At 35.3% G+C, this 65,599-nt stretch overlaps 7 protein-coding genes and 1 long non-coding RNA gene across 11 annotated transcripts in view; 3 read left to right on the plus strand and 5 right to left on the minus strand.

Annotated features, from left to right (window-relative positions):
* The window catches only part of LOC105959724 (transcription factor MYB35), a 2,367-nt gene extending 1,551 nt beyond the window's left edge, over window positions 1-816 (minus strand). Inside the window, exons 1-2 of one of the 3 annotated variants that reach the window (XM_012983860.2) lie at window positions 612-816; window positions 328-469 (exon numbers count right to left, since the gene is read on the minus strand). In XM_012983860.2, coding sequence (XP_012839314.2) covers window positions 328-469; window positions 612-723 — 254 coding nt within the window. In that variant the 5' untranslated portion in view covers window positions 724-816. Of the gene's footprint in view, window positions 1-327; window positions 470-581 lie in introns of all 3 variants that reach the window. The other 2 variants (XM_012983859.2, XM_088823259.1) reach the window with 2 other exon arrangements.
* Window positions 817-4,203: 3,387 nt separating this feature from the next.
* On the plus strand, window positions 4,204-8,253 carry LOC105959818 (hydroxyproline O-galactosyltransferase GALT6). The gene is made up of 7 exons (XM_012983977.2): window positions 4,204-5,647; window positions 6,527-6,759; window positions 6,843-7,133; window positions 7,220-7,348; window positions 7,431-7,604; window positions 7,689-7,796; window positions 7,898-8,253. Exons 1-7 carry the CDS (start codon window positions 4,741-4,743, stop codon window positions 8,105-8,107), a joined length of 2,052 nt encoding a protein of 683 aa, XP_012839431.2. The 5' UTR covers window positions 4,204-4,740; the 3' UTR covers window positions 8,108-8,253.
* A 267-nt stretch (window positions 8,254-8,520) lies between these two features.
* Window positions 8,521-14,909, minus strand: LOC105959700 (DDT domain-containing protein DDR4). The gene is made up of 12 exons (XM_088823510.1): window positions 14,121-14,909; window positions 13,887-13,997; window positions 12,362-12,448; window positions 12,189-12,226; window positions 12,030-12,111; window positions 11,594-11,700; window positions 11,344-11,500; window positions 10,470-10,562; window positions 10,226-10,349; window positions 10,078-10,120; window positions 9,738-9,935; window positions 8,521-9,621 (listed from the first exon to the last, which is right to left on the minus strand). Exons 1-12 carry the CDS (start codon window positions 14,712-14,714, stop codon window positions 8,817-8,819), a joined length of 2,439 nt encoding a protein of 812 aa, XP_088679636.1. The 5' UTR covers window positions 14,715-14,909; the 3' UTR covers window positions 8,521-8,816.
* Window positions 14,910-16,436: 1,527 nt separating this feature from the next.
* Window positions 16,437-21,434, minus strand: LOC105959815 (HIPL1 protein). Its single transcript, XM_012983976.2, has 7 exons — window positions 20,730-21,434; window positions 20,391-20,548; window positions 19,355-20,140; window positions 18,781-18,997; window positions 18,086-18,264; window positions 17,645-17,886; window positions 16,437-16,986 (listed from the first exon to the last, which is right to left on the minus strand). Exons 1-7 carry the CDS (start codon window positions 20,824-20,826, stop codon window positions 16,569-16,571), a joined length of 2,097 nt encoding a protein of 698 aa, XP_012839430.2. The 5' UTR covers window positions 20,827-21,434; the 3' UTR covers window positions 16,437-16,568.
* Window positions 21,435-28,404: 6,970 nt separating this feature from the next.
* Window positions 28,405-34,864, minus strand: LOC105959814 (protein EARLY FLOWERING 5). 2 transcript variants are annotated; one of them, XM_012983974.2, is made up of 9 exons: window positions 34,548-34,864; window positions 33,993-34,086; window positions 32,554-32,639; window positions 31,201-31,250; window positions 31,019-31,088; window positions 30,852-30,933; window positions 30,343-30,746; window positions 29,343-29,861; window positions 28,405-28,890 (listed from the first exon to the last, which is right to left on the minus strand). In XM_012983974.2, the coding sequence occupies exons 1-9, from the start codon at window positions 34,629-34,631 to the stop codon at window positions 28,669-28,671; spliced, it is 1,611 nt and encodes a 536-aa protein (XP_012839428.2). In that variant the 5' UTR covers window positions 34,632-34,864; the 3' UTR covers window positions 28,405-28,668. The 2 variants fall into 2 exon arrangements, with proteins under 2 accessions (XP_012839428.2, XP_088679637.1); XM_088823511.1 differs by having other exon boundaries at window positions 33,356-34,086; window positions 34,548-34,778.
* A 2,917-nt stretch (window positions 34,865-37,781) lies between these two features.
* LOC105969694 (uncharacterized) lies at window positions 37,782-40,907 on the minus strand. Its single transcript, XM_088823392.1, has 4 exons — window positions 40,875-40,907; window positions 39,924-40,607; window positions 38,421-38,558; window positions 37,782-38,210 (listed from the first exon to the last, which is right to left on the minus strand). Exons 1-4 carry the CDS (start codon window positions 40,905-40,907, stop codon window positions 37,782-37,784), a joined length of 1,284 nt encoding a protein of 427 aa, XP_088679518.1.
* Window positions 40,908-45,926: 5,019 nt separating this feature from the next.
* On the plus strand, window positions 45,927-47,043 carry LOC148767861 (uncharacterized protein At4g02000-like). The gene has a single exon (XM_088823264.1). It carries the CDS (start codon window positions 46,244-46,246, stop codon window positions 47,024-47,026), a length of 783 nt encoding a protein of 260 aa, XP_088679390.1. The 5' UTR covers window positions 45,927-46,243; the 3' UTR covers window positions 47,027-47,043.
* Window positions 47,044-55,920: 8,877 nt separating this feature from the next.
* Window positions 55,921-58,002, plus strand: LOC105959722 (uncharacterized). The gene is made up of 2 exons (XR_001172966.2): window positions 55,921-56,260; window positions 57,747-58,002. It is a non-coding gene; the product is annotated as an uncharacterized LOC105959722 (long non-coding RNA).
* The last annotated feature ends 7,597 nt before the right edge of the window (window positions 58,003-65,599 follow it).

Raw genomic sequence — 65,599 nt, forward strand, 5'->3', positions numbered from 1 at the left:
TTCTTAAATTACATTAAATATCATTACATATTTATCTGATATTACTTCTTTTACTCAAAAAAAAATAAATTATAATCTAAATATATAATCACGTATATTATATCATTTAATATATTAAAAAATTCGAGGACGCTACTCCTGAGCACCCATATTAATTTAGGGTACAATTTATACTTTTGCCCCCAAGCCTCCTAAATATATAAAATAATAAAATTATAATAATAATATAAAAAAAAATCCGAGTTTTTCGTTGAAAAAAAAAATCGATTTTTAAAAAGAAATATTTGATGAAATTAATTAGCTGTTAATTCGAATAGATCAACTAACCTGCTACCAATTGCTGAATGTAGCTGGATTACTAATTCCTCTTCTTGAGTTGTGAAGCTCTTGTGCTTTGGATCACATTTTGAATTATTACCATTATGCCATTTTTCTCTGCTATTTTTCCCACTTCTCTTTTGTCCTGATCCTATAACAATTTTAATAAATAATTAATTAATACTAAACCATAATTAATGGCATATATATTTTTATATATACACCTCAAAAATATGTATCTATATATGTATATATTGATATACCTGATCTCTTGGAAAAAGTTGTCCAGTTACCTGTTCCATCCTGTTTCGGAACGTACGCGGCATTTCGTTCGCGATCTCCGTCGTCATTCCAAATACCCTTTTGCATTTGCAGCTTATCTGAGCAAGGAGGAGTTTTAACCATCGTATTATATCGTTCGATCGAGAATAAAAAAACAATAATCGAAAACGAAAAATATAATGTATAAAAGTTATGAGAAGAAATGCCATAAGCTTAAGAGGTATTTGATGAACACCATTTGGTGCATGCAAAAGCAAGAAAAGCATGAGCATGTAAGAGAAATTGAGCTGTATTTGCATGACCATGAAAAGGCATCTTTTTTTTATATTTATTAATTAAATTGAATAAAAAATCAAGGATGATAAATTAATCAAACAAATTTTGTATTTTTGTTACCTGAAATTATTAATTATTAATTATTTATTTATTTTTGTATTTACTATTTAGTGGTTTAAAGATCATTGTTTTTTAATCAGGTTTAAATTGGGTGAGTTATTTGGTTAAATGTAGATTAAGGGTGAAAATTAAATAAACAATTGTGACAGATTGAATGATCTTTGTCATGAGAAATGAAATGGCAATATTAATTGCAAGTTTGATAAAAACTTAACTATTTTTTAAACAACATTTAACTAATCAGATGGACCAAGAATCCATCAATTGTGCATGAGCCATGAGTAAAGTAAGTGGTTATTTGTTTAATTTAATGACATATATATGTATAATTAATAATATTGAAATTGTTTGGATGGAGTTATTTGAAAAATAATTTTAAATTCATAGCTCTCGTCTTTAGTTGTTTTTTGAGCAATTGTGCCGTTACATTTGAATTCTTTACCGATTTGGAGTTATTACTCGTTTCAAATACTTCTCATTTAGACTCATTCAAATTCTTCGATTGAAACGCAGTCTGATGGTGTTTGCTTGACAAGAGAACCAACAACTATATATGTGCGCTTGTTAAACAACACTTTTGTGTAATAACTTGTAAACCATACGAGAAGTGTAGGCTGCACTGAACAAGTCATGTGCGATGAGTTGGACCGGAAAACGTTAATGGTTCCAAAAGAACTTGTCGAATTATTATATATTTTAGTTTTTTTAGTTTTATAAAAGGCCATAATGGTTTTGAGAAATATCTTATGATATCATAAGATTTTTTAAACGCATATTTTTTTTTTTAACTTTGTAACAAAATTTGAAATTAAAATGAAATTTTTGAAAATATCATTCAAGAAAAAAGTGAGGGCAATGACACTTGTGAAAAGACATTGTTGACCCCATATAAATACATAGCTTGGATTGGACAAAGACAAATCAAAGTTTGTGGCTGGCAATTGCCAATATGACAAGGTACCCCTAATCATAACGTAAATCCACTAGCAATAACTTTTTCTTTTTATATTTTTGCACTTAAACCCCTATGGTTTGAGCTTTGTTCATATAATCCCCTTATACTTTCAAGTATAAACGCGTCAACCCCCAGTAATTTGAACATTATGCACATGACCCCTTATACTTTTAATATAAACACATAATATTCCTATGATATTACACATGGTAACTAATCATGCTCGTTACGAAGAAGAAATTTTTGAAAATACAATCAAGGATCGGCAATTGAGTTGGGCCAACAGAAGCCCGATTATATTTGGAACGAAGTTAATTTTTAGTGAACCTCATCGAGTTTGAGTCATTTTATTAAATTTGATTCATTTATGAGCAAGTTTGAGCATACTATAAATCGACCCGAATAAGATTCGCCCGATTAAATTTGCAATTAAATAAATAATATATTAAAATAAGTCCGAGATAAACTAGAATCCCAAAAAAACACATGAACCAAGCTCGAGTCTATAGTAATTAATGATATGTGATTGTATGTGAGAGGTTGAGCCTATAGAATCCCGAGCCAACCCAAACTCGATTCACATGACACGATTGCCAGTACTACAACGCACCATATATATTTATAAACTACTTATTCAAAAAGCAAAGAATGAAGTAATTTTAAATTATATAAGAAATATTTAAATGTGAAGTACTAATTCATTAATTCTTAATTTTTAATAAGATAATCACAACTTAGGATAGAACTAATCATTCGTGAAAACCAGTCTCCTACGTTTCATTATTACAATGGCTGTTTCATGGCACAATATATAACGTGTTGTAACAACAGAAACTTAGTTTATATTGTTGACCAATATCTCACACATTGCACCAATATTATATATTTATCTCCTAAATTTTATATCAACTTTAATTTATTTTTAATCATAACATATATGAATTTAATCCCACCATTTTCTACTTCGTAAATTGTATATGATATATTAAAATAAATAAACATAAAAAATGAACTCTTCTTAATTAAAGTCCGATGGCTCGACTTGATTATATTTAAGTCGAACCTAATTTTTAGTGAGTCGAGTCGAGTTTGAGCTATTATGTGAAACTCGATTTATTTATGAGATGAGTTTGAGTCTACTATGGCTCAACCCGAATAAGACTCACCCGATTAAAGTAATAATATAATTAAATATACTATAATATATTTATTCTTTAAAATCATATGGCTCAACATACAAGTTACAAGTGTATTATATCATTTTAATTTGCAAAAAAAAAAAAAAAAAAAAAAAAAAAAGAATTAAGTGATTGCGGTGATAATAGTCTAATAATCAAATAAGAATATAGTAAAAAATACTCACACAAACCTATTAAATTTCATTTGTTTCAAGGAACATACTAATGTGTTATCTTATTTTGTGACAATTTTTATCTTATGTTGATATCCATGAATATTCTAGATTTTGCTCTTTAGCTGCGAAGGTTTTTTTTTATTTCTTGAACACATTCGCCTGCACATTTGTAAATTATGTAATTTGTATATTGTTCGATCCAAAAACCCGAATTTTTTTTTAAGCAAAACTTGAACCTATAGTAATGAGATTCGACAGTAAGTGAGCTTGAGCCTATAATAATGAGGTCCGGTGGTATATGAACTTGAGCCAACCAAAATTCGGCTCACATAGCGTTGTCAACCCTACCAATAACTACCCACTAAACACGCATACACATAGCCACATGGGTGTGTGTTAATATGTGTAGATCAATGGTGCATGATCATCGGTGTTTTTCATGGGGTGATCCACACACACCCATGTGTATGTGTGTTTAGTTGATACTTATTTATATAAAATTATGATGCAAAATTTATCCGATCATTTTTATACAAAATTACTCGGGCAAAGGGATGAGGGCCCTGGGACGATAAATTTCGCCTTTTGGTACGAAATTACACTTCCCCATATTTCCGGGTCAAAATATAACCTAAACTATGATTAATCAACCTCCCTCGTTTCAGGCAAAACTGAAAATCACTTTATATTCACTCCTTATTGTTAATTTAGTATTCAACTAAAAAACACTCCTTATTATTTTATAAAAAATAATAAAAAAAAATGACGTAATTGCTTTGTTATGCTTGTCCATTGTGCAGTGAAAGTTGTACACTCCCTGGGCTACTTGAGCTGCGAATCTTCCCTGCATGTTGCATCATCATCATCATAAAATATTATTTTTTTCACTAAAAATAATAATAAACATAAATGAAGTAATAATTTAATGAATATTCATTTAATTTGCCGATTACAGTTTATTGCACTAAAATAAAATAAATAATATATATTTAATTATATATAAATCTTTGAATTAATTTATTAAAAAAAGGCAGCTCTTTTTGCTTACTTTCTTGAATTCAAATGAATCGGAATTAAACTAAAGTGACCGACCCTGAAAGAAAGCCTCCACCACCACCTCTCCCTCTCTCTCTCTTCTCTCTCTCTCTCTCTCTCTCTCCGCGTATACGTACACACTGTATATCTAACACTCCTCCCTTTCTCTCTCTTCTCTCTCTCTCTCTCTAGACGCGGTTGCAGGTGAAGCTATCTATTGCTGCTGGTGACCTAATAAATTTCTTTACTCCTTCAGTTGGGTTTCTTTTAGCCATTTTCCCTACAGACAAATTCTCCAATCAGCAGCAACAAACAATTTCAGTGGAAATCCCTAGCTGTTAATTCATCTGCAAGCGCAGCACATTTTCTCTCTCTACTCAAAATTCGCGCAATTGAAGAGATGAAACGGGCGAATTTAGACCTGTTCGTTTCAGTGAGCAGGCAGAAATCAATTAGGGCACTGATCGTATTAGGTTTTCTGTACTTACTCCTCGTGTGTTTCGAACTCCCTCTAGTGTTCAGAAACGGGTTGAATTCGGTCTCCGAAGAAGGTCCGAATAGCAGCACCGGGTACGGGTTCTTAAATCCGAAGCCTCCATTGCTCGAGAGCGAGGAGAATTTGGAGGAGAAAGCCGCCCCCATCCGCCCCCTCCACCTCCCTTACCAGTCGACGCGCCGTAAAAGCACCAAGCAATCGAATACCTCGCCGCTTTCGAGCTTGAATTTCACCGCCGGTGCGGTGAATTTGAGCCTCAAAGGCGGCACGTTGAAGTCCGCCAGAGACGCCCTCGAAGTCGGCAGACGCCTCTGGCACGAGCTCGAATCGATCGCCCCGAAAAACAGCAGCAGCAATAATAATAATAATCCACGATTTGACGACGGTAGTAGTGGTAGTACTAGTAGTAACAATAATCGCGTAAATAATTCGGAATTATGCCCGCATTCGGTATCGGTGACCGGTGAAGAGTTCTCGAAGAACGGGAGGGTGGTGGTGCTCCCGTGTGGGCTGACATTGGGGTCCCACATCACGGTTGTGGGGAAACCGAGGGGGGCCCACGTTGAAACCGATCCGAAGATATCTCTGCTGAAGAAAGGGCAGTATGTGATGGTTTCTCAGTTTATGATGGAGCTTCAAGGGCTGAAAATTGTCGAAGGGGAAGATCCGCCTAGAATATTGCATTTTAATCCAAGGTTGAAGGGTGATTGGAGTGGCAAACCTGTTATTGAGCAGAACACTTGTTATAGGATGCAATGGGGTACTTCGCAACGGTGCGAAGGTTGGAAATCGCGCGCAGATGAGGAAACAGGTGAGGTTGGAAGGAGATGTTTTGTTGTTGTTGTGAATTTTCCGTTTCTTGATTATTTTTTGGGGGAAAAGAGAAGTTTTTTTTTCGTGAAATGATTGTTCTTTTTGCTTGAGGAAAAATGTATGAAATGCTTGATGATTCCTCGACAAGTTAACGGACTTGCATATAGTGTAAGTTTTTGTGTAGGTTGCATGCACAGTAATGCAATTAGATCAATGGTAAGATAGAGGGCATTTATACGCATTGATTTTCTAAGTTGTGTTTGCAGTTCAAACGCTGTGCTATAGATGAACTAGTAATTGTGTTGTGTACTGCAAACCAAATCATGGGTTTTTCTCTTCGAGTTTGATGAATCGGCAATCCCGTGGCAGAAGATGTTGCTGTTGCGAATTATGTATTTTCTTGATTATTATTGGGGAAAAAAGAAGTAGGTTTTTTCGTAAAATGATTGTTGTTTTCGGTTTAGGGAAAATATATGAAATGGTTGATGAATGACGAGAAAGGTACTTGTGAATAATGCAATTAGATCAACGGTAAGAGAAGAGGGCATTTTTGGATCACATTCAAATTCCCGTGGGGGTTGCTTGAAATGATTGATGATTCCCCTACAGTTATATTGCCAAATAAGTTAAGTTACTTACGTAGAATGTAAGTTAGGTACATGTATGAGGAAAACGGAGTGATGGAACATATGCATACACAGTAATGCAGTTAGGTATAGGTAAGATAAGAAGGCATTTTTCGATCAGATTTGAATTCGTGCATCACATAAACCATCTGTTCCACTTGGTTTTAGTACTGCATTTATACTGCATTGATTCTGAAATTGTGTTGTGTGGCTCTGCAAATTTAATTTATTTTTTTCCGAATTTTCTGCAGTTGATGAAATGGCGAAATGCGAAAAATGGATACGAGACGATGACAACGGGTCCGAAGAATCTAAAGCAACTTGGTGGCTAAACCGTTTAATCGGTCGAACTAAAAAAATAGCTATCGATTGGCCATTCCCTTTTGCCGAAGGCAAATTGTTCGTGCTGACTCTTAGTGCTGGCCTCGAAGGTTACCATGTCAATGTCGACGGGAGACATGTCACCTCTTTTCCATATCGCACCGTGAGTAACTTCTTCTTTTATTTTTTGCCTTTTTTTGGTAATAATTTAAATAAGTGATTATTAATTATGTTCCAAGTTTTTAGGGATTCACCCTAGACGATGCAACGGGATTAACTCTGAATGGGGATATAGACGTACATTCCGTTTTTGCTGCTTCGTTACCCACATCGCACCCAAGTTTTGCTCCTCAAAGACAACTTGATTTATCCGGAAAATGGAAATCTCCTATTATCCCGAATGGACCAATCGAATTGTTCATAGGTATTCTCTCGGCTGGAAATCACTTTGCAGAAAGAATGGCTGTGAGGAGGTCTTGGATGCAACATAGCCTAATCAAATCTTCGAACGTCGTTGTCCGTTTCTTTCTTGCATTGGTGGGTAACAAATAAAACGATTGATTTCTTGAATTTTCTTTTTTTGTTTAGACAAACTAATTATGGAAAACGAACTTTCAACGCAGCATGCAAGAAAGGAAGTCAACATAGAAGTGAAGAGGGAAGCTGAATTTTTCGGTGACATTGTTATAGTACCTTACATGGACAATTATGACCTTGTTGTCCTTAAAACCGTTGCCATTTGCGAATATGGAGTGAGTGCTAATGAATTACTCGATAAATTGAAATTCTTTTTTTTTTTTTTTTTAATTAAGTGGTGTTTGGTGTGATTTACAGGTGAGGACTGTCTCTGCAAAGTATATTATGAAAGGCGACGACGACACCTATGTGAGAGTAGACGCAATTATTGACGAAGCAAAGAAAGTACCGGAAAATCGGAGCTTGTATATTGGAAATATAAACTACTATCATAAGCCCCTTCGCAGCGGTAAATGGGCAGTTACGTATGAGGTACTATTCCAAACATTTTATTTCGACTTTTTTTTTTTTGGTATTATTTTATTTTCATTTTTTAACGATTTAGTGGTTTAAAAGGAATGGCCCGAGGAAGATTATCCACCCTACGCAAATGGGCCGGGCTACATTATATCATCCGACATTGCAAACTCTATTCTTCTAGACTTCGAGAAACAAAAATTAAGGGTAAGGACAAACTCATTTGATCATTTCAAGAAAAGCCCGTTTCGTCGTTTGTCGTATCATAACGATATCTTTTTTTATTTTTTATTTTTAATAAATTGCAGTTGTTTAAAATGGAAGACGTGAGCATGGGAATGTGGGTGGAGAAAGTGAATAGCACGAGACGAGTGGAGTACGTACACAGCTCGAAATTCTGCCAATTCGGGTGCGTCGAAGATTACGTGACAGCTCACTATCAGTCGCCGAGGCAAATGATTTGTCTGTGGAATAAACTTCGACAATTAGGAAAGCCTTTGTGTTGCAATATGAGATGACACACTTTGTAGTAATAACATATAACCCCTGTCTGAAAATTGGGGTACTAAAAATAAACAAATTTTTGCAGTAGTAGTGTTGTATCATATGTTGTAAATCTTGTGGTGACTGCTTGCAGCTTTGTTCATATTAATTTTCTTTTCTAGTTTTTATTATTTGCTGGTTTAATTTTATGAATACCGTTCATTTAAAATATTATTCTCTCTCTAAAACTCCCAATTATTATTAATTACTTAAAAATTATTAATAATATGGTCATGGATGATATTTTCTGCTCATATTTTAGGCGTGAAACATGCTATTTCCCGCCCGTTTTTATCATGGCTAGGCAAAACCTTTGATAACTAAAATCGTATTCGTAAAAATGGAACCGCATTTATCAAGTCCCCTTTTTTTTAATCATTTAAGCAAGTGAGGCAAATAGCATCTAACAAGATGATCTTTTGTTACAAAATATTAGTTAGAAAGTTATATTGTACAATGACTAGAAAGTTGTAATTTCTTGATTTTTTTTTCTCTCCTTCCCCACTAATGTAGGCATTACTAAAAAAATTGGACTACATCTACACAAACTCCACCAAAAAAAAAAAAAAACAAGTTGCTCCCACCAAAGAAACAACTCTCATTACAACATAATAGAAATAAAATAAATAAAAAAAACAATAATCTACCGTCGAAATCAGCGTTTTCCTCTCTCCCGTCGAGTCTTTAAAAGTGATCATTATCTTCGTCTTTAATCGATGTGGGACCCTCATCAATCCCAGAACCCGGATCAACCTTGTTCAAATCAATAAACCGTATTTTTTTCGCAACACCGGTTTCTTTTTCTCCGCTCTTCGAAGATTCTTCCGGAAGGTCCACTTTCTTCGTGTCCACAATTTCGAGATGGTTATTATCGAATGGAGGCCGATAATCATTTATCTCCTCTTTATTATTATTATTAATAATAATCTTTTCCTCCGAATTTCCACTACTACCCCTAGAAAACTCCCCATTATTAATATTATTGTTATTATCACTCCCGTCGTAGTACTCCTCTAATTCGTCACCAACTTTCATCGGTTCGCTGTCTGATTCAGACATCTCCAACTGTCTGTAATCGATGTGATTTATAGTTTTTGCCCTTTTGCTCCGCCGAAGACCCGATTGAAGCTCGTCAACCGATCTCGATTTTTTAGTTTCCCGCCTTGTTCTTCCCTCCATTTTTTTGAATCTCCGAAATTTATTATTACTATCATCACTTTCGTCACTTGTGTTCATACTATCATCTTCTTCCTCCTCTTCTTCCTCTTCTTCTTCCTCTTCTTGATTTTCTTCTTCGCCATGGTATTCTTCGTCACCTTCCGAACTACTCGAACCCCTCTTTATTTGTTTCCTTCTTTTTAGATATTCCTCATCGTACACAACTTCACCGACTATATCATCGTCGCTATCGAAATCCGCCTCGTTTTCTGATACAGCTTCGACAAACTCTTTCATGGAGTACCGTTGAGGCTTTTGTCTTCTTCGGTTGCTATTTAGGTCACACGAGAAACTTTTAGACTTATTTAACAAAAAAAAAACAATCTTGTTTTTTTTTTTTTTGGGAAAATGCAAAAGTATATTTTGAAGTAGTGTATATATATATACCTGCGATCCAATGTCTCGTTTTGTTGGTTGTCGTAAAAATCTTCGTTCTCGAATGATTCGGGAGAAAGGGCGCTGAATTGGTCTTGACGTGAAAATTGTTGTGAGGGGCCGCCACCCCCCCATCTACCGTTTGAGGAATTTTCAAGTTTTGGAAGAGGGTCTCTTCCTTCGTAAGGTTCTGCAGATGGCGGTTTGTTCCTAATACCGAGAGCAAATTAACAAAAAAAATCAACATACAAGTAAAATGTAAATTTATCAAAAGTGTGGTAAAATTTATGTGTGTGTGCGGCGGGGGGTGGGGTGGGGGGGGGGGGGGGTGGGGGGCGGTCAAGATTCGTACTTGGTGACTTTGATAGCCTCGTTAATTGATCGATCGTAATCATCTGCACCAAAGAAAAAGGCACAAAATCGTTGATACACAAATGATTAATACGGGGTGAAAAAAAAAAAATAACATTACGCAATTAGAGAAGTAAAAGTAAACATACCGAAAGTATAAGTGACGGGTTTTCGATCACGAAGAGAGCGTCCAGCAGCAAGACCATCGGTATTCATCATGTTGTCAAGCATAAGTGCTTGTCTGTGCTGTTTCTTTAACAGTTTCTCTTTCCTCTGTCCGAAAACAAGCACATGTTATGAATAACCGAATAGAGAATAAAGATCTGATATTTAAGGCATCAGATGCACGGAAATAATATTTTTAATCAAGAAATAAGAGACCCCCCCCCCCACCTTGTGGACCTTCTCGATTTCCGGGAGCATGTCGTTTTTCAGTTTCTTCCCGACAGAAACCTCCGTTCTGTTTTTGCTGGTAAACAGCTTCTCCTGCAAGAAAGTAGTACTATAACCATAAGATGTTTTATTTTATGGTATACATGCTTTTTCCACATTAAACATCTAGAGTTTTTGGCTCGATTTCCAAGTATACCTACAATCCTTTGTTTCTTCGGTTAAAAAATAAATCCGATGTAATAAACAACCTCCTCCCGATACCTCTGGTTAGTAAGTTAGAATCATTTTGACATGAAGATCTAGTATCCAAGTCCAAGAATACGATTTAAAAGAAAAACTATTAATTGATTTTTACGGAAATCTGTAGTCTAAGTTGATTTTTTAAAGAAGAAACAATTCAGTTAATTCACTTCGAAAATTTCTCCGACTTTTAACAGAAACTATTTAGTCATTCCTAATTTACATAATTTTTTTTAGGGTAAATTACAAAAAAAAAAAAAAAAGGCCTAAACTTTGGCTAAATTAAGAAAAACACCCCATCTATCTGTAATTACCAAAATACCCCCGACGTTTGTTTCCATCTTACACCGACCCCCTTATGGTGTGATTTTTCACGCAATTTTTTTGATTCACGGAAATATTTCCCGAAAAATGCCGATTCAACCGCTACAGATATGTCATTTGTTTATGCTACTTTTTAAAGGCAAACATTACGGATAGTTGGAGTGTTTTTTGTAATTTAGCCAAAGTTCAGGGGTTTATTTCTAATTTAACCCTTTTTTTTATACATCAATGACTTTTAGATCCAGTCAAACTCTGTGTTGCAACTGATATATAATAAAACCGATATGGATTAGTGACAAGAAAAACTTACAGAAACATCGAGAAATTCGTCTAAATTAGTTGCAACTGCTTCCCATTGATAAGATGAATGAGGTATTTGGGGAACGTTCTTTCCTTTTCCTTTTTTAACCTCAACTTTCCTAATCTCTCGGTATAATCGATGACCGATGACCGGATCATCTTCATACCTACATTAATTTATTAATTAATTAATTAATTAATTAATATTTAATAATAATAATAATAATCATTTTCTTGCATGTGAAGGAAATAAATATTACCAATACGAGATGCCGCTAGAATCGCCACCTATGCGTTCTTTTCGAAATGCAGAAAGGTGAACACCGTGTTTTATTGAGCCGTCTATATGGTTCCTTATATCTTCTTGCTGCAGAATGAGACGATAATCTTGGCATTATTTGCAGATTCACATAAACTGAATACGCGCACGAAAAACTAAATAAACGAGTCGAATTTTTTTACTTCGAGGAAAATACGTCTCTTACAAAAATGTACGAAATTAACCACTGAAATCGGGCTCAGCCACTAAATAATGCAAATTACGAAACATGCATGATTGCAATTTGCCTTTAAATATTATTTCAATATTTGTAATGAGGTTACTTCAAGAAAGAAGGATGTGATAATCGGAACAAAATTTAGTGATCATCAATTACAAGAACTGCAGGGGAGTATACTTGAGAGAAAAAATGGTACCTCGACTCGAATATCACATAATGCTTTGAGAATCACCACTCTAACTGCAGGATCGAGTGCACTGTATGCTTCGATTTCAGCCCTAAAACAAAAACACACAAGCATAAGTTCACGCGCAGATATATTCTTGAACCTTATCAAGATACAATTTTTACTCACCCATGTGCGGCAACTATCGGTAAATCTCCTTCAGCAACCTGCATTAAGCCCAAAAACAAAATAAAAATAAGCCCGTGTGCTGCAAAATTTTACTCCAATGTTCAAACTTTAAAGAAAAAATTAAAAATAAATAAATAAATGAAATAAAAATAAAAATTGAATCTTTAGATTACCCAATGCCACCAATCTCGCAATTTTCTGCACAAAACAGTCACCCAAGTACCATGCCCGAGTGCCATTCTAGTGACGGGAGGAATTGCCTATAGAAAAAAAAGCAAGAAAATTACACGAGAAGACCTGCTAAATTTTAATAGTTACATCTAATAAAATAACACTAGAGCAACTTTTCCCAGTTTTTTTTTCTAACGAAAAAGAAAACATATTTATGAACAATTCCCCGACCGAGGGGTACGGCTATCTAGTTTTCCATGCATCAACAGCCAATTCATCTTTACTTATTCATGTCTAGATTTAATTTCGAACGGAGCCTCTCGAGTTGTAGCAAAAATTATTACCTGTATTACATATCAATACATCAACTCGAAAACATGAAATAGCTTACATTAGCTATTGATGTTCAATTAACATAGTAATCGAATTCAAGAAATAAGCAAAAGACTACATAATTTTGATTACTTTTACACTACGAAGTTGACAACCATAACATGTTATTACAAGCCGCTGGTAGTACTAAATACTAGGACGTAATATACCACAACTGCATTAGGTCATTCAGCATTTTGGTTTTTTTTGTAAAAAAATAGTTTCATTACTAAAATTTACGAACGTGAGAAGAATATCTGCAAATACGACGAATATACAATATTATTAGGTTTGTTAAGACAATTACTATTATCCTTTAAACCAATATGTTTCACTGAAGCCCAATCAAGTCTCGAAGAATTGTGCAAGCATATAACAGATCTTCCGGATAAATCTGTTAAGTTCACAGATACAAACTTTATTTCCGAGGCTTCATTCTCGACTTGTCCAAAAGAGAGAGAAGGTACATTGCTCTATTGTTCCTAACACATAATAAAATTATCCGAAGGATCAACGATAACTTAACAGCTGGCAGAGGCTAAAGGGATTTTCATTACATGAGCCGAATAGAAGAAAATAATTCTGCTAGTTGACATCCTCTCTTAATCTTAATCATTGAAGGAGAACTACTTTCCAAACATTTATTACAAGAGAACCGATTATGTAATATAATGAACGGACCACTCAGTCAACAAAGTATCGATTGATGCAGAACAGATAACAAACAGTACAAACCCTGAGAATTAGCCACAGCATTAACAGATAAACCACCATCTTTCGAGTGCCTCAAACAATAATTAAATAAATATTCCTTAATGGCTTTGGAGTTTGAAGTTCATGACGTTGATCCATACATGCATATTCATTGTGATGCTCGTGCAGAATAAAAATGCAATATAACCAAAACAAATACGAGAGCTTAATCGAAATAGAACGAACCCTCGAAATATGACTTGCATTTAAGAGATCACACTTATGTAGATATCAAAACAAGCCCATGTAGCACAACAAGCCCCACTACAAAAAGGCGTCTCACGTTTTGAAGGAAAAAACTCGAAAAAAAAAAAGCATTTCAAGAAGCACACGCAAACTCAACACGATTCACAAACATGCATACAGAAGCACACAAAACGAGGAGAGAAGAGCACTACTAACCTTTAATAAAGGCATATGTACGTCCCCCAAAGTGTTGTTCGGACTAATCAAAGCAGTCTCGAACTCCTCGGCGGAAAAATCCACTTTAATATTCAATAAATGCCTGAAAACCTACACCACACACCACCGACCGAAAAAAGAAAAAAAAAAAAGAGAAACACAGATTAGCTTCGAAACATCGAAAATCACACTTTAATTGGAGTCCATTTTTTTTCTTCCAATGCTCACACATACATTCAAGAAATTGAGAATGGAAGCCAACTGCCACATTGACCGTATGTTCCACCGTGGCAACTGAGAGGGCTCCAATTCTCCGACCAGAGGCGTAACTATCTTACTACATTGTAACCGCGAAGACGAAGAGGGCCCACCCTCCACCCCCTCCTCCTCCGCCCCCTCATCCGCCCCCTCCTCTTCTTCCTCCTCCTCCTCCTCAAAAATCTCCTCCCTCAATACTTTTTCCTTCTTTCTAGGCTTCTTCCTCTTCCTCTCCGCCTCCGCCATTGCCGCCTCAGCCTCTGCAGCCGCCTGCATCTTCGCGGCGGCGCGTTGAGTGCACGCCCTTGACGGCCTCTCCCTCCTAGCAGCAACTGCAACTGCACTGCTGTTAGTAACACCGTCACTAATTCTACCAACACTGCCGTTCTTGACACTGCCGCCGTTATCGGCGGCGCTCTCCACATGGGTTTTGTTGTTATTGCCGAGGTTCTTGGAGGAGGAGTGGTGGTGGTGGTGGTGGATCGGGGAGGAGGTGTTGTCGGACATGGCGGAGGAATCGGGTGCGGTAGGGACTACGGTAGGGTTACATGGAAGATCAAGGGCTTGCATTTGGGGCACACCAAGAATTCGTTTTGAAGAATTATAATTATAATTAATTTTAATTAAGACATAAAAAATGGGAATGCAGAAATGGGGTTTTGGCTTTTGCGGCGAATTCTTTTTTTTGAAGTCGGAGAGAGAAAGTTAATGGAAGAGGGAAAGAAGAGAGAGAGAGAGAGAGAGAGAGAGACAGCGGTGGGAATTGGAGGAGAAATTGGGTTTTTGTGAATATGCTGTGGGGTTGAATTATAATTATTAATTAAAATTGGGGTGAAAAGCAAAACTAAAATTTTGAGATTTTCTGACCTAAAAACGTTAGTGCGACTTTGTCGGAAGTAGTGAGTGCACAATTTTGTGTTAGATTTCATCTAGTTTGTATGTGTTTACATTTTTATGAAATATGTGAGTTTTTTTTTTTCATATTTGATTCATACAATTATACATATATTATTATTATTATTATTATTATTATTATTATTATTATATATATATATATATATATATATATATATATATGTGTGTGTGTGTGTGTGTGTAAATTACGGCCACCCCTATGAGGTAAGGTTAAATTACGAAAAAACCACTCATGTTTGGGTAATTATAACCATCCATCAACTATGAATCTTCTTACACGTCCACCGCTATGGTGTCAAATTTAGTGGAATCTTCTAAATTGTATGTTGAATATTCTCCAATTTGTACTCGAGCTCCACATTTTGAAACAAGATGATCATAAGATATGTGTCTTTGGACTTGTAAATATCATCATATTGTGATGCATCAGAAAATGCATTTTTGCACAAAATGAGTACAAACTAGAGAATATTCCACAGAAGCTAGAGGATTTTATTGAATTTGACATCATAAGGATGAGGAGGTTTAAGAAGATTCACAGTTGAGGGGTTGAATGTAATTAACCAAACAAGAGGGGTCTTTTCGTAATTTGATCTTACATGAGGGGGGTCGCCGTAATTTACCCTATTTATAAACTATTAAGAAGGGGAAATTAAATGTTTGGGAAAGAAAAAATAACCGAAATTTATAATATTTGTTAAACACGAACATGACCACAGTAGAATCTCGATAAATTAATAAAGGAAAGCGAGACCCACAGAATGGGATCGTGCACAAGCTACCAAACTGAGAAAGGCCAGCGAGTAACTCTTGCGGGCAAGAGAAGCGGCGAGCAACCTCAAACGGCGAGAGGCCAGTCAAGTGCAAAGGGAGCGAGACATCCCACCGCCTAAGTCACGTGACAACATTTAATGCGCGATAGAGTTCTATCAATTGTCAGGTTCAGAGAATGCCTCTTGCCTTTGCACGTGCAATTATGTACTATTCACTCGAAGTAGTCACATAGTATATGTAATTGAAAGGTAATTTGAAATCCGAAGATATTTTGATTGGACATGTTAAACTGAATTGAAGAGGGAGTTTGGACATCTTTCTATTTAATTTTATTGCAAGGAAGCCCTTGCAATAATAAGAAAATTATAATATCGAATTATACAGTAGAACCTCGATAAATTAATACTCGATTAATTGATAACCTCGATTAAATAATACTTTCTCTCGGTCCCGACTCGGTGAAAACGTGTTAAATTATTGATTCGATAATTTAATAATTCGCTAAATTAATAGAATTTCCCTAGTCCTGTATTAATTTATAGAGGTTTAACTGTTGTCTAAAATCTTAATAAAACAAGCTATGTTTTTTCTCGTTCAGAGTCATTTAAAATCCTTCCTCCAAATCCTTCAATTAAGATGCAACTCAACATTTCTCGTCGTAAATTCCAATCAACAACAAAAGCCAAATGCGAGGAACAATGTAACATTTAAGTAAATTTTCTCCAAAACAAAGATTCAAGAGAAGAAGAAGAAGCAACAACCATATAAAAACGAAATCATCACGACCACAAAAGTCCCGTACGGACCTCTCAACGGAGTTGCCATCGAAGGAGGAGGAGGAGCCGAAGGGCCGGGCGGTGATGTGACGGCTGTAGACTCGTTTTCGTTCGCGCATGTGTAGTTGCAACGACTGGGAAGAACGATCCTGTAAACTCCACTATTAGTGAGGAGAAAAACGTCTTTTTCATTATCTTCGCCGAACGAGAAAACGTAGCTCAAAGCGGGAAGTGGACTCCCGGGAGTGAAAGTGCAGCTCAAAGGGGAGTCGTCTGCGCAGTCGAAAGATATTTTGCTGCTTGTGAAGTTGCCGCTACTGATCGGATTTTCGGTGCCTGCCCATATAGCACCTGCATAAAGGTCTGCAAACAAATACCTGCAAAAATTTGGAGCACACAATTTCACTAAAAAATAAAATAAATAAATAAAGTTTTTTGATAAATTGAGTTTTGGACTGCAAAATCTTTTAGCACTAAGAGAATCGCCAACCGAAATTGCTAAAAATTCGATTGCTATTTTTTTTTTTTATTGTAGATAATGAACAATGGTTTACCAAACCACTTTTTACTAGGGTGGAAATCGGATGGATCAGATCGAAATTAACACAGCCGAAAAATTTCCAATTTTTTTTCTTGAAATGAAAAACTAAATCCAATTCCATTCCAAAAAATATGGAAATTGGAACGAAAAACTTGTTTCAAATTCGAAAATTTTCGGATCAGAATAGGCGGAATTCGGAATTTTTATTTTTTAATCATTTATAATTATAATATAAAATACATTATAATATTGATATTACAAGTATAATTTCCAAAAAAAAAAAACCGAAAAAACCGGAATTTCGAAATGAAAAAACATGTTACAAAATTGGAAATGTTTGTATCGGAATCGGCAGAAATCCGAAAAACCCGTTCCAATCACCACCCCTACTTTTTACGATCCTACTTCAATCATATCATTTATCAATAAAGTGGGAATAATTAATTAATTAATATACCAATTGATTGAACAATTAATGACTTATAATTAATTACCTTCCATGCAAACAAGGATCGGTCATCGATCTATAAAAGTAGCCACCAGTAATTGATGCTGAGCCTCCATTCGAGTTCACATCGGAGTGATTATATCCCATAACCGGAAAAATCGGGTTTATCGAGCGTAACGAAGTATTTCCTCCGGGCGACTGAGGAGGAAAGTAGGGGCGGGCCCCCTCGTAAGCCCGCCACCCGTAATTTCCACCCTTGCTTATCAAATTCACCTCTTCGAATCCATCCTATTGAGTTAGTTACAACCACTTCAGTTTAAGTGATATAATTCGAGTTTATTGCATTTAGTACCCCTATGTTATATCAAATTGTTAAATAAGTCCCTATAATGCATTTTTTTGCATTTAGTACCCCTATGTTATATAAATTCATTTTAATTTTGAGCAAAAAAAAAAAAAAAAAAAAAAAAAAAAGGAGATATAGTACCTGTCCTACGTCAGCACATAAAAAATACGAAGGTCTCGAAGAATCGAAACTACAACGCCAAGGATTTCGTAATCCTATAGCCCATATTTCTTTCTGCAATTCTTTATCTTCTTTGTAAGGATTGTCTTTCGGAATCGAATAGTTTCCCCATAGACCAAGCTGGTCAACTTCGGTTGGACCTGAAATATACATGTTATAAGTTTGTAATGTCGGATAACGAAATTTGGGTTTATTGCATTTAGCACCCCTGATTTTACACCAATTATCAAAAAACTCCCTGTATTATAAATATTAGCAAAATGCCCACTCTAATTCAATTTTATTAGAAAACTACCCCCTAACAATTCCCAAAAAAAATGCATCACTGGTTTTTATTTATTTATTTTTGTTAAAATTTAAGATAACAAAAGGTTTTATTGCATTTAGCAACCATATGTTTACTCTAATTGCCAAAAAAACTCCCGGTGTAAGTGTTCCAAATATTAGCAAAATCACCCCTATGATTCAATTTTATTAGCAAACTACCCACTAAGCATCGCGGGGTTTATTTTCTAATATTTATTACACTAGGAGTTTTTTAGCAATAAATTCGATAACAAAATTTGGTATCTAAGAAGTATATATATAAACATAAATATATGAAAATATTTTATGGAAATGCATTGTATTGTACGAGCCAAATAAAGATTACTCACTCGGAATATTATCGATGTCAAATCTCATGATCTTCCCAAGTAAAGATTTCTTGTTTTGAGCAAAATTGTACGGATCGCCTATACCTCCACCATCTCCCATCATAAAGTACAAATGTCCGTCTCTCGGTCCGAATAGAATTTGTCCCGCGTGGTGTGACGTAAACGGAAGTCCCATCGTGAATATTCTTCGAACTTCCGAAGGATTAGCACCTTTTTCCTTATTAAAAAAAAAAGAAAATGAAAAAAAGATTCAAGTACTATTCGTGAATTAAAAATGGGAGGTGATAAATGTCGTTTCAATTTTAATAGTACCGTTTCGACTTCATATGTAATTTTGACCCTATTATGCATAACTTTCTCACCTGATATCCAATCTAGCTGATTCGAGTTGAATTAGAAAGCCAACTCGAAGAACTATAAATTTTGTGTTTCGACTTTTAACGAATTCGGACTGAAAAAGGGTCAAAATCACATTTGAAGTCGTAACGGTATCAGTAAAATATTGAAACGACGTTTAGCATTTCAGACGGAAGAAAACTAAAATTCGAAAAATGAAGTTTTTTATGGCACATACCGAGGAAGACCCGTTAACGGTGAACTCCGCTACAACACTTTGGAACTGACAAGGCTGCGCCCCGTTATCCGGAGGCAGCTTCGACGGATCGCAGTCCACATCGGAGTTACACGCGCACCGGCCCGCACAATCGGGCCACTTGGCCTTATCGCAACTAAACGAAGCAAAAAAACGCCCGTTTTCTGCGAATTTCGGGTGGAAAGCAATTCCCATCATTCCGAATTCGGTATCGAAATGCACTTCATCGGTTATGTCAAGAAACGGGCTCGCTTCATCAAGCTCCAACATCTCGCCCGAGCCCTGTTTGGGAATATTCCCCAACCAAATCTTGCCCTGCTGGTTCGCGAAGAAGGCACGGTTCGACCCGTCTGGGTGGGCAGCCATGTTGAGGTAGGACCCGTTTGCTATTTTCTCGAGGCAGATACCGCTCGGAGGGGGTGGTGGGGGTGCGGTGTTATCCAGTGTGACGGGTGCACCGTTGAAGCACTGTGGACCATCGTTCGATGACGGTGGTGACGGTCCGCCGAGGGAATTGCAGAAGTCTATCTGCGACTGCCAGATGTCGGTTAGTTTGGTGGAGTTGCTTGAGTTTGTCGGTGGGCCCGCTCGGCCTTGTAACGGAACGGCAAAGGGTGAGTTCAGAATGGGAATATTCCGGCAAGCTGTCCACACTTGTGAGCAGAAGTTTGTCGAATTCGATGACGCGGTGGAGTTGCAAAGAACGGGAATTTCTCGAGGACTGGCCGAGTCGACTCCGAAAAGATCGGCTGAAAATTGATCACACCTCTGTAAATAAATGACATCAACAAAAGTACTTGAAATTATGCAAATAAACATCAAACAGAACTAAAACAAACAAGCCAAAAATAACTGCAGAAGATGTAACAATTCAATTATGACAGAATCATCTTAAATCACAACTTACGAAAGCAGTGATTTTTAAGCTAATACACTTAAACAAAATCAAGATTCAGCTATCAACGCGTAAATCAAACGCGGAAAACTACAATCCCGATTACGGTTTTATTTTGCTTACCGCACAAAGGATGGATTTAAGTACAGAAGCACAGGCAGGATTCGAAATATTCATCGACGAAAATTGCTTCTTCAAACTTAAATCATCGGTGTAATTGCAGCAAGTGGTTCCATTGTAGGGGCAGAACTGCAGAGGAGAAGTTGGGGTAAAGGGTGCTCCTGAAATTTCAAAAATACAAAAAAATTAGTTCAACTCAGAAATCATTTTCCAAACAAAATAATTAAAACACACACACACAATACACACACACACACACAACACACACACACACAATACACAACACACACACACACATACACACACACAAATCACAGAAAGTTCAAGAAACCCCAGACTTACTTGAATCAGTACAGAGAGGCAGAGCAGAGCAAGAATCAAGAAACTGCAGCAAGATCAAGAAACAAACAACTCTAACAGAAAAACCGCCTCCCATCATTCCAAAATCAGCAAATTCCCGACAAGAAAAGAAAACCCTTTTTCAAGAACTACTACATTAAAAGCGTTCTTGGTCTGAAATAATAATTTCTCTGACTTTCCAATTTTAGGGTTTCCAGAAAACAAGAAAACCCCACAAATTTATCCCAACTGAACAATAATTATAATATAATATAATTGATAAAAAGTTTGTGTCTTTTTCTCTTCTTCACAAGGGCAATTGACATTTGTTCATCAAGATGCGGCGATGTCATCAATTTGCAGCAGGAAGTCGACATAGTTGACTTTAAATTATAGTTTAGTGGATCGAAAATAATGTGAAAAAAGAATATTGGGTAGTTGAGAAGATAACTGATTCGTCATTCATTTCTTTCTTTCTCTCTCTCACATCTGTGCTCTCATCCAATTCCAAACTTTTAGATATAAAAATAATAAATAATTCAAGAAAACAGATGAGTAATTAGTTGGATATATGGTCTCCCCCCAAGAAATGTTTTAAATAAAGACAGGCAAATCAAATCTTGAGATTTTAATCTTTTGTTGTTTTATGTGAACAATCTGTATCGATAGCAACAATGTTTGACTAGTGCAGTCCGAATTATGACTTTCGACAAATATTTGACTAGTGTAGTTCCCTATGTGGCACGGATATGAAATCGACGATGCGGAAAAAAGGAAAATCGGACAGGAGAAACGACATGCTCCAAAAATGGGAATACGAGAACTTGGAGAAACATATAAATATTAGAGGTATATGCCAGAATGTATTTATTTTCCTTTTTAATTTTTTTTTCCTTTCTTTTATAATATTATACCATTTATGACCTCATTGTTTTGCCTCCAAAATCCCCCCTAATTTCCCTCCTAATTCTCTCTCTCACATTCTCATCTCTTTATTTTTTTTTTTCCGGAATGGAAGTAATATATTTATATTATCTTCTATTTATTTATTTCCATAATAGAAAGAATCTATTTATATTATCTTCTATTTCATCTCTTTATTTCTTATTTCTCTTTTTTCCCCTTTATTACCCTTTCCTTTCTTTTTTTTTTCTTTTTATTAATTTATTTACCTTCAAATAAAAATACTTTTCTTTCTCTTATAACTCACCAACTTGATTCTATCGTTATGATATATTTTAGCTAATTTACCAATAATTTTATATTTTTTTGGGTTATTATTATTATTATTATTATTATTATTATTATTATTATTATTATTATTATTATTATTATTATTATTATTATTATTATTATTATTATTATTATTATTATTATTATTATTATTATTATTATTATATAATCAAAGGGTCGTTCAATTTACTTTGTAGATTCAAAGTATCATTTAATCTATAATTGTATATAATCAATTGAGATATATTGTCAAATTAGATCGATCTACATAATATATAAAATTTATGATACAATAATTTAAAAGCACTAAAAACCCTAATTTATTAATTATTGACAATCAAATATAAGTAAATTCCATAACATGATAGCATAATTTAGAAATTATAGGTGTCAATAAAAATGAATTGATAATCAACTGGGACATATGTCAAATTATATCGATTTAATTACATAATTTCATAATTTATATGTCGAATTAACTAAATCTATATAATAATAATAATAATAATAATAATAATAATAATAATAATAAGAATAATAATAATAATAATAATAATAATAATAATAATAATAATAATAATAATATATACATCCGTTAAATGTCAACCTTAAAACACTAATTTATTAATTATTCATAATAAAATAGAAACGTGAAGAGATTATAAATAAATTTTACAATATAATAATATGTTTTGTATTTATCTTTATTCCTTTTGTGTTTACCATTTCTAGATATCAAACTCGTTAGTCCATTATAATACTTTGTGACTTAATTTTACATGCTATTTTGTTTATTTACCATATAATAATAATTAAAATAAAATAAAATAAGTATAATATACTTATTATTTTTATTTTCTGATTTAACACATGTAATCTATAATACTCCTTTTATAATTTAATAATAATAAATAAATTATTTTTCTTATGATTCATGTTTTCATTAGTAAGTTATCCTGTGCTCATGTTTTTTTAATTATATAAATGCTCTTTTTGAAAATTTTATTTAAGTTAACAAGTAGTAGTATATTCTAGGAGGAAGTGAAAAAGAAAAATAAAATAAAAAGGAAAGGCAATAAAAGACAAACAAACTAAATATGGAGAGGGAATAAAATATATTTTCCACGTGTCAATTAACTACTGGAATCCTACTTGTGTATTAGCACGGCTGATGGCTCCAATACATACCTGATATATAATATGGGGATCACTATTTCAAATCCCAACTTTTGCTTACTTGAATACCAAAAAAATAAAAAATAAATAATTAATTATAAATTACTTTAATACCCTTAATGAAATTAAAACTAAAAAACTATTACAAATACTATTTTTCTTTCTTAAATACCAAATAATCAAAAACTCAAAAAACCATTTCCCTCCTTCTCCACCTCCTTCTTCTCCCTCCCAAAAAACCCTTCTAAAAAATCTTCCTCACAACAAACCCTTCTAAAAAATCTCACAACAAACCCTTCTAAAAAATATCAAAACTAAAGAAATTAAAACCTCACAAAACGTATAAAATTGAGTTATAAGACAATAATATGGTAGTATATATGAAAGGAGAACACATTAAGGTAAGTATCGATGTCTTTTTTGAGCTTCGAAGTCGATTTTGAAGTTTTTTTTTTTTGAAACCCGTCGGCAATTTTCGACACATACAGGTCGATTTTTTGGTCAATTTTCGACACCAACGTGTCGAAAAAGAAAAAAAAAAAAAAAAAACCAAATTTCGACACCTACCTGTCGAAAATTGTCCAAATTTCGACAGGTATGTGTCGAAATAATACTGTTGGTAAAAAAAAAAAAAAAAAATTTTTTTTTTTTTTTTTTTTTTTTTTTTTTTTGTGTTTTTCGACACCTACCTGTCGAAAATTGTCCAAATTTCGACAGGTAGGTGTCGAAATTTGGTTTTTTTTTTTTTTTTTTTTTTTTTTTTTTTTTTCTTTTTCGACACGTTGGTGTCGAAAATTGACCAAAAATCGACCTGTATGTGTCGAAAATTGCCGACGGGTTTCAAAAAAAAAAACTTCAAAATCGACTTCGAAGCTCAAAAAAGACATCGATACTTACCTTAATGGCTTCTCTTTCCACATATACTACCATATTATTGTCTTATAACTCCATTTTATAAGTTTTGTGAGGTTTTGATTTTTTGAATTTGGAGATGTTTTGGAGGATTTAAGAAGATGAAAAAGATAGGGTTTAATTGGGTTGTCGCGGCAGTTACGAGCACGTACGGTGGCGTTCGGCGGCGGCGGCGTCGGCGGCGGCGGCGGCGGTCAGGGTTGGAGAGGAGAAGAAATGGTGGAGGTTTTTTTTTTTAACAACAAAGGGTTTTTTTCTTTTTTTTTTATTTGGTTTTTGAATAGGTAATTTCTAATAAAATTTGATATAATTGATATTTTGTATGAAAGGGTGTTTTTGTAATTTTCTTTTTATTTTGGTTTTAAAGTAAGAAAAAACTTATAAATATGTACTCAATTGTGGTTTTCAACTAGGTAGTATTCAACTAAGCAAAAATTAGTATTCAAAATAGTTGCCCCCATATAATATTGGAAATTGTAATTTTATAGAGAGAGAGAAAATATTTAAATTCAAATATTAATAGTGGAAGGGCAGGCTAGTAAATGAACATCATGATTTTTTCCAATATTACAAAACTACCATTTTTTGGCTGGCCAGATTCTGGTCATCTATCTTTATCCTTTATATATTCCCATACAAATATATCCAAAATGAATATTATTATCGACTATTAATTTGCAATTGTTTATTAAATCATGTAATTAATTAGAGATTCAACAAAAATATTCATAAATTTGCAACCCGTGATTTTTTTTTTTTTTTTTTTGACACTCTCGGCCATTGTGAGTCACTGAGTTTAATGGTTGGCCGAAGGTGGAAGGACAAATGTACCCTTCAATAAAATTATAACATAAATATTATAATTAATAAATAAAATAGAATAAGAGGGGAGTTTGAAAGAAAGAGCAGGGCATTTCTAAGAGCAACTCTAATGCTAAACATCAAAATTGAATTATCAAATACTAATTTGATAATTAAGATAATATTTTGATATTCATTTATAGTTTATCTACTCTAACCATGAATATCAAAATTAATAATTAATTGGAAGTTTTTTAGTGGTTTTATTTGCAACTGCCACGTGTCATTTTCTGATTGGACGTTTAGGTGGTTAATTTTTTGACAACTCAATTTACAGGATGTATTTTTACATGCAAAGATGTAGAATATCAAAATACTTACCCATTTTGATATCCCCATTATAGTAAAAAAAATAATTTTGGGATATCAAAAAGGTAGTTTATAAGTTTGATAATCCATTTGATACTCCCATTGGAGTTGCTCTAACATGCCACAAGTGAAAATAGAGCAAACATCGCACCAAAAGCGCATGAGAGATTTATTTCGGGGCTCGATGCTTTGACTTTGTTTGCACGGGAAAATATGAGTGCTTTTTTTTTTTTTTTGACAGGGGGTATTAACCGGTTCGAGATTTCACGGAGGTTGTATTTGCAGTTAACTCGTAATTATAAGGCAAATTACGGCCACCCCCTGAGGTATGGTCAAATTACAAAAAAAATCCTCTTGTTTGGGTACTTACAGTCACCCCTCCGTTTAAATATTTTTACATAAAATTTATGTAATTCGGTTATTTACTGAACCAAATCATATATTTAGTTTGGTAAACGGTGTGAAATGTTGAGTACCGGAATTTTGGTTCGGTTTTACCGCACTAACATCCTTAAATTTACCTCTGGAAGGGTCTTTTCGTAACATAATACAAAGTTGAGGGGTGACTGTAATTACCCAAACATGAGGATGATTTTCGTAATTTAACCGTAACTCAGGGGTTGTAATTATAATGGTAAAATACATTTTGCCCCTTTTACTAGTAAATTCGAATTTCAAATTTTAAAATTTCTTTGAAGAAAAATAGTAATTAAATTTTGCAATAAAATTGGATTATTTAAATTCATAAATAAATAATTAAAATATATGAACGATAACAATAATAAATTAATAATCATAACGAATTAAGGAAAATAAACTCCAACTAGGTCTAGAATTATGGTAGTTTCCCAATCTTAATATATATATATTAGACACAACACGTCTTCTACAACTACAAAATATAATATACATTCTTGAAAAACCCTCTCTTACAATATTAATTTATCTGTGATCACGTCCTAGGATTAATATTAATTATGTCTCATCAGAATCACGCCGGCAATCGGACAGGTGGCGGCCCAATCGGAGCAAGTAATCGAATATTTAAGGCTCCTCACGAGTTCTTTCGCAATCGGACAGGTGGCGGCCCGATCGGAGCAAGTAGTCGAATATTTAAGGCTCCTCACGAGTTGTTTCCGAATCGACAGCTGGAAGCTTCTAGACGGGCGTTCCTACAGGGGATTAGTGCTCCTCACAAATACTTCCCAAAGAAGGTGGAAACATGCGTGATTTGCTTAGACGATATTCTCGATAATCAGAAAGTCGGAGAACTCGTAAACTGCAAACATCGGTACCATGCGGATTGCGTGCAGAAGTGGTTGTGTATCAAGAACTTTTGTCCACTATGTAAAACCACTGCATATCCTCATCACGTGCTGTTAAAAGATTCTTAGGTTTTTTTAAAATTTTTTTTAATGTTATAATAATGCATTTTTATTGTGTATTTAATTAATTAGGTTACATTGATGTTGGATGATGAGATTTATTTAATATATGATTCAAGTACTTCTGTTATATGTGTTTTAGTTATATGTGTTTTAGGGTTTGCTTAATTATACTTTCTTGGATTAGGGTTACTCTTGTTCTAGCACTTCTTCTAGCTAGTATAAATAGTTGAGACATGATTTAATTTTTAGGAGATAGAAATAGTATAAATAATTTTTTTTTTTTGTTGTTGTGTGAAATCAATGAACAAACGCACACAAAATTAATTCGATCGAAAAACAAACAATCACACGTAGAATTATTCGCGGTTCGGATTGAGATACAACCATACCCTATATCCACGGGGACAGCAACTAAGGGTAAAAAAGGTTTAACATATTCTTGAGAGAGGTCTCCTAATTTAATTTCTAGAATTGTGTGCATGCAAAAGTCTTTAAAGTCAATGGTACATAGTTCAATATAACTACCAAACAATTGGTATTGCATATTAACCCCATGTTTAATTAATAAATAATATTAATAATAACATAAATAAATTTGAATATGCAGCTATAATACAAGGAAATAATTACCAAAGAAAATCTAACTAAACTTTAATTATGGTAAGCACTCGAAAGAACTAACTAGGACTCCAACTCCTACAACAACTATAACACATCAATACCTTGTCTCACAATCTTACATACATACATACATACATACATACATACATACATACATACATACATACATACATACATACATACATACATACATACATACATACATACATTACATACATGATACATACATATATACTTGGGAGTACGTACATAACATATATAAACAATACATAGAATAGTCTTCAATAACTCTCAATCAAAGAATGGCTCGCAGCAATAGAGACATGTACGCGGGGATGACGCCATATTTTGTGATTCCTCCGGGAAGAAATAACTCGTTCGACAATTTTTCCGTAGATGTAGAAGAGATTACTAGGTGGACCCCCATCAGTCCAGGATCTATGAGGTGGACTGCTACGGTGATTAACATGCCAGCTGGCGGTACGTCCGGAGAACAAGAAGAAGAGATTAAGTATAACAACCGTGGTGGCGGTCTATCCGAACAAGATATCGAAAATCGCCTCAAGATAAGGAATATTCCTTCTGATCGGAAGGAGGAGAGTGAAACATGCGCGGTTTGCTTGGATGATCTTCTCGGATGTAGAGAAAAGGAAGATCGGAAGGTTGGGATTCTCCGATGCAGGCACGAATATCACGTGGATTGCATCGGACGGTGGCTGAGAATCAAGAACTTGTGTCCACTCTGTAAAGGCAGTGCTTTAGGAGACGAAGAAACGACGATGAATGATATCGTTTAAGATTTATTAGTTATTTTCAACGTTTAATGTATGCATGATGATCTAAGCCTACTAGTTATTTTTTTCTTGGCCTATGTTTTTCATGTAAGAAAGATGATGTCTATGAATTAATGATATTGTTTATTTAATTTCGAATGTCATTAATTGTGTTTTCGTGCAAGTTCCCAACTAGTCGGTCCGATTTTTAACCCTAATTATGGATTTTAAGCTGTAGACATCAGAAATCCTAGTTTCGATAATTACCCTATCTGTTTTTTTCCTCATTAATACTAATTAAAGAACGAAATAATCAAATTTCTAGTCTACTATATGTGTGTGTGTGTGTGTGTGTGTGTGTGTGTGAGAGAGAGAGAGAGAGAGAGAGAGAGAGAGAGAGAGATCTTGACAAATAGGGTTCCTTATAGATACATAATTTTTCATCTAAATAAAATAATTTGCCAGCTGTAATTCCTTGAGAGAAACAAGAATTATGGCCAATAGATATAAGAGAGTGCCAAAAAAGTGACTTGTATCTCATCAAGGATTAATTAATTAAGTAGGGTTCTAACAACTTCAATTGCAGGTGCAAAAACTAATTAGCACAACATAAAATGAGAACATCCCAACTTGGAAGTTACGAAGAAATCCCGTTGCGTTCGATGCTCATTAGCTATCAAGAGCACCAAGTGCTTTCATGTCCTCTAGAAAAGCCGAATACGAATCGTCAATACTTTTCTGTTTTGGTGCTGAGGAATTGCTACTCGACTCTTTCTTCACGAGAGGCCGTAGTGGAGTTACAATTGGCCGATTTGTGGGCAAAAAAGTCGATGCCTTTGGCTTCGGTTTTGGTAGGGCGGACTCTCTTCTCACTCGTACAGATGCAGGAACCTGCAAAAGATCAATACCGAGTTTACCAACTTACATGAGATAGAAATAATCTGTAACAAGCCATTTTCTTCGTCTATTATGAACAATAAAGTAAAATTAGTCCATTTAATTCTCCGATTTCAGAAGTCAGAAAGATTGTAAGATTGGTGAGGAGAATCGGATCCCATTTGTGAAAAATCCTCTTTCCCACCTAATTATTGCAACTATTAACATACCAAAAGATTTCAGATACATGAATAACAGAATATCAAAGTGAATATCGATCAACTCATTGTATCGGCAGTCCAAATAGCCTTTCTCACAGTAATTTCCATACTATGTTAAATTTATACTTTGTAACTCGACAAGTAAAAGGAAGTGACTTGGCATTTTCTAATTAGTCAAAAACTTCAAAATTCAATGTCAGGTTTTAGGACTTGAGAAAAGAAGATATATGCAGATTGACTACTTACCATGGATGTAAGCTCTGGAGTATGCTGTGCCAAAGGCCTCTTTACAACGGTTGATGCAGCTGATTTCACATACGAAGGTTTGTGAGGTGCAGATTGTCGAGCCATGATGAGGTCCTCTTGTGGGATAGGAGGTGGGCCAGGTGGAAGTGGTGGTCTCATCATAGGTGGAGGTCCAAAAGGCGGTCTTGGTAATAGTGGTACCATGACTCCAGGTTGCCCAGCAATTCCGGGAGGGGGCAACGGGGGCCGCATATCTGTTGGAGGCGGCGGTGGTGGTGGAAAACGTAAAATGCCCGGAGGAAGCATATCGTGCTGGAAATTCGGGCCCATGGGAGCACCATGCAACGGCGGCTGTTGCCTCATTGGTGGTGGTGGTGGTGGAGGAGCCATCTTCAGCATATCTTTGGCATCGAAATGAGTTCTTACATCGGATTCGGAAGATGAGTTTTCATGCTGATTCATAATGAACTGTGAGGGCAGCCCACCTGGTGGAGGCAGTGGTGGAAGACTGGTTGGCATCTAAAAGATAACCAAGCAGGTAACAACTATCAGCTAGAATTAAATAGTGTACTCAAATTTATACAAAAAAAAAAAGAATAGTCATTTAATTTATTAAAATTAGCATTAAAACCTATATTATAGAAAGTATTTAACAAAGAATCTAAACAGTGCAAACTATCCCAAACCTTCAACATGACAAATTTTGGCAAAAGAAGATCTCAAGTACACAACTTTCATGAAGAAATAAACAAAGAGGAATGGTATTAAAATGAAAGTAAAAAGACGAAGAGTATAGTATATTGAATGCATTAATTGTTTAATGCAGGATTGAACCCATAATGCAGGATTGAACCCAGAACCTCCCACCGATTAGCTACTGGTAATATACTTGCTACCCTCGCTAGACGAATGACGCAGTAGTGAATTGCGTACATACCAATTACCATGTCATTTAAATACTGAAGTAATATAGGTGATTATTTACATGCAAGAATTATACCTGAACTGAATCTCTGGAGGTTGGATCATCTGACTTAGCTGTTCTCTCAATACCACCAACAGTACCAGGGGGAGGTGGATGGGCAGATTGGTGGATGGGTGGAGGTGGAGGAAGAGGGGGACGATTAGCAAGTAGTTCTTTAGGCGGTGGTCCGGGTGGAGGAGGTGGCGGCGGCAATAATGATGAAGCATCTGCCATTGACGGCTTTGGAGGCATTGGGGGTGGAGGCGGCAAAGGCAGAGACACGGGCATATTAGAGCCATCTCCAGAATCCAAGCCTGTACTGGGCAAAGGAGGTGGCGGCGGCGGCAAAGGGAGGACCATTAATGTGGCATCCTCTCCTTCTGACTTTGATGATGATGCAACATTACTTGCTGAAGTTTCTGGTAAGGGTATCCTCGGTCCTGCATCACAATGTACATAGCAAAATCTAAGAGAGACGAAAGGAGATATAGATATAAAATAAGAATAATCTTTTTGAAATACGAAAAGAAGGTTCTATTACATACCTATAGATGACTTGAACATTGGAGGTTTTCCAGGTGGAGGGGCTCCAGAAGGATTCAGGGTCGGGTGATAATAAACCGAGTCCTGCACCAATGAGTTTCTAAATGTTTGTCGACAAATCAGGAAAGAGTTCAATACAATAAAACCATCAAAATCAAAATGAGCTTACTTCAGGTAAGGGATTCTTGGCTCTTTCTTCCTCTTCTGCAGTAGTTCGCCTCCGAACAGGTCCCAAGTGACTGCATAAAGTGTAGCAATACTAAACTTATAAAAGACTAAGAATGCAACATGAATATCCATAACCTGTCATAATATTTATTTTCTTCTTTTAAAGAATGTACGTTTCCTCACCTGAACATAACTGGTGTTTCACCCTTTTCCTTCATTTTGTCTTCATATTCCTTCACAATTAAAAAAAAAAAATCAGTTACATTTTATTCTAAAGGAATAAAATACTCTCCTTCCAAGTATATGATGGCTCTATGTGATAACTTGCAACACAGATGAAAAAATCTACAAGTTTGATTCCTAAGAAACGCAAAACCCACAAAGTCCAAAGGTATCCTAATTAGGTGACCCTAACCTGTTGAAACTAATAAAGTAAAAAGTACTTATTTTCTTCTTTATCTAACATATTTAACTTAGGGCATTTGACCATTTTTATGAATTACGAGACTCAGCCAGAAATCCAGAAATTAAAGCCAAAAAGTTAGATTAGGAATATTTTTACAAGTATTCGTTGGTTGGTTTATAAAGATCTGGCCCATAGATTCTTGATTGCAAATTGATGTTTCTGGGGAAAGAGCGGGAAAATAACTTTTTCCACTCTGAACTGAACATATTGGTTGGATCTTCAACCTTCATTCGCTTCACATTTTCATTAGAACTACAAGTTTCTATCTTTTATTTGCTTTGAATATCTTAAGACCATAGTATGAGATTTGGTCATGAAAGGAACTAGCAAGTAGCACAGAACTTTTTCTATAGAATTCCTGACATAGACAACTTTACAAACAACATGAATAAATTCTCAGTTTTGTTATCATAACAATAATTAGAAAAATTGACTGCAAGTTTGATTATGTTTTGGCAATAATTATAAGGATTAGAAGGAATAGAAATGCACCATACAAATATTTCTAGGTGGTAAGCGTTATTTGTCCTGTTATAGTGAGGTCTACACATTCAGACTAATTCTTTTAGGTTGCTTTGCCGATTCTCTCCTTACCGGGTACAAATTTCACATCAACATGTATCATCCACAACGATGGTCATAACCCAACTTCAACTTTCATTAATATACTAGTATTTACTCATCTAACTTGAAGTGATAATTATGAGAGAGGAGCAAGCTGAAGTTTCAATCTATAACTCCAAACCTACCCATAAAATCAAATTGTATTATCGAACATGATGTTTTCAACAAAATAAATGCAAGGAAATCTGAATCCACTTCATATTAAACTACTAGCAAACTAAAATCTCCATATATTTTTGTTGAATCAAAAGACCTACTTAAAGATAAAACGGAACAGTTATTATCTTAGCACATTTGCTCAATTTAATACATGCTTCTTGCATAACCAGTTCTCCAAATTAAAACTCATCAGCTATAAGTCACACAAGCCTATTAGTCCATCTGAATTGGAAAACAGAAAACAATGTCATACAGAATACATCAGATGACTTAAATTAAGAAATTACCTTCCTCTTCTTAATCACAAGATTGAGTGTATCCTCAAGGTGTCTCTTTTTGTGTTTTCTCGCTTTGTCCAAAGCACCATCTGCCTCTGCAAGGAAATAAAATAAAGATCGCTATAAGTGAACAGTGAGAATTTCCTTGCCCTCTTCCCTCCATCTCTCTGCAAATATTGCCTAAACAGATATCGAAATACAAGTAAACAATAAAAATCTCCCCTCCCTACCCCCTCCCACCTTTTCCCCCACTCCCTACCTAATCCAGTAACCCCCACACCCGTCCCCCTCCCACTCCATCACTCTCTTTTTCTCTCTAGGAAGAGTGAAAAGAGACAATTTAGTCTGAAATATTAGTCAAGTATCTGTCCAAAGCTCTTTAGAGAGACGGAGAGATCCAAAGTGAACAAAAAGATACCATTTAGTCTGAAATGACTACATTTCAGATATCAGCCAAATAGATGGCATGCATGATCCATATTAGTAAGAGTACAGGAACTAAGTACTAACTTATTTCTGGGCCAGATACAACAACTAAAAGGTGCTAATAATTTTATCTACTCTTTCAAAATTAAGCAAAACATGCAGAAACATATAGAATTATTACCATAAGTTCAAGAATGTATCAGATTGGATCCCATTCACATTCTGAACTCAAAGGAATGAAAGGTAGGGAAAAAAGAATAAGACTAAAGACACTAATAAGACATTTTTCCAATATACATGTGTGTGTAGAATTCCCACATTTTTAGGTTGTGCGTCATTATAATATTATATTTAAAAAGAAAATTAGTAGAGAAGTCAGAACTACCACAAAACTAGACGTCAATTGGTTGGATATGCTTGGTTTCCTCACTTCATATTTCGGAAGCTAGGAGTCAGACTTCCGAAGACAGCACTAGGAGCTTAAAGGTCAGTGCACTCCCAAAACTATTTCACGGGAATAAACTTACCTATCTACCATACATGATGAAAGTTAACAGGTGACAGATTGTGTAGAAATAAAAAATAATAATAAAAAAAAGCAACATAGCTAAAACTACAGCTGCTACTGCAGCATCAAATTAATATCTCATTTGCTGATTATTTGGCTTCGCTGTAATACACAATACAAGAGCAAGGGGAATGAAGATGAAGTTATTAATATGTCAGGAACTTAATATTCTGACTTGGTGTAATACCTCCAACTTAACTCATCCAAGGAATACTACTACTTCCACCACACCAACCCACCGCCACCTCTACCCCAGATCATACTAAAGACAGCAACAAATTAAATTCATGAATTGCTAGACCGAAATTTTTATCACATGCAACTCCGTAGTAAATTAAAAAGTCCATGAAGCTAAATCACAAGAATAATTCCGATTTCCCTGCTTTATGTACCAAGAAATCACAATCTACACAAAATTAGAACATAGCTCGACTCTTTAGGGTTTAGAACTTACTCATTGATTCTAGCTTCTGGATCTGGTCTTTCAAAGTATCGGGATCTTTTTTCAAGATTCCAACTTCCCGAACCTTCTTTCTCTCCTTCTTGTTCTGTACAATAAAATCAACAACGATTTTAGAAGCTCTAGAATGTACAACTATTCTTCAAAATACTTAACAATTTGAAACTTTTTACGACACAAGCAACAAATTTGAATCATAAAACATTAAAACTGTTATGCGATCATCACTCTAAAAATATGCAGTAGAAATAAAACTCAACTACGACACATGCCCAATTTCTCAACTTTTTTCATACAGAAACATCCATAGGTATTGCTATAAAAAAAACAATTATTTCAATTAAGTGAAAACTTACACTAACTAAACTTGAATTTATAAATCAAAATCGAATAATCCAAAACGAAAGGAAGAAAAAAAAATTGTTCCAACAATATCCCCACACATGATTTCATATTGAACAAATAACCTAAATTTTCGACAGGACGGCAAAATACATAATCAACAAGGGGGAAAAATTACATCAAAAGAGAATAGAAACGGAAAATTACCCGCTTCAATTCCTTTTTGCGGATCTCTTTGCGGTAGGAATCGGTAGGGTTCATCGTTTTGCCTCCCTTCGTCGTCTTCACCATTGTGGCGGCTTTTCAATTACCTGTAAACCGGGTTTTTTTTTTTCTCAATCGTCGTTCTCCGTCGAGGAAGATATCCCAAATGGGTGTCGTCGATAAATAAAACCTCGCTGCGAATTCGATTTTGAGTGTTTTTGCAGAGGATTAAGCAAAATACGGAGACGATAGTTTGATTAGAAATAGTGATATGGGTTCGGGTCGGGTTTTCATCGAAACGGGTAAAGCAAATTAGATTTAGAATAGCAATTTGGGTTCGGGTCGGGTTTTCATCTACACGGTCGATTACCAGCCTAAAAACAAACCTGATATGTCTAATTGGGTCAACCCAATAGGCCTACAATTTATTTATGGCACCGACTATTTGCAAGACGAAAATTACTTAGGGCAAGACCAAATTAATTTTTTTTATTAAATTCAGTATAAAAAGACTATAATAACTTTAATAAAATACAAATAAAATAAAAATTATTTTATTAATTTCCTTTTGCAAGACCCATTTAAAAAAGAAAAATTAATAAAAAAAAAAGAAAGAAAAAGGAAATTGAATCGAGAATTGAAAAACGAGGAGGGAAAAAGGGAAGAAGAAAACAAAAAAATCAATTGCAGCACTCAACCTTCGCTGTCGCCCCATCGCCGTCGTCGTCACCGTTGAAGTCCACCACCTCCCCGTCGCCGTTGAAGTCCGTTGTTGCCCCAACCCCGCCACAATAATCTCACGAAAAGCAAGTAAGGAAATTACTTTTTGAATTAACTTTTTTTTGAGAAATAAATGTGATAAACATGATTTTATTGTTAGAATAATGAATTCAAGTCATTTTAGAACATAGTTGATGATTCTAGGGTTCGATTGTAGCACTATTGTTGAAGGAGTTGCGGTTTTACAAAAAACGACATGTACTTGTCGATTTTTTGGAAAATTTTCGACATACTGGTGTCGATTTTTTCATCAAATTTCGACAGAAAACGATTGTCGATTATTGGAACTTTTTTCGACATCTCAATGTCGATATTTGTACAAAATTTCGACATAAACCCGGTGTCGAGTTTTGGAGCAATATTCGACATTGATGTGTCGAATTTGTGTACAATTTTCGACACAGAGCTTATGTCGATTTTGTGTACAAATATCGACACTGTGATATCGAAATTTGACTGGTAAACTGATTTTTTTGCAAAGTTTTTTTTTTTTTTTTTTTTTTTTTATAAATAATTAATATTATATTTATATTTTTCCAGTGGAACCGCGTATTCCCCAAACTGCTTTTGAGCGCAAGAGAAAGGCATTGGTCAATCGTAAAGTCCGACGTGGCGATTCTCAAGCTACTCGGGTCGATCCTCCGGCCAATCGTACACGTTTACCTACCGATGTTGAGCCTTCATTGTCCATACCTGAGGATCCACCGCTCACATCGACCACCGAAGTTGGTGGATCTAGTAGCCAATCGGCTGGCCCCGGAGGACCACAAATACCAGACTTGATGCCGCAGTTTGAGAAGCATATCGCCCGACAGATTTTGTCCACGATGGGTATATCCACTGAAGTCCGACTCAAGCAATGACAGAGCCCGTGATCTGCGTACTCTGATAGATGATCTGAGCTCCGATGAGGTACTCATTTAACTAATTTCGACTACTTTCTTATTTTTTTAGTTTTTTCAATTTTTAAATTTTAACTCATTTCGACTACTTTTTTTTGTTTCTTCATTTTAATTTATTTACCGTCGCAGATTATATGGGCCCCGTATGAGGTCCTCCGTGACAGGTTTTCTATGCCAGAGTCCACGTGGTTTAGTGGCATGTTACAGTACATGCGTACTTTGGAGCCTTACCATCCGGACAGGGTCTTGAGACAATTTGGGCGTGTTCAAAAGATTCCCTGCCAACCGTACATGTCGGACGCTATGTTTAGGAAGCAGAAGCGGGGCACACCTCATCCTGTATTTTCGGCGTACCAGAACATATATTCTGAGCGATGGGAAGATCACTTGCTTAATGAGCGGTCCAGATCAGTTCCAGTGGTATTAGGAGAGCCGGACACTACACCCGACTATATGGATTGGAATAGGGAGCGGACCATCACAAAACTCAGTACGCTTCCAGTTTCTCGACCGCAAGCACCCGGGCGCCGCCAGATAGCTCGCTCGCCACTACTAGAGGCCCGTGATTCTTAGATTATTACGATGGTGAGGACTACATTGGCTCGCATACGCGAGCAAGATACTGATGATGGATATACCGAGATGGTGATGACGTTAGAGGGGATTGCTGATTTGTTTGCTGGTGACACTCCTACTTCACCGCCGTCGTCGACTGTTCCATCACCGGATCCACCATCGTCGACTGCTCCACCATCGGATGCACCATCGCCGATCGCTCCATCATTGTCGACCGCTCCACCACCCTTACTAACATTTCAGAGGAAGAAACTTAGAAAGAAGTGGATAGTTGGATGATTTTGATTATTTTTTGGATGTTTTTTTTATTTTTTGGATGATTTTGGATGATTTATGATGTTTTTATAATGCACGAGTTAACTAATTATTTCATCAAATATATATATATATATATATATATATATATATATATATATATATATATATATATATATATATATATATATATATATATATATAATCTTCGTTTTTACGGCGATCCATATCTCACAACGGCTGATATACTCCTGGGAAATGTAGATAGACCAAAAGCTGCTGAACCATTATATGCTGCTCTTAGAGAACTTCACTCCAAATTACGGTGCTAGTTCCATACAAGGTTTCTTTTTATTTAAGCCTATGAATAATTTATACATGTCCTTTGATAAAATGCTCTTCCAAACTTAAATTTATTCTGCGTGGATTGTGTATAAAAAAAAAAAAAAAAAAAAAAAAATATATATATATATATATATATATATATATATATATATATATATATATAATACACCAATTCTACATATCAATACATATGGTCTCTTGTAGTGCTACATAATTACGATTAACTAGCTCTTTAAAAGCAATAATCCTAGACTCCATATCAATAGTTTTCCAAGCACTAGCTCTAGGGTGGTGGTATCGCCTCCAATAATCTGCTACAGGGGAAGAGGACAATTCTTCTTCAAAACAAGACGCACAAAATGATTTCCATCAACAAGCGCTATCCATGCTCTTGTCTTTGCCCATCTGGCACGGGGTCACAGAGTGGGAGAAATGTAAGACACTGCAGCTGCGTTATCAGTACGAGCACAATGTCATATTTAGACGCAATAAAATGACCCATATCCGGAAACGACATCCAATTTTCATAAGGGGCAGGTGAAACCGAGCACCTCATTTTTGCTTCCAATTCATCAAACGTATCTCGAACTTTGTGGATATTCATGTAGATAGCATCATTCATAATGAGCTCATCGACCAAATCTCTTCGTACTAGACTCCAATTATCTTCCCCAAAGCCCATCATTGATGCAACCGCCCGAAATCCACAATGACCATCCGACGCAACATTTATTATATCTCCAACATATCTTCGGAACTTCGAATGTATTTGTTTAATATATATATCCTTGGTAGTTTTTTTTCGAACCTGCACATAAGAAGGTTAAATTAGTAATACAGAATGGGAAAAAAAAATTGCAGCGAAATATCGACATATTGATGTCGAAAATTATGAGAAATATTGACATGTTGATGTCGAAAAATGTGACATATTTCGACGCTAGAGCGTCGAAAATTGTTGTTTTTTTCGACACGGTGGTGTCGATATTGTACTGATATATTTTTACGCATATATTACCGGTAGTTTTTCCAACACCGTCGATTTACCGGTGCTTCGATTGAAGATGTCGATTACCATCGATATAGTGATCGGCTGCGGCATAAGGTGTTCACGTTGCTTTTGGATACCAGAAATAGGAGTGCAACTCTCAGGAGTCTACAATGTTTAACCAATATCACGTATTACTAAATGAGAAACCAAAAAATGAACTATGAGCTAAAAATTTCAAAAAAATTACCTTTGGGGAACAACTATCTTGCTTGAATTAAGCTCGTACTCAAATTTGGATGGGTTGCGTCGGGTTGATTTATTAATACGCAATTTTTTTCCGGGACGACCTTTGGTAAAAATTTTGCATTGGCTCAATGAGAGAGTTACTCTCGGGGTGAGTAATCTCCCGCAATTTCATAAGCAATTGAACCCTTTTTTTTGCGTCGGACGGATCGAAAACAGCCCGCCATGCTTCCATTTCTTCCCCATCAGTCAGGAGATGTTCATCCTTTGTACAAATCATTGGCTCCATGCTCAAGTGCTTCCAATACGGGTCTATCCAGTCCAATGAGATGGGAGTGCGATATATGACGTTCCATGAAGTTCGTGGGCGCAAGGTAATCCATGAGTGGTTCGGATATCGCAAGTACACGACATAAACTCGTTCGGAAGCAACTCGAGTGATTTTTTAACCTCAAGTTTGAGTTGCTCAAGAGCGTACAACGACACACATCCTCGAAGTTCGTTGTATATCGTTACTTTGTAACTGTGTTGGTAAGTATTCTTGCTTTTCTCAAACAAGGCTTTGATTTCTGTATGTTGATGCATCAGTAGGTTGTCACTTGTCAATATGAGCCCAAATCTTTACAAATGTGCCCATACTATTTCCCAACTCTTTCTTCATTCGTGAGTGTGCACCATCTATCCGGTTAGAAGTGTACGTTCCAAGATGCCTATGTTTGTTTGTCTAAGCCGAGACAATCATCTCTTTGTACGGATCCAACCACGAATGAGAGACATAAGTTAAAGCATCCGGGTAGTCAACAAAATTTATTTTCATAACATCCCATTCTTTATAAAATGACTCTTCTGTCTCTTGACCAACAAGATTTGCCCATTCCGACTCAAAATCTTTCCACTATCATTGTTTGTTTTGAACATCTTCTTACAATTACTAAGAATGTTCTTGCTCACGTGCCATCGACACAAAAGTTGTTGACTGGAGGGATATACGATCTCTATAGCCTTCATCAAAGCCAACTCTCGATTTGTGACTATACAATTAGGTTTATGACAACTTTCCATGACCTTCGTCAAGCTCTTCAAGGCCCATACGTAATTGTCTATTTTTTCCGCCCGAAGGTATGCAAAGGCAATTGAGAACGTTTTATTCGTAGAAGTAATACCCACAATCTCTAGGAATGGGAGTCCGTATATGTTGGTTTTGTATGTGCAATCCATAACCAATACATACGGATAACTACATGCCAATTTAATGCACGTAGGGTGGGTCCACAACAAGTCCATTACCTCGACGGTCTCATCCAAATATCTGTGATACTCGAAGTAGTTATTTTCGGACAACTTCAACATCAACAATTGCATTTGAGTTCTACCAGCATTCTCTTTGAACTGGATCTTCTGACAAGCATTGTAAACCGTCTTAATTAAAGACGCATTTGTCGGATTCTTCAACTTTAGTGATGATAAGATTGCCTTTGGTTTCACCAATGCGTTTGACAAGTCTTCTACAAGTGCCATCTCTTCACTTGTTAATCTTCCAGCATATGAGTGGCCTTGAAAGTTTTCAAAATCTGAGTAGTTGTGACTACCACATTCAACTGTCAACACCCACCTAACTTCTTCATCATCCATGCCCATTTTTTGGCCCTTCAACTCAAACGGACACTCACATTTCTTTGACCCTGTTTGCCTTTTTCCCCTTCCTTTGTCGTCTTGACCGGGTACCTTTTTGCCACGATACACTCCCGCACGCTCGCACACAAGTACCACGTAGGGCCTTCTACGTCTATTTTTTCCCGGGTTTGAAGACTTTACTGTCATTATCATTCCTAGTCGCATACCAACTTTGCGCACCCATGTGACTAAATTGTCCCTTGTTGCAAACTCCTCATGGGTGGTAAATTCATGTGAATAATCCAAAGTTAATTCCCTACATGCATTAGCTCCACTACACGCGCTAGGTACAAAACTCTGCAAGAAAAACCGGAAAATTGGTTACACAATTGTAACATTGCAAAATCGACACACCAGTGTCGAAATATGCGCTTAATATCGACACCAGGATGTCGATAATTTCAATATAATTCGACAGTTAAAGAGTGTCGAATTATGTTGAAATTTTCGACACTACTGTGTCGATATTAAGCGTTTATTTCGACCTGTACACGTCGAATTTTTTGTACGTGAAATGAGGTGCGAAAAACGAGAAAAACGATCACAAAGTACAATATTTCTTACCTCTTTGTGTTCTTCGACCTTAGAATCCTCCATATTTATGTCTTGTGTATCCATAATGTCCTTCTTTTCAAGTTTTAGTAAGATTTGAGGGTTTTGTGTGATAAGGGTTTTGGAGAATATGGAAGATTTTTTTGTGGAAAAAAATGTGTAAAATGAGGGTGAAGAAGAAGATGTTGGTGTTTTGTTGGGGGAGTGAGTTCACTCTCGTTTTTCCTTTTTTATTATTTTTTTTTTGTATTTTTTTTTGGTCTTGCAATAGCAATTAGCTTAATTTAAATTAATAATATCTAAATTATTATTGGGGTTATATTTGTAATTTCCAGTCTTGATTTTAGTAAATTTATTTATATTTTGGTCTTGCATGAAGTAAGGTCTTGCACTTAGTAATTTTCGTCTTGCAAATATTCGTTGCCTTTATTTATTTATTGGTCTACGAACTCAATATTGAAGACCACTCACAATCATCTTTAAATAAGGTTTTGGCCCGACAATCTCAACTAATTAAACTTCAGTCCAATCAATGAGGTATAAATGAAGGTTTGAACTTATTGCTTAAAGCACATCCTGTTATTTGAGCAATACTACAACATGTATTCTCTGGACTATTTCTACTATCCGCACGTCTGACTTAAGCGTCAGAGGGGTTTCCGCCGAATCAACCCGGCGTAGTTTACGTGTTCTATGATCGCATGTATCTCAAGGTCATCAAACTCGTGAGCCAGTGATCCACTTTGCTCTTCCAGCTCATCCTACTTCAATACCCTAAGGTGATCTAACTTTAGTATCATCATAATGACGCCGTCTGTGGGAAGGCAGACAAGATCACGTAGCGCGTATGATGACCTTGAGACATCTGCTAATGGGGAGCGTGACACTACTAACAACCTCCCACCTTGTGGAGGCTTTGGCTTGTCACTTCTTCCTACTCGTGCTCGGGATCCACCACGAGATCCACGAAAAAAAACTATTTTTCGCATCTTTTGGCGTCTTCTCTGGCATCTCTCGATAGTGGCCCACCATTATGCAAGGTACCTGATGCCTCCGAATCCAAACCTCCCAGTGGTTTTTCTGCTTTTTATCGTCTTCACCAACGATGGAGGCGATGAGGGCTGGAGTTTAGTAATTTTGCTAGGGTTGCTAAGATTCTAGAATTTGCAAAAGAAGAATCGGCTGGTGTGGAACTGGCAAGGAGAAGTTGGCGGTGGAGGGGACGAGAAGAGCGAAGGAGGCGGGTGGTGGAAGGAAGGGGCGGCGGCGTATGAAGATGTGATTGTCGAAAGTAGTGTTGTGAGTATGGGGTGGTGGTGATTTCAATGGGTGAGACGCAATTTTCTCTCTTTTCTTTTCTTTTTCTTTTTTTTCCATAGAAAAATGAGTTTTTTTTTCTTTATTTAAGAAATTTTAAAAATTGCGATTTGATCCAAAGTTTTGGATTAATTATATTTAATTCCAATTCGATTTTATGTTTGGGAAAATTGCAATTCAGTCCCCTAATTTAAGTTTATAAGTTTAGTAAAATTGGCCTCTATTATATATTAGTTCTAATTTTATGTTATTAACTGAAGGGTAATATAGTCACTTTCTTTTAGTCAACATATTTATTTCCACTAGGGGCCGTGAACTAAATTAAATGCAACTAGCAACATAGGGGGTTAATTGCTAATTGTTTTAACATGAGGGTTTTTTTAGCCATTACAACTTACAAATGGGGGTTTGTGCAAATAACTCTACAAATAAATGTCTAATTAATTACTACATTATTGCAACAAGTACACTAGCTACTCAAAATATTACAATGATAGATGATATAATTTAATCATCAATTAATTAACTATAGATACGCACTAATTAATCAGTAATTAATTATCATGCATGAATTACTTTTCCCCTGTTGCAGTGGTTCTTGACGGCGTTAACAGAAGACTTAACGGCGGCTTTGAGAATAGTTTTGCCCATCATTGTAGAAACATGCACCTTTCTTTTCGGAACAACGCTCCCCTTTTTAGCATATCTGCTGTACATAATAGAGCTGGAACCCATCTAGTGTGTGTTTTGTGTGTGTAATTTATATATATGTATAATGTATCATGTATGTGTGTATATATATATATATATATATATATATATATATATATATTTGATCTCTCTTGTTTTTTGTTTGATTTTATATATAGATACACAGTACGTGTTGGGTGGTGACTTGTTCATGCATGAAGACTGGAGAGAGAGAGAAGACAATGGTCAACGTATGTTGACCATGAAAGATAAGGAATTGTTCAATAAATACTTAGTCAACGGAAACGCGGACCCAATTCGTTTAATTTGGGGAGAAAAGATTATAGTGTTTTTTATTCAAACATATAATTTTTTTTTAATCCAAATTAATCTGATATAATTTTTTTTTAATCCAAATTAATCTGATATAGGTGGCCAAATTTTCGATTATTAGATTATCGATTGTTAGGAGGAATTTGTCCCCCAAAAGTAGGGCTGGCAATCGACAGTAAATTGAGTTAATTGATGTGAGTCGAGCTCTGGTGCGCTTAAACTCAAAATAAATCTTTATATTACCTCTGAATATCTACTTCATCTGTCCAATTTTATATGTCGTTTTTTGTGTTATTGTACTGTTGGAGTATTTTAATAAAAATATATATTTTATTATAAAATATAAATATTGTCTTTGACCAATTTATGAGGTCATTTGGACCAACATTTTGAAACCTACAAAGACTTTATTTTGTCTCATAAAACCTCAATATTTTCCTTTAATTCTACATTAAATAGAGGTTTTATGGTGGTCATGTTGTACACTATAAAAGGGGACTTTGTGGTTTTGCAAGATTGAAGAGAGAAGAAAAAAGAAAGTGTATTTCTGAAGATTATATATCTTATATATTATATACATATATGTTGAGCTCTTGTTGTGTGTCGGGTGTAAGTTTCTGCTTCACTTGAACGTGCAATTTCGGTGAAGTTACAGCGGAGAGATAGGCTGGGTTGTTGTATCCCATAGGCGACACGATCGGAACCTTTTTGCACCTCATTAGAGAAGGGATCGTGAAATTCGTCTTAAGAAAGCGACCTAGTCTGAGCCTCACCTTGCCTATCTCCATATTATCGTGTTTTTTATTGCAACAATTTATTACCTATAAAATTAGAGAACAAATGGAGTCCAAGCCTCATCCACCAATTTCGTGATCGATCGTCAAAGTGCAGCCGTGGTTCCAACAATTTAAGACGAAATTTCTTTTGATCCCATGAAGATGAGCTTTGACGATGACCCAAAATAGGCTCTTGATGATAAAAAGGGAGATGATAAATTATATTTTAATGTTATTTTGATTTGACGAAAAATTAACGATCTTATTTTTTGGTATAGGGGAATTTTCGTACAATTCACGAATTTATACTTTGAGGTCAGTTTCGGACCTGTTAATATCCGAATTTGAGAATGTGTAAAACACGAAAGCTGTAGGAATTTCTGTTGGCTGTCCGAAACATCTTGAATCACTGAAATCGGACATCGGACGAGAGAGATATGCTCCAAATACTGAGCACTGCTAGAGCTGTCAAATTGTGCGCGATTTTGCCGAATCCACAAACTATTGAGGTACCGTAAATTGATAATTGAGAATTATCACTTTCTGGTAAGTTCTCGTTTACACGTGCTAATTATCATTATTTTACAATAGAATAATTATATTATTGCATGATAAGTTTACTGTTAAGTTGTATGGATTATTTGTATCACTTTATGAGCCGTTTTGCGTACCGTGGTTTGCTTGGATTATTTGGCCTTATTACTTGGATTGTTACTGGGACTGAAAGACATATTATTAATTAAGAGATTGTTAATTGTGAAATCCGTTAGTATCTTGGATATTTGATGATATTCTGTGAATATAATATATGCTTGAATTTGTTATATGTGTTCATTTGTGTCAAATTGACTGTGATTGTGAAACAATGATACACAATGAATACAGAGAGATTTTTGGGATAAGTGCTGAAATTGTTGAGTAATCCACTATTATTGGATTTGCAATTTCATATTTGTACCCTAGATTTTTATTAAAAATAAAAGAATTTTTATTGTGCTAATTTAAATTCACCGTTATTATGTGGACCATTAACCTGAATCATTAATAAGATAATTATGTGATGAGAATTAAATTCATGTTTGACTAGCTGTACTAATAATGTTACTATAATATTACTATGCGCTTAATTACATCTAATCCGTTTATTACCGTTGTTGTAGTAGTGCGCTATGCACCGTCGTTTTATCTTTTGTGCACTATCGGTCAAATGAATTAAGTGGACGGAGATTGAATTATATTAAGTAAGCCATGTATATGTTGTTAAATGTGTGCCGATTTGTTTTGTCTGTTTTTATGCTTACCACTGATAATATATTGGTTAATAGTTATCAATCGAGTAGTTATATACCTCATTAAAATGTTGATTACTAGACAATTTTACAAACTGAGAAATAGTGGGGGTACTAGTAATAAATTTTAATTGCGAAAAGAAGCATGATCGTAGTTGATATATTATATCTTCATCTTACTTCATGATCATTGGGAAGAGGTATGCAAGTTTTTTAATATTGAGAACTAGTGGGGGTTTTTAGTACATATTTAAATAAGCATGCTATAATTGATTTTAATGTGCTCTTTGTTTAAATTGCTCACTTTATGATTGCAAATTTGAATAGTGATAATGTGATAAATTATGTTTTATTCGCAATCTTGAATATGCAAGTAATTAGTAAAGGCCTAAGTTTACATATACGTGACATTGGTATAATTTAGAAAGGCCTAAGAGTATATATTAATTTGCGAAAATAAATTTGTGAGTTGTGAAGTGAAACGTTTTTTGAAAGTTTCAATATCGGTGATTATTGAAAATCTAAATAAGAGGAATTATATTCCTATTTGATTAGATTTATCACATTGCGTGCGATAATTTGCGGAGTGGTGGATCTGTTACTGTGAATCGGCTGTTTGGTGCATCGGTTTTCCGTTTGAATTACATAATTTCCTTTCATTCGTTTTTTTAGATCTATTTTTACGTTATATTCTGTTATTTGTTTTCTTAGGGTTTTTTTTCTTTGGTTATTTTTCTGTGCGGCGTCTTCCTTCTCATATAACCTAATCTTTGACTCAACACATCCTCTATGCCCTTGTTCTACAGATCTCACTCGCGATTATCTTCCCCTGTGTTCAAGTACCAACTCTCTCTCTCTCTCTCTCTCTCTCTCTCTCTCTCTCTCTCTCTCTCTCTCTCTCTCTCTCTCTCTCTCTCTCTCTCTCTCTCTCTCTCTCTCTCTCTCTCTCTCTCTCTCTCTCTCTCTCTCTCTCGCTATGGATCGGCTTGCGGACACATTGTCTCAGAAGATTAGCCTCACGGAGGAGGAAGAAACCGGAATATTGATCGCTGATTCGGCAACGAATGTGCCTCGGAATTCAGAATCTGCTCTCCGTGTGGTAGGTAGAGTGGTCTCCGACAGAGAACTCTCCTTCCACACTCTCAAATCTAATGCTCTTCGCCTCCTCGCGCCAGTGAAGGGCTGTGAGATTCAAGCCATTGGTCCTAACAAATTCCTAATCCTCTTTGAGCATCATCTTGACAAAAAGCACGCCCTAGAGGGGTGCCCGTGGGTTCTGGACAGGTGCGCCTTATTATTCCACGACCTGAAAGTGGGGGAGAGTCCGGGGGAGGTCGAGGTCAAGGAGATGAATATTGTTGTAAGGTTTTACCATGTGCCAACTAGACAGAGATTGGCTAGCACTGCGGAACAGGTGGCGAACAAAATTGGTTCATTTGTCCAACTTCTGAACGAGAAAACCCTAGACGTCTCAGAATACATGCGTGTTAGGGTTTCTCTGGACGTGTCCAAAAAGCTGAAACGGGGGATGTTCATACACACGAGTGACGGGACCAAGACGTGGATTGATTTCAAATATGAGCGGCTGCCAGCATTCTGTTTCTTGTGTGGAATTCTTGGGCATGGAGAAGGGAAATGTCCGTTAAGGTATGATGACGGATTTGTGGAACCAACAAACAGTTTGCCGTACGGAGTTTGGCTCAAAGCCCCAACTCAACGGGATGGCCTCACGACGTCTACGCCATTACAGCCTATGTAGGTTCTGTCCGGTGGGAAGGTGGAGCGCCCGATGACGAAGGCTCGGGGAGCTAGAATTTTTTAATTTGCGCCGGGTGGTAGGGACCTGAGTAAGTCTGGCGATGGCACTGGGAAAGAGAACATGGTGTGTCCCCAGGGAGAGGTGTTGGCGCTGTATAATACTCCAATTCATACGGCGTTTGAGAGTGGTCCCAGTAAGGTGGGCCGGAAATTTATCCATATCTCGGATAAAAAGAAGACGAAAAGGGCGGGAGATGCTTTAGGAGTTGGGGATGAGCGGACGGGCAAACGAATATCATTGGCTCTCAGAGATGAAGAATCTATTTCAACGGCGAGTTCTGCGGAGCAGACTCGCCGAACCAAATGAGTTGCCTTTTCTGGAATTGTCAAGGGCTCGGGGTGCCCTTGACAATTCACGCTCTTGGAGACATTATCCGTCTCCATAACCCCCGGTTGATTTTCCTTTCGGAAACGAAGGCAACTTCAACTGTTGTAAATAAATTAATGGCTAGATGGAACTTATTTGGTTTGTCGGTTGATAGAGTGGGGCGAGCGGGTGGGCTCGCAATGTTCTGGCAAAAAGATGTTATAGTGGATTTACTTAGTTTGTCACGGAATCATATCGATGTGATGGTCAGCGGTGGTCTGGGTTCGGATAAATGGCGTTGTACGGGGATTTATGGTTTCCCGGAAGTGCAACGAAGAGCAGGCACATGGAAGTTATTACGAGATCTTCATGCTCAGAGATCTATGCCATGGGTTGTCGGAGGGGATTTCAACGAGATTCTTGACAGTTCGGAGAAGAGTGGGGGAGGTGATCGTCCGCCGGGGCAAATCGAGGCGTTTCGAGCGTCCCTAGTGGATTGTAATTTGTCGGATTTAGGTTTTGTGGGCCAACAATTTACGTGGACAAATAGAAGGGAGGAGCCGGAAACAGTTTTGTGTCGCCTGGACCGGGTGTGTGGCAATGGGGACTGGATTTCGCGTTTCCCAACGGCCTCAGTGCAGCATTTGGAGTATGCCGGTTCGGACCATCTTCCATTGTTGTTGTCCATAACCACGACGTCGCAATCTCCTCCCCAATTGGGTCGGAGGCCCTTTCGTTTTGAGGCCATGTGGGTTCGAAGGGAGGAATGTGAGGAGATAGTCAAACAACATTGGGAGTCGACCACCGACTTAGATTCGCTTGAGAGGGTCTTGAGGAATGTAGCAGGCTGCAGGTTGGCTCTTCGTCAATGGAGTGGTGATATTCATAATAATCCCAAGAAACGGATTGAACAATTGCATCAGAAAATAAACCATTTGCGCGCGCAGACTCAAACGGCTGAGGTGATTCAGTGCCATAGGGACCTAATGGTGGAGCTGGATAAGGAGTACGGGGCTCTTGATTTGTACTGGAGGCAAAGAAGTCGCATTCAATGGATTCAAGAAGGGGATAGAAATACTCGGTTTTTTCATTCCAAGGCCACAGCTCGCAAGAAACGTAATTGGGTTCATAAAATTCGTGATTCGGAGGGTACTTGGCAGGAAGGAAAGCAGGATATTGAAAAGGTGATCACTAGTTACTTCAAGGACTTGTTCCGCTCGTCCAACCTTTCCGAGAGAGAGATAGATGAGGTACTTGAACATGTGGAGGCGCGGATCACGAGTGGGGCTGGCCAATACCTTTCTCTCCCATTTACCGCTGACGAGGTAACCCGTGCTATTGCACAAATGTCCCCTACTAAATCCCCTGGGCCCGATGGCCTGCCTGTTCTTTTCTTTAACAAATATTGGCATATTCTAGGTGCTAGCATTATCGATTGTGTTCTCGCATTTTTAAATAATCGCACTCTTCCCACTCGGTTGAATTTTACCTTTATTGTTCTGATCCCTAAAGTCGAGACCCCTGAAAAAATGACTGAGTATCGCCCAATCAGTCTCTGTAATGTCATTTATAAATTTGGGTCGAAGACTATAGCTAATCGTATTAAAAGTGTGTTGAGTAATCTTATTTCTCCTACCCAGTCTGCCATTGTGCCGCACCGTTTAATAACTGATAATGTGTTGGTTGCTTACGAAATTAACCACTACATTAAAACCAACTCTAGAAAACGATCTCGGTTTATGGCGTAGAAACTAGATATTAGTAAGGCCTATGATAGGATTGAATGGACATTCTTGCGGAAAATTCTGATGAGATTTGGCTTTCCTCACACTTTGACTGACTTGATTATGTTGTGTGTCTCTTCGGTGACTTATTCCTGTTTATTTAATGGTTCCCAGTGTGGTTATATTGTGCCGTCCCGGGGCCTGCGCCAAGGCGACCCTCTGTCTCCGTATCTCTTTATCCTGTGTACTGAGGCACTCATTGCTATGATTCAGCGAGCCACGGAGAGAGGTAATGTAGCAGGATTTCGAGTGGCACCGTCGGCCCCCGTGGTTCCTAGCCTCTGCTTTGCTGATGACACGCTCATCTTCTGTCAAGCCTCCGAGGATAATGCCACTAATTTGCGGCAGATTCTGGCCAGCTACGCTCGGGCCTCAGGACAGGTTATTAATGTGGAGAAGTCGACGATGACCTTTTGCCCATCCACCCCATTAAAGTTGCAGGACAGTATACAGTCGATTCTTGGTTTCCATAAAGTCGATCAATTCGATCGGTATCTTGGACTGCCTGCCACGATGGGTCGATCTCGTAAGGAAATCTTTGGCTATCTAAGGGATCGTGTGTGGGCCCGGATCAAAGGCTGGGACGCTAAAAAATTATCAAAAGCAGGGAAGGAAGTTATGATTAAAGCCGTTCTTCAAGCTATTCCCTCTTATATTATGTCTTGCTTCCTGATTCCGATTGGTTTGATAAAAGAAATTGAGAGCATGATTAGAAGGTTTTGGTGGGGTTCCGGTGATAATAAACCGATGGCTTGGATCTCGTGGAGAGGTTTGTGTAAGTCTAAGGAATTGGGCGGTTTAGGGTTACGGGATCTACGTGCGTTCAATCTTGCTCTTATCACGAAACAGGCATGGAGGTTGGTTACATGCCCGGATACTCTTATGTCCAAGATCTTGCGGGCTCGGTATTTTCCTCATGGTGACTTCTGGTCAGCTGGTCCGGGTTATAACTCATCTACAACATGGCGTGGCTTACTCTACACACGATCTTTCCTACGGGAAGGGTCTCGAATTCGCATCGGAAATGGTGTCTCTACTTCACTTTGGGCTGACCCATGGCTCACGGATGACCAGTCTTATGTCTTGACCAAGCGACCGTTCCACTCAGCCTTTCCGAATGTGGTAGCTGACATCATCGACCAAAGTTCGGGTACGTGGGATCTGGACTTGGTGGACAGCCTCTTCTGGCCTGTCGATCGTCAACGCATCCTCGCGGTACCTATTGGCGGCCAAAACACAAGGGATAGATTAGTGTGGCGTTTTTCGGCAAAAGGCAATTTCTCGGTCAAGTCTTGCTACCATCATATAAGGGACCGGCTGGATCGATTGGGGGTTGATAACGGGAGCGGCGGGGGTGAAGGTAGTGGTGTAGCGGTGCATGACTGGAAGAAGCTTTGGAATTTACCAATACCACCGAAGGTTCGCCATTTCCTATGGAGAGCCTGCTCGGATTCTCTCCCTTGTCGAGTTGAACTTTATCGACGTAAGGTGGTGACGGACCCGATTTGCTTGGTTTGTGGGAGTCGTGAGGAATCTTTGGTGCACGCGGTGTTCGGTTGCGGTGTCTTGCAACGTATATGGGCTCATGCTCCATTCCATATTTCTCGAACCGATCAGTGCAGTACCTTTTGGAGCTGGCTTAATTCGCTCCAAAATGCCCTTACCAAGGATTGTTTTTACCTGGCAGTTATGGTAGTGTGGAAGCTTTGGGAGCGTCGTAACAGGTTAGTGCATGGCGAGGAAGTGATGGATATTAATATGATTGTTCAATGGTGCGCTAGCTACTTGGAGGATTATAATGCGGCGCAGTTTCGTAAGCTCACCGTCAAGGGAATGGTGCTGCCAGAAGTGTGGAAACCGCCGCCGTGGGGTCACTACAAAATTAACGTTGACGCCGCCTTCCCGGTAGGGTCCGACTACTATCAGACCGCTCTTGTGGTCAGGGATGGCGGTGGTGAGTGTATTTACTGGAAAGTTCGGCGATTTAGAGGCCGTGTCCGACCCATTGATGGTGAAGCTCAGGCGATTCGTCAAGCTCTGATAACGGCAAAGCTACATCAATGGAGCTCCATTATTATTGAGAGTGATTGCTTACAGGTTATGGAAGCATTAAATAAGAATGTGGATTCTCTTATTTCTTGTGGTGCAATTTTGGATGATTGTGTTATGCTCGCTCGACTTTTTGTTTCTGTTTCATTTTGCTTTGTTAAAAGGCAGGGTAATGCACTTGCCCATAACTTGGCTACTGTTGCTGTGTCTGATTGTCGGGATGGGGTTTCTCTCCCCCAACATTTGGCTTAATGCCCAATAATATTATGTTCTCTTCAAAAAAAAAACTCATATCAATTTTGATTGATTATTTTGACATTAGCTTGTGAGGAGGCCGGTTGATACCGAATGTGGTATATAAAATCTTAATGTGGGATAGATCAATGCTTTGTGTTTTGATAAATATGATTGAGAATAAATCAAATGCTTTGTGCTTTGATAAATATGATTGAGAAAAATCAAATGCTTTGTGCTTTGATAAATGAGATTGAAAATTTGCAGTTGGCCTATTGCGAGAATCTTTTAATGGAATCCGGAACCATTAAAAGAAAATACAGTACTGTGAATTTATGTGAATATTCACGTGAAAATCTATGAGATATTACATGTAAACTTATTTGAGAATGGTTAATAAACCATTGAGTCTATGAGACTAGATGTCAGATAAGCGCTATTAAATTTGTGAAATTATTTTTCATATTATTTCAGAAATCATCTGAAATGCGTCGAGGGGGATCGGGTTAAAGCCTAATATATTTGGTAAAGTTGTTGATGAGGATACTACCGCCTACGGGCTAGAGATCCTACGAACTAGGCGAAGAAAAACGAATCTGAAAGCAACTTGATAGTGATAAAAGTGCACACTTTTATTATCCATCCCTATGATGCGTGTGCACTAATAAAGCTCGTAACGAATTGTGAGGTTGAGACTTTGATCTCTTAATGAGTTCTATAGCCCGAATGGGTGGGGTGTTAGAGTTACGTAAACATCCTTGATAGAATTCACCTTGTAAGTGTGGAAGTGGGGCCGCTTCCTATGAGAATTATAGGCTATTCTCTAGAGCTCTCACGAGAAATGGGGTAAAGCTCATGGCCGTTAACGTGCTGGCTTTAGAAGTTTCGATCGGGACACTTTGAGTATTATGTGTGCAATATGATTCTACGTGCCCCAAGGGTCACTGTTTCAAGGCTAAGTCCACTTTGATTCTAGTACGGGAAACATATTGTACTAAGTGAAGGTTTCAAGCCATTGCTCACTTTCATTATGCATAATATTCTGCAAGAGCTCAAGTATTATTCTTCTTCTTATTTTTATTAAAATAAGTGGGGGATTGTTGGAGTATTTTAATAAAAATATATATTTTATTATAAAATATAAATATTGTCTTTGACCAATTTATGAGGTCATTTGGACCAACATTTTGAAACCTACAAAGACTTTATTTTGTCTCATAAAACCTTAATATTTTCCTTTAATTCTATATTATTAAATAGAGGTTTTATGGTGGTCATGTTGTACACTATAAAAAGGGGACTTTGTGGTTTTGCAAGATTGAAGAGAGAAGAAAAAAGAAAGTGTATTTCTGAAGATTATATATCCTATATATTATATACATATATGTTGAGCTCTTGTTGTGTGTCGGGTGTAAGCTTCTGATTCACTTGAACGTGCAATTTCGGTGAAGTTACAGCGGAGAGATAGGCTGGGCTGTTGTATCCCATAGGCGACACGATCGGAACCTTTTTGCACCTCATTAGAGAAGGGATCGTGAAATTCGTCTTAAGAAAGCGACCTAGTCCGCGCCTCACCTTGCCTATCTCCATATTATCGTGTTTTTTATTGCAACAATTTATTACCTATAAAATTAGAGAACAAATGGAGTCCAAGCCTCATCCACCAATTTCGTGATCGATCGTCAAAGTACAGCCAACATGTACACATATTAAGAAAATTAATTAACCGATGATAATCATATTCCCTAATGCTATAGAAAAATAATCAATTATTTCAATTGAGTGAAAACTTACACCGAGTAAACTTGAATTTATTAAGCAAAATCGAAGAATCCAAAACGAAAGAAAGAAAAAAAATTGTTCCAACAATATCCCCTCACATGATTTCATATTGCACAAATAACCTAAAAAATCGACAAGACCGTAAAATACATTTGGGGGGGGGGGGGGGGGGGGGTGGTGGACCAATAGAGAATATAAACGGAAAATTACCCACTTCAATTCTTTTCTGCGGATCTCTTTGCGGTAGGAATCGGTAGGGTTCATCGTTTTGCCTCCCTTCGTCGTCTTCACCATTGTGACGGCTTTTCAATAATCTGCAAACCGAGTTCTTTTCTCTATCGTCGTTCTCGCTGAGAAAGATATCCAAATGGGTGTCGTTCTCTATCGTCGTTCTTTTTGGATTTCTTGCATTTTGCTGCAAAACTCTGAAGAGAGTGAAGACTTTGTGAAAATTCCTGTTATATATACCCGCATGCCGATGGCAGCGGTTATGGAGGTGGTGGTCGCGGTTGAGATGGTCGATTGTGGCGGTAGTAGTGGCGGTGGCTCAGATCGACGGATAGGACGCGGTTGCATCAACCTAGGGTTGTTTGATGGCTAGAGTTTAGTGGGCGGCTAGGATTTGGTAGAAAGAGTTTGACGGGGCTGGAGTTGAACTGAGTACTAGGATTCGACAGCAACTTGAAGTTGAATTGGGCGCTAGGGTTTGGCAGCGGTACTTGGGAGTTGATAGAGGTTTGGCAACGGCTGAGAGTTGTTAGCCGCTATGGTTTGACAACGGTTGAGAGTTGTTAGTTGTTCGGGTTCGGAATAGTACATTGTAGTACAACATAGTTTAATTTGTCGTAATAAACCATAGTCTACTACATATACGGTGTGTTGTATTGTATATGAGGCAGATGATATGCGACCACATGAAGTGAGATCCAGGATTTAGATGCCATCAAGTGACAATAATAACTATGAGTGACTATAAATAAATGACTATAGTGATCGACATAAAATAAAATAATTTAAAAAATATGTAAATTAACTATTAAAAAATTTAAAAAAATTATATATTTTCCGTAATTTTCAATATTATGTGGGAAAAAAATATAAGTCTTTTCACAATAGTGTAAAAAATGCTAAAATGAAAAAGAAAAGAAAAAAAAAAAAAAAAAAAAAAAGAGAAACGGGTTTTCTAAAGATAAAAAATAACAAAAATGTTCGATGCAAAAATAATTGTTGAGTGCCTGAACCTCTGTAGCAACTCCAAAAATTAGGGTATCATCGGCAAAGCACAAGTTAGATATTTCTAGGGCCGTTGGTGCCACTCGAACCCCTCTTAACTCGCCTCCTTCTGTTGCTTTCGCGATCAACGCAATAAGAACTTCGGCACAGCAAATAACATAAATCTAGTTTAATTACCATGCCCATTATTATTATGTAACTTCAGTTTGATATATTAATTCAATGCCATTTTATATATTTTCTTTAAGACAGATTTTGTTTTGATACTTAATTAAAATGAGCTAGTTTGAATTAATCGTTATCTAATTTTCGAATTTCGCCGAATCTGATCCAAATAATCTTTTTTTAATCTTGGGATGCTGCATTTCATTGTTGTCAAATATGAAGATTGAGAGCAAAGAACTAATTAATATGATATGAAACGGGAGAATTACACTTTTGGTCCCTCATGTTTGGCACGATTTCACTTTTGGCCCCCATTATTCCAAAGTGAACAAAGTTCACCTGTAAGTTTCAATTTTAAACACTTTTGGTCCCCACCGTTACATGTCCGTTAGCAAATAACGGAAAACACTATTTTAGGGTGAAAATTGAAATTTTAAAATCTTTTGAGACCGAAAATAATTATAAATTTAAAATAGACTACTTACAATTTTTAATAATAAAAAAAGAAATTAACGAAACAAATTATTACATACACAGCTGAACTGCAGTGGAACTGTACAAACGCCAAAGTTATATAGATACGCACTAATTAATTAATCAGTAATTAATTAATTAGCATGCAGCAGGAATTACTTTTCCCCTGTTGAAGTGGTTCTTGACGGCGTTAACAGAAGACTTAACGGACTTGAGAATAGTTTTGCCCATCATTGTAGAAACATGCAACTTTCTTTTCGGAACAACGCTCCCCTTTTTAGCATATCTGCTGCTGTACATAATACTGGAACCCATCTAGTGTGTGTTTTGTGTGTGTAATTTGTATATAATGTGTATTTGATCTCTCTTGTTTTTTGTTTGCTTTTATGTTTGTGTAATGATATAAGAATATGTTGAGATAATATATAGGTATTTATATATAGATACACAGACGTGTATTGGGTGGTGACTTGTTCATGCATGGAGAATGGAGAGAGAAGTTGACTTGTTCAATAAACGTTGACTTAGTCAACGGAAACGCGGACCCAATTGATTTGGGGAGAAAAAAATAGTGTAATTAATTATTTTTCAATTAATTAATTAAGAGTGATGAAATGGTAAAATAAAAAGGGGAAATTAGTGATAACCCCCTAATTTTGAAAATATATATGAGGAGGTCCAATAAATTTTTCTTTCCTAGTCAAAAACCCAAATTCGGATCTTAATTAAGGAGACCCCCCTGGATAACTTAAAATACCAGTTTTACCCTTTCACTATATGAAATAAGTACAAACCCTAGCCACCCACGTCATTTCAAATCACAACCACCCACACTCTGCTCTTTCTCTCTCTAGATATTTTTCTCTTGATGCTTTCTTCTTCCTCCCATATTCATTTATTTCCCCTTATTCAGCTCCCTCTCTCTCTCTCTCTCTCTCTTCAGCCTTTCCTCACCGTCGATCCGCCTTGGAGCATCCACCACGGGATCTAACGTCTCTCCTCTGTCGCCGCTGCACCGCTCCAGACGTTTCTCCTCTATCGCCGTGACATCCTCTGTTCTTCCATCGCCCCCCATCGCTCTTCAGCCACTGGTCCTCCGGCGATGTCCTCTATCTTCGCTCATTTAACACGGCGGAGATTGAAATAGGTATTTTTTTATATGATTTGATTTCGGATATGATACATAGGTGTTTCGTATATATGATTTGATTTTTAAGTTTTCGTTTTTTTACACTGTGTTGTGTTTAATTTTTATTTTTTGATTTTCATTTTTACACGTATTCAATGGGGTACAGTGATGTGTTTTTGAAAATGTTAAGCTCATCTTTTATTGAATTTAAATGTTGGGCTGGTCTTATATTTCAACGATAAAGAAAGCTACTAAGAAAGCTTTTGAAGAGATGGATCTGTGCAAAATGATAAAGAAACTATTTGTATTAAATTATTTGTTCAACGATATGCATGATTTTGACTTTTATTTGTGTTCTCGGGTGTTTCTTGTCTTCACGATGGAAGTGGAATGGTTTTTAGATTTGGGTGGTACAATTTTTTCACCAATTTAATTGTGAAGTTTTTTGTTGAACAATGTTTTTTTTTTTTTTTTTTGTGTGTGTGTTGTTGTTTTACAATGTTTTGATATACAGTGCGGTTTTGCTGCTGACTGTGAATTAAACCAGTAAATATTAGGTGTAGAAACTTCTGTTTAAACTTAGATTTGCTACGAATTTTACTATATAACTGCAGTCATATGTTGTCACATGTAGTCACATTTAGTAATATTTAACAGCAGTCATATGTAGTCACATTTAGTAACATATGGACCTGTAGTACACTCATGTAGTCATTTGAACTCGACTCTGATTATTTGATTCTTCGACTCAACTGATATTTTGTTTTAACTGGATCTACATTTTTTTATAAAAAGAGATCTACTAAGTTTTTTAAAATATGTGTATAATTAATATTGTTGTTCACTTTTTTTTATACCTAGGAGTATATGTAGATTCGTATGAGAATATTTTGTTAGTAATATGATATTGATATTTTATTTATCGAGAATGAAATAGGTGACTACTTTTACGTGTGTTTCAACTATTATTTTATCTATGGTGTTCCACTTCAACTTGCTTTGATCTTTGACCTTTGGTTATACGAAGAATAATGACTAGCATACTCTGTTTGTAATTTGATTTTGATAATATAAGTTGTCTCGTGTCGCCTGGAGAACAAAGTCAAACTTGAAGGGACAAATAAAGTTACATACATGTATATAGTCACAACTCACATGTGGCCATATACATGTAGTCATATATAGTCATGTGTAGTAACATACATTAATATATGGTGTAGTCACATATAGTAATATATAGTCACGTGTAGTAACATACAGTAATATATGGTGTAGTCATATATAGTAATATATAGTCATGTGTAGTAATATATAGTAATATACGGTGTAGTAATAAAAAAAGTAATATATAGTTATATATACTATGTAGTCATGTAGTTATATGTAGTCATGTATGAGTTATGTGGGGAGTATCTATGTATACCAGTAGGTGATAGTGCGTGTGTGCATATTTAAATTTGAAGCAAAATTCGTTGTTTGTTTAACTCTTTTTCTTTTTTCACAGGTCTTGGTGTTTGAACTACTATGTAGTAAGTTTTTTCACAGGTCTTGGTGTTTGAACTACTATGTAGTAAGTTTTTGCGGAGTGGATTGTGTTCGTTGTTCAAAACAAGCGGTTCTCGTGTTGACAATTGCGATTTGAGTCAAATTTAGTCGTATAGATAACTGTAGTTATGTATAGTTCTATGTAGTTATATATATTTATATACAAGCTATGTGTTTTTCTGATGAATAGTGATCTTGATGATTGTGTTTTTTTTTTCACTTTTTTGTTAGGCATTAAATTTTTTATAATACCAAGAATCAAATTTTGAATTTTTTTATTGGTATAGATGAATTTTTATATATATAATCAACGGTTTTTATAATCGATCGACCATAATTTTGGGGTAAAAAAACAGTACATGACTACATATAACTATACATGACTGTGGTATACTATAGTCATGTATAGTCAATTTCAATGCAGTAAATTAAAAATTAAAAAATAAAATTTAAATAATTAAAAATTAAAAAAATATTAAAAAAATTAAAAAAATTAAAAAAATTAAAAAAAAAAAGTTAAGAAAACAAAATTAAAAAAATTAAAAATTAAAAATAATTAAAAAATAAAAAATTAAATTAAATTAAAAAAATTAAAAAAATACAAGAAAGGGTGCGTATGAAAAAATAATAATAAAATAAAAATTTATAATTTTTTATTAAAAAAATTGAAAAAATGATAAATGCAGGTCTAAAAGTGTGGAGTGCAGTTAGCTATAATGCTGAATGGCGAATGCTGGGGTGAAATACTGAATGCAGTTTGCTGAAAATTGCAATTAAGGGCACAATAGTACTTTTGCCTCTTCAGGGGTGTATCTCAAAGAAAGAATTTTAGGGGTGGACTTATCCCTATATATTTTCCATTATAGGGTTGTATATCAAATGACCCCAAATAAAAAATAGTGTAATTAATGTTTTATTGGTATTGTAAAATGACAAATAATTTGGGATAAATTTCAAATAAATCCAACCCATTCAAACTTATTTGCAAATAAGGAAAATCCTTTCATATGTACCAAAATTACCCCCAATTCATTGAAACCCAATTCAACTCCAATTTCATGATTTACACCCCAATTTAGCCAAATTTTATCAATTAACCAATTTTAACCCTAATTTTAATTTTGACCCCAATTTTAACCCTAATTCTTATCAATTCCACCAATTATGCTCTAACTTCCTTAATATTACACATTGACCCCGGATTTAAACAAATATATCACATCAACCCCCCAATTTTTTTTTTTAGAAAATATTTTTATTTCTGAAATGTTTTTTTTCCGGCCAGATTCCGGCGTTGACTTTTTTTTTTTTTTTATATAATTTTGTTTTTTCTTAAAAAAAAAATTAATTAATATTACTGTCTTGGCTGCTAAATTACTGTCTCTGGCAGTTATTTAACTGCCGGAGACAGTAATTTAGCTGTTAATTGACTTTTTTTTTCTTCAAAAATATTTTAATTAATATTACTGTATCTTGCTAAATTACTGTCTCCAACAGTTATTTAACTGTTGGAGACAGTGATTTAACTGTTAATTGACTTTTTTATTCTTAAAAAAAATATTTTTAATTAATATTACTGTATTCGTTTGCTAAATTACTGTCTCCAGCAGTTATTTAACTGCCGGAGACAGTAATTTAGCTGTTAATTGAATTTTTTTTTTCTTCAAAAATATTTTAATTAATATTTACTGTATTCGTTGCTAAATTACTGTCTCCAGCAGTTATTTAACTGTTGGAGACAGTGATTTAACTGTTAATTGACTTTTTTATTCTTAAAAAAAATATTTCTAATTAATATTACTGTATTCGTTTGCTAAATTACTGTCTCCAGCAGTTATTTAACTGTCGGAGACAGTAATTTAACTGTTAATTGACTTTTTTTTCATTTTTTTTCTTAAAAAAATATTTTAATTAATAGTACTGCCTTAGATGCTAAATTACTGTCTTCAACAGTAATTTAACTGTCTTAGACAATAATATTAATAATATTACTGTTCGGAAAAATAATATTCATAATATTACTGTTCGGAAAAATAATATTCATAATATTACTGTCCCAAACAGTAATATTACTGTCTGAGACAGTAATTTAGTAGCTAAAACAGTAATATTAATTAAAATATTTTTTTCTTCTAAGAAAAAAAAAATCAAAAAAAAAAAAAAAAAAAAAAAGTCAACGCCGGAGACCGGCGGTCAACGGTGGTTGACCGGCCGGAAAAAAATTCAGGAAAAAAAAAGTTTTCAAAAAAAAAAAAAAAAAAAAAAAAGTCAACGCCGGAGACCGGCGGTCAACGCCGGAAATCTGGCCGGAATCTGAATATTTCAGAAAAAAAAATTATTTTCTGAAAAAAAAAAAAATTTGGTTGTTAATGTGATATATTTGTTTAAATATGGGGTCAATGTGTAATATTAAGGAAGTTAGAGCATAATGGGTGGAATTGATAAGAATTATATTGTTGAGGGTATTTTAGACTAAAGACATGGGGATGGGCTTAATTGAGAGACTGTTTTTTTTGTGGACCAAAATGCATTTAAGTCCTATGTGATGGGCCTTTTTGCTATTCGCCCTATTTTTAAACACATATATTTTGTTGTCGATTTATATTTTATAATTCATATATGATCTCATTGGCCGTGAGCAACTTGTGATTAGTACAAATTATTTATTTATTTATTTATTGAGAAAAGGAGTATAAATAATTTATTGGGTAAATGGCATTTGACCCCTGTGGTTTGAACATTTTGCACATAATCCGCTTGTCTGATAAAATTAGGCACATAACCCCTTTGTAGTTTTGCACATGATCCCATTATGGTATCTAATTAGGCACATAACTCCCTCATGGTTTTAACATTTTGCTCGTGACCCCCTTATGTATGAAATTAACACATATTATTGAGTTTTTTTTTTTTTTTATAGCAAATATTTTTTATTTATTTAATTTTCATTTCAACTTTAGAAAAATATTTATTTAGATTTTTTCAAAAGAATAAAAAAAATAAAAACTTTGTTTCTTAAAAAAATTATAGTTCGATAACAGCTATAATATAAATACTATATAGAAAATAGTAATATAATAATCATAATTAATGATATTATTAAAGATTTTCAAATTGATTTTTAATATTGAATAAACTTTAGGGGTGATTTAGTCTTTTCCAGTTTTCTATTCAAGAGGGTTATGTGCTAATTTCATACTATAACGGGGTTATGTGCAAAATGTCAAAATCACAAGGGGGTTATTTGCATAATTTCATAACATAAGGAGGTCATGTGGAAAATGTCAAAACCACAAGGGGGTTATGTGCTTAATTTCATCCCCATAAGGGGGTCATATGCAAAATATTCAAACCAAAAGGGGTTAAGTGCTATTTACCCTTATTTATTTAATACACTAGGCATTAATTATTTATTTATTTAGTGGGCTTGGACTAGTTACTCAACAAACCCTAAATTAAATGGGTTGGATCTTTAATATCATGGGCCACAGTGCTTGTTGATTCATATTTTCTTTTGGTAGTTGTACAAATCGGAATAGAATTTTTGAATTTTGTCGATTTTAATTTGAAGAAAAAAAATCAATTCTAGAATATTTTTTTTCATTTTTATTTCAAAATACCAATATATCCAAAAATTCCACAATGTATCCGAAATTCATAAATCTGATACTATTTCGGAAAATTCCAAAATTATTATATATAAAAAAAGATTTCTTAATTATTAATTTGGGACGAATTATTAGGTTTCGAATTTTTGAAATTGGATTTGGAAGTCATTTTCTACATCAGAAAAAATTGATTTTTAGTTGAAAAGACTTATTTTGATATATAGCTTTAAAAGCACAAATTTTAAAGTAAACAAAAGCAAAAGTGCATTCGTAAATATTAAAAAATATATTTTTAAATAAATAAAGAAAAAGAAACTCATAATTTATTTTCGAAAGTTTTTGCAAATACCATATTAGGTGTAACCGATATATTGTTAATTCAAAACTCATTGACATTTAAATTATTCAAGAAGTTTGAGTTGAGTGTGTGCTTGAACATGTTAGATTGTCAATGATTTCTAATTAAATTATTTTGGACCACCTTAACTACTTATCCATATAAACTTTATATATATATATATATATATATACATATATAAGTTTACTCAAAGAAGATATAAATACATTAGTACATAGCGGCTCTTTGAGGAAACTCCCTCATTATTTTTTTTAATGGAGAGAGGTCCAAAATATTTCTGTCCATTTGAGAAAAGTTCACATTCATTTTGAGCTAATGTGTTTTCCAGCTTTGCCCCCGCCAGCCACATCAGCACTGGGTCACGCGCTCAGCAATTTTTTCTTTTTTGTTTTTCTGTTTTTTTTCCCTTCTTTTCTGTACCAGTTTTCTTAATCGACCATGGAGCATAGTCGATTAGCCTTAATCGACTATGCTTCATAGTCGATTAAGGAAATTCTTTAAATTTTTTTTTCTATTTGAGTATATTATTCAACTATGATGAATCATAGTCGATCAAAAGTCTACTACTAAAAATAACAAAACAAAACTGCAAAAAAATGCAAAATCAACTATATTTTACAAAAAAAAAATATAAGAACATTATAATTGATTTATACAATTGGAATTAATTAAAAAAAAATGGAATCGATCAACTTTAATCCACTACCAGAGCATAGTCGATTAAGAATCTGCTACTAAAAATAACAAATCACAACTGCGAAAAAATGCAAAATCAACTATATATATTACAAAAAAAAAATATACAAGCATTATAAATGATTTATACAATTAGAATCAATAAACAAAAAATCCAAGAAAAAAAAAATTGGAGTCAATGAACCTTAATCGACTACTAGAGGATAGTCGATTAGCTTAATCGACTATGAACATGTACATAGTCGATTAAGGTTTTAGCCTGCGCGAAATTCTCTACAGGCGCCGTCATCCGCCCAGTCCACCAAAAAACCCTAAATATGTCTCCCCATCGTCACCACACCGCCGCCACAACACACCGTCACCACCTTACTTTGATATTATGACAGTTTTTTTTTTACAAATAAATAAAATAAAATCACAACTCGCACCACCAACCAAATTAGAATCACCACCCATCACAATCCGATTCCAATCGACAATTTTACCTCTTTTCGCCACCGATGAAGCAATCGTGGCATTCGAACTCAGAAATCGCTATCAAAATCATCATCATCTTTATGGATTTTGTTAAGATCTGCAACGACGGCGACGGCGATGGCGAGACGACAACTGCAACGACAAAGACGGCTTCAACGAAATTGGCATCGTTATTCTGACGGTGATGTCGGTGGTTGGTTCTTCATCTTCCGATAAGAGAGAATGAGAGAAAAGTATAAAAGAGAGAGAAAAAAAAAAGTAGAGAAGATACGCGAGAGAATAGATGGAAAAGAGAAAATAAAATTATGATTTTGAAAAAGTATAGTAGACAATTAAGGGTAATTTTGGAATTATGAAAATATCACTTTGGTGGATATTAGCTAAAAGGGTTTTCTCTAATTATTTTTTGGAGGGGGTATTTCCTTAACTCATTTTCCTATATGGGGATTCTTGTTAATTATCCCTAGTATATAATATATTATTTGTATAAAATCTTGGTCGAATAAAGAGAAATGGACGTGCCAACTTATATGAAATGCGATAAAAGTGATAAAAGTGTTCGTGTGACTATAATTAATATAATTGTTACAAATAAAAAGACTATAATTAATAATAATAAGCATTTTATCAACTAATACACTTACTTGATTATTGATGGTTTGTGATGCACACGTACATACAAATCAATTTGTTACTTAACTTTATTGTCTATAAAAAAAGAAAAGAAAAAAATAAAAAAAATTCGTTTTGATACTTTCATTTGTCTTCATTTGATTTTTTTTTTTTTTTTAAATTTAAAAATTATGGACTTTGCATCCTCGGAAAAACTTAGTAGCAGTTTGCACTGTTAAAACACAATAAATCATTCACAATACACCTCGTATTGAATTTTTAGAAATTAATAAGGATATTTTCTTCTTAACACTGGAATTTTTTGATGAAAAAAAACGAATCGCACCTAATGACTTCAAAATTAGTTTTTATAAAACAAAATAAATTATTTTCAAATATTTTCTCAACAATTTGTCAAAGAGACAGGTCTTTTACAGGAATCAGTAAAATAAATTGTTCTAATTAATTATGGTAATTTTTTTTTAATATGTTTTTGTTAATTGTGCAATGCCGAGTTAAAAGACCCTACAAGAAAATGCAAAATAGGCAACGATTTCTTTATCGACGAAATTAATTTGGTTGCCAATAGTTATATTTTAGCAACAAAATAGTATTTGGGGCTAAAGATTAACGTTTTTGTAATAAGAGATTTTTGTTGCCTTTGAATCTCATAGGCAACGAAAAATAGTGTTGTGAATAGTATTGTTGATATTTCGCAACGAATTTAATGAAAGACAACAATTTTATTTGTTGCAAAGAAGTATTCATTTTCGCTAAGATATAAATTGTAGTAAATACATTTACAATAGCAACAAATTTATTTTGTCACCAATATAAAAGAGTTTTTTTTTTTTTTTCTAGAAAAAATTCCTTCAACCATTTTCGTTTATAAAATAAATTCCAACAAATATTTCACAAGTTATAATAAATGATATACCGATCGGATTGTTGAGAAAAAAAATGAGAATTTTTTTTTTGTGAGAATGATTTATCTTCAAATCAATTTAGTGAGTAATTCTTTAAATTTGGACTTTGTACGTTAAAAAATTGCACTACACAATTTAAATGATTAATTAATCATCCAATTATGGGTAAATAGAATGATTCAAACTATGGATTAAATATGTTATATTAAAGATCTTCTGTTCTTTAGACTCCAAAATGAATAAACAAATAAATAAATAAATACACATGATATTTTTTGCTGCGTGAATTATTGTAATAATATACCTAGTCTACAATTCACCCCATAGAACATGCAATAAATCTCTTAAAATCAATTATCTAATAAGAGTCATTTTGCCCTCTATGAATACTTTGACCTAAAAACCATATTATTATACTTTAATTAAAATTGATGTCCTTTTTTTTTTATAACAATTTTGCAAACATTAATTAACATGCGAGATTAGGGGTGCAAGTTGGAACGGAAATTCCAATTTCCGCCGGTTCCGATCCGAAAAGTTCCGATTTTGGAACAACTTTTTTCATTCCGACTTCCGAAATTCCGATTTCCGAATTTTTCCGATTTTTTTGGATTGGAATTGGAATTATATAAAATAAATTTGGAATTTCCGATTTCCGATCCAATTTGATTCCGAAATTAATTCCGAAAAATACACCTATAAATAATAAATATTATATAATACTTATCTTTCCGAAAAATACACCTTTAAGTTTTGTTTTACGATTTTGACATAATGAATTGTTGTTAGAAGTTTTATTAAATATTATGTTGTGTTTATGTTTATTTATTTTTTGAACTGAAATTTAATAGTTATTAGTTTTACTTTTATCGACGTGGATGTTCTTATTTTTGGAAAATTATGAACATTTTAAAAAAAAATCGCTAAGTTTTGAAATTTTTAAGCTCCTGTGATTTCCGAAATTCCGAAAATTCCGGGACTTTTGGAATTGGAATGAATTTTTAGATTCCGAAAATTTTGGAATTGGAGTTGGAATTGATTTTGTACTTCCGAAATTTTTTGGAAATTTTCCGAAAAGACTAATTCCGATCCGATCCATCCGACTTTCACCCCTATGCGAGATACAACTTTTTTT

Source organism: Erythranthe guttata, chromosome 9, assembly GCF_056151865.1.
Source record: "Erythranthe guttata isolate IM_541 chromosome 9, IM_541, whole genome shotgun sequence".
In the NCBI taxonomy this organism is placed as follows: domain Eukaryota; kingdom Viridiplantae; phylum Streptophyta; class Magnoliopsida; order Lamiales; family Phrymaceae; genus Erythranthe; species Erythranthe guttata.

Excerpts from the sequence above, each read along its gene's own strand:
- LOC105959818 (XM_012983977.2), top strand. The coding sequence starts at position 4,741 with ATGAAACGGGCGAATTTAGACCTGTTCGTTTCAGTGAGCAGGCAGAAA. Across the intron at positions 7,134-7,219 it reads TCCGTTTCTTTCTTGCATTG|CATGCAAGAAAGGAAGTCAA; the intron begins GTGGGTAACAAA and ends CTTTCAACGCAG. Across the intron at positions 7,605-7,688 it reads AATGGGCAGTTACGTATGAG|GAATGGCCCGAGGAAGATTA; the intron begins GTACTATTCCAA and ends GTGGTTTAAAAG.
- LOC105959700 (XM_088823510.1), bottom strand. The coding sequence starts at position 14,714 with ATGCAAGCCCTTGATCTTCCATGTAACCCTACCGTAGTCCCTACCGCA. Across the intron at positions 10,563-11,343 it reads ACGAATTTCTCGATGTTTCT|GAGAAGCTGTTTACCAGCAA; the intron begins GTAAGTTTTTCT and ends ACTTTCTTGCAG. Across the intron at positions 10,121-10,225 it reads ACCCGTCACTTATACTTTCG|ATGATTACGATCGATCAATT; the intron begins GTATGTTTACTT and ends TCTTTGGTGCAG.
- LOC105959815 (XM_012983976.2), bottom strand. The coding sequence starts at position 20,826 with ATGATGGGAGGCGGTTTTTCTGTTAGAGTTGTTTGTTTCTTGATCTTG. Across the intron at positions 20,549-20,729 it reads GCCTCTCTGTACTGATTCAA|GAGCACCCTTTACCCCAACT; the intron begins GTAAGTCTGGGG and ends TTGAAATTTCAG. Across the intron at positions 17,887-18,085 it reads TATGTGCTGACGTAGGACAG|GATGGATTCGAAGAGGTGAA; the intron begins GTACTATATCTC and ends CTAACTCAATAG.
- LOC105959814 (XM_012983974.2), bottom strand. The coding sequence starts at position 34,631 with ATGGTGAAGACGACGAAGGGAGGCAAAACGATGAACCCTACCGATTCC. Across the intron at positions 34,087-34,547 it reads GCAAAAAGGAATTGAAGCGG|AACAAGAAGGAGAGAAAGAA; the intron begins GTAATTTTCCGT and ends TTTATTGTACAG. Across the intron at positions 31,089-31,200 it reads GAAACACCAGTTATGTTCAG|TCACTTGGGACCTGTTCGGA; the intron begins GTGAGGAAACGT and ends CACTTTATGCAG.
- LOC105969694 (XM_088823392.1), bottom strand. The coding sequence starts at position 40,907 with ATGGAGGATTCTAAGGTCGAAGAACACAAAGAG. Across the intron at positions 40,608-40,874 it reads AGGTCGAAGAACACAAAGAG|AGTTTTGTACCTAGCGCGTG; the intron begins GTAAGAAATATT and ends TTTTTCTTGCAG. Across the intron at positions 38,211-38,420 it reads CGGTGTTGGAAAAACTACCG|GTTCGAAAAAAAACTACCAA; the intron begins GTAATATATGCG and ends TCTTATGTGCAG.
- LOC148767861 (XM_088823264.1), top strand. The coding sequence starts at position 46,244 with ATGGATCGGCTTGCGGACACATTGTCTCAGAAGATTAGCCTCACGGAG.